This window comes from Rosa rugosa, chromosome 2, assembly GCF_958449725.1.
Source record: "Rosa rugosa chromosome 2, drRosRugo1.1, whole genome shotgun sequence".
Taxonomy (NCBI): Eukaryota; Viridiplantae; Streptophyta; class Magnoliopsida; order Rosales; family Rosaceae; genus Rosa; species Rosa rugosa.
This window is the reverse complement of record NC_084821.1, coordinates 10444928-10510584: the sequence shown is the minus strand read 5'-3', so window position 1 is coordinate 10510584 and position 65657 is coordinate 10444928. Positions and strand designations below refer to the sequence as shown.

The following is a 65657-nucleotide window of genomic DNA, read 5'->3' as shown; positions in this document are numbered from 1 at the left end:
ATGTCCGCTGGCCTTGATGCTCTTGACCAGCATGTCGTCCACGTAGACCTCTATTATTTGGCCAAGGTGCTCCGCAAACATATCGTTCATCAACCGCTGGTATGTTGCACCAGCGTTCTTCAATCCGAATGGCATGACATTGTAGCAGTATAGGCCCTTGTCGGTTGTGAAGGTAGTGCACTCTTGGTCGCTGGGGTGCATCTTGATTTGATTGTATCCAGAGAAGGCGTCCATCATGCTGAGCAACTCATGTCCCGTTGTAGCGTCAACCAGCTGGTCAATGCGGGGTAGCGGGAAACTATCCTTGGGGCATGCCTTATTGAGACCCTTGAAGTCTACACACATCCGCCACCTTCCGCTAGGTTTCTTGAACATGACCAAGTTGAAAATCCACTGGGGATAATTGACTTGGCGAATGAACCCAATGCCCTGAAGCTTGGCGACTTCTTCCACTATTGCACGATATCTTTCTTCGTCAAAAGCCCTTCGCCTCTGCTTGACCGGATAGAAAGACGGTTTGATAAACTTGTGCGTGATGATTTGAGGGGAGATGCCCGGCATATCAGCGTAGGACCATGCAAAGACGGCGGCGCTGTCTCGTAGAAACTGAGTGAGTTCTGCCGCTATCTCTGGGGCTAGCTGAGCGCCGATGCGGACTGTCCGCTCAGGGTGCTCGTCAGAGATGCTGATAACCTTCAAGGATGTTTCTGGGTCGACATTTTCCTTTTTTACATATTTCTCCTCCTCGTCTCTGGGATATTCAATTGCATCCGTCAACGGCACAAGGTTTCCTACTGTTAGCATTTCATGGTGGCGCGTTGACTATGCCACAGTTGTCGAGTAACATTCTCGTGCCAGCTGTTGACTTCCCTTCACACAGCCTGTCCCGTTGGGTGTAGGGAACTTCATGAGAAGCATATACCCGGCTATGATGCACTTTAGTTTGTTGAGCGCTGGTCGACCAATGATAGCATTATATGAACTGAAGCAGTCGACAACGATGAACTCTGTATGTATCTCCGCTATACATGGACTAGCGCCGATGACTAGGCGCATGTAGTCAGAACTGAGTGGTTGTGTGACGTCACCGGAGAAGCTGAGCAAGGGCTCATGGTCTTGGAGTAATTTTCTATTCCGCTGGAGTTGGTTGTAACAGCCATTGAAGATGACATTGATAGCGGATCCCCTGTTAACAAGGACCCTTCCCACGGACCATTTATCGAGCATGGCGTCGATCAAGAATGGATCGTCGTGGGGTAGATGTACTCCGCGCTCTTCTTCCTCCTAGAAGGTAATGGGTTCCCAACCAGACTTTGGGAGTTTAGCGGATCTCTCATAGCGGATGTTGCAAATTTCTTTGGGGTGGTTGGCGCGTGCATATCGCTTTCTTGCCCTGTGAGACATATTGGTGATCGGAGCACTGTCGTCGATGGTGTTGATGCGGCGCATGGGCTCGATGTTGGCGACCACCGGTGGCGGTTGACGCACCTTGAATTGTTCCAACTTACCGTCACTATACAAAGTCTTAATCGCTGTCTTAAGAGCGTTGCAGTTGTTGGTGTTGTGACTTCTGTCCTCGTGGTATTTGCACCATTTCCCGGTGTTCCTTGGTTTTCCCAACCTTGGGTACTTTCTTGGGGGTGGCGGTGGGATCTGGTCTTTGCACTGGTCGTATATCTCTTCATACGAGGCTATGAGGACAGTAAACACTGCGTACCACTGGGAAGACTCCATCTGTTTGTTACGGTTATCCCCGTGGGATGAGCGGTTGCCCTTGTGGTAATGCTGGTCCTTTTGCAGCTTGTTTTGGTAGTTGCCTTGTTGCCACTCTCTCTTCTTTTCAGTTGGCGGCGTAACAGAGGTTTTGTTAGCAGTCTCCTGATAGCTGGAGGAGGGCTGAGTGGATTTTGCTGGCGTTGGCGGTCATGGTGGGGTCTCTCCATATGTGATGAATTCTGCCTGTGCATGGATGACGGCTTCGCTCATGAAGTGGTCATACACAACATTTGGATGATTGTAATTGAGATGATAGAGAAATGGTCCCTTTAGGAGTCCTTGCTTGAAGGCTGCCAGTGCCATTGTTTTATCCAGATCACGGCACTAGGATGTTGCCACTCGCCACCTGGTGACAAATCCCTTCAATGTTTCCTCTACGCCCTGCTTGACGTTGAACAACTGACTTGTGTTGTGATGTCCGGTGGCCAACAGGATGAATAGTGCTAGGAAAACGTTTGATAGTGCGTGGAATGAGTCGATGGATCCCGGTGGGCACTCAAAGCACCAATTCATTGCCTCACTATCTAACGTTTTGCTGAACAAGTGGCAGAGGGTGGCGTCATCAAATCCCTTGTTGTTAGTGACTTTTTTTAAGGTGTCCATATGGCCGAAGGGGTCAATAATGCCGATGTATTGTGGCATTTTTGGCGTCTTTGCATGTGCTGGTCGGACAGCCTGCAAGATCCTGGTGGTGAATGGCCCTGGCCTGGACGCAAAGAGCGGATTTGGTATTGGCACTGGGGCACCTGCTTCTGCCCGGATTAGCCTTTGTTCTAATTGCAGCATCCTTTCCAGGATTAGGGAGGTTGCGTCGCCAGCGGGACCCGCTTGGGAGTTCCGCTGCGCCAGCTCCCGCATAGGGGCAGGTGGATTACCCTCAGTTCTAGGCCTGTCCGCGGAGCGGTTGGTGTGCGGTTGTGACTCCGCCTCTTGCTCTATCATTAGTCGGGGTGGGGAAGGTGGACCCATTCCTAGTAGCTCTGCTGGGTTCAGCGGTACCTGCATCTGTATGATTAGTGCGGGTACCAATCTGCCGGCTTTGGGTCCACTATGCCTAGTGCTCTGCGATTGCTCGCTCTGCGCTGGGTTGGCGTTTGCCTCCAGCGCCTTCTTCAGTTCGTCGAATCTTGACATCAGCGTGGCCACTTGCTTTTGGGCCTCGACCTTCTCCCTGCGCTCCTGCTCGCGCTCCTTGTTTGCCTTGTGGAGGTCCGCTAATGCCAGTTCATACATAGCGGCGAGATCCTGGCCCGGTGGGCGACTACCGCAACGTCGGGCCTCTGCTGCAGTTTGAGTCAGCGGGACTTGGGGAGTACCTTGGGGTTCCACACTAGGGTTGACCGGAGTGTTGAATAATGAGCGGTTAACGTTACCTGCTGGGTTAGCGTTAGTCGCGGGGTTGGTGGGATGGGGGTTGGCGGATTGGTCCGCCTGCTCTTCAGCGTTTCCCCTGCTACAGTTAGTCATGGTGATTGTTGTGGTGGGATAGCCTTTTGTTCAAGGGTTCCCACAGACGGCGCCAATGTTAATGTCTAAGATTCAGTGGTAGCTAAATCTCGGTTAATGCTGGTCCGATGGGCTGACCGCTACTTGTAATTCTTTGTGACTCCCGCTATCTGTCAAATGAAATACAAAGGGCGTCAGAGGGAGACTGCGGTTAGCGGTCTTCTCTTCTCCGATGCCTAAGTTTTTCTTGTTCTATTTCAGGATGAGTAACCTGAACAAATTGGACTTTGCTCCATTGGGAACAACTAGCTCTGGATATCACAAGTGGGTTCGTGATGTCCATCAGCATCTCAAAACCCAAGGAATCCTGGAAATGATTCTTGAGCCTGGTCAGGACGTGCTAACTGTTGAGCAAGTTCAAGCTTTGGAAGCAAATAAAGCAGCCTTGGAGGGAAATAAGGCGAAAGCGGTCATCCTAATGATCCGTCATATGGATGATTCACTCCAGTACTAGTATCTGAATGAAGAAGACCCCAGAAAAGCTATGGGTCTCACTCAAAGAACGCTTTGGCAACGTCTGTGACTCCCTGCTTCCTGACCTAGAAGTGAGATGGCATAATCTCTGCTTCTGTGATTTCAAGAAAGTTCTTGATTACAACTCGGAAGCACTTCACATTAAATCCTTAATAGAATTATGTGGTAAATAGATCACAAATGCGATGTTGATTGAGAGGACTCTCTTTACCTTCCCCGTCTCTGCTTTGATGGTTGCTAAAAACTATCAAATCGATGTTACTGTAGGATGGATCACAAGGTTTCATGAGCTCATTGGAGCTATAAATGTCGCTGAAAAGCATGACAACATCCTTGTGAAGAACTATAATTCAAGGGTTGAAGACTTCAAATCAGGCCAACATCAAGAGACTGGCAATTTTGAATAAAGTCTTTATTTTTCAAGAGATGTAATAGGCAGTTGCCATATATTTTGTACTAAATGCAATTGGTTTAGTTTTTCTTCAACTAGACTCATCCAAAGTGAGTCTGATGTCTAGGAAGGTTTTGAGATAAGTGGTACTTAAGCGAGTTTTTCTCCACTGACATCTCTCTACTCACCTGGTCATATTTATTTTGGAGTTACTGAAAGAAGTTAAATGACTACCTTTGTTTTGCATTAGCCAGTATTCAGATTAGATTTTATTTTGGTCAAAGAAACAATGATGTATACTGTTGGCTTATGAATAAAATTTTGAGTTCTTTTCATTATGAATTCATTTGAAAGTCTGAGCATATTACTTTGTGACTACGATGGCTGGGCCATCAGGATTAGTTTAAGGACATGGAATGACCCAAATTCTTCTTGCCAAATGGCACCTTGATTACTGTCACAAACACTCTCTACACTCTTAGGGAAAATCGAACCCTATTGAGTTATTCGAGCCAACGGATTCCATGCTGAAACACATATAGAGAACCTAAAAGAGTTCCTTTGCAATACCTCTAATGATTGCGAAAACGCGCATCTTAGAGAAACTTATGTGTCTCTTTAGTGGATTTTATGTCACCACTATTTGAGCTATTAAATACAATAGAGTTATGAGAGAAGATCTCTTGGATTTAGACACATATTGGCTTTGTTACGACATGATAGGTCATCCTAGTCTTAATATGATGATCCGTCTACTAAAGACTTCACACGGACATCCATTCTTTCGAGCGAAACGAAGCAAGAATCAAAGATTGATTACTGGACTAAATGTGACCGTCGCCACCGTCCACTACTAGCCTAGGGCTGACGCAGTCCATATCCATGACGCCATGGATGGCGTCCATCATGGTGATGGCGCCCCAAGTGATGCTATAATAACCAACTTTGCTTCCAATAGCGTTTCAGACACTCATGCCTAACCAAAATCCTCATTGGTTGTTTCTAAGGCCTCTCGCTCTTTCTACAAAACCCGTTCTGTAGGAAAATTAGGACTGAGACTGTCCTACATAAAGGATACAAAAATACTCATTATGTTTTTACATCGAATCCGAGGGTATTCTATGGATCGATTCAACCAACTTGCGGATGTTTAAATATTTCATGATGTTGGTTGACACGTAAACACGTTGGTCACGTGTTGTGCCATTGTCCACTTGTAATGCTGCTTATACTACACTCCTAGCACAAATTATAGGGCGACGAGCTCACTCCCTAGATCATCCCATTCAGTCAATTGGACTTGATAATGCTAGAGAGTTTACATCGAAGACTTTCGATGATTATTACATATCACTGAGATTGATGTTGGACATCATAATTCTCAAGCACATACCCAAATGGTCTCTCGGAAACGATTACAATGGTAGCTTGAACATTGATAATGCCCACCAGTCTCCTTATATCCGCTTGGGGTTATGCAATATCGCATGCAGTTAACATGAGTGACTTTGAGTCCACCCACATTCAACGATTAAATTTGTTGAAGAAACAAGACGGTATAGTTGTTAACTTGTTCCAGGCGGGGTATGCATGTACATATACATGGTTTAAATGATTAGAGGACATTATCTTGCCAAAAACAATGATTAAGGAAATTAAACAATTTCGTTGATATACACATGAGCACTGCATTAATCGAGGTCAAATGCAGGAACTTCAGATGTAAAGCCATGTCTGGCCTGGAAGAGTAGCCGAGACACAAGGCTTCTGTAAGGATCACTCTCTCTTTTTTCCTGCAAATAAGCAATGCAGTTCTCAACCTCTGATTTCACTTGTAAATACAACTCTTGAGCTTTCTCCCTGTCTCGTAATTCCTGCTTCCTCCCTGCATGTATTCACATCACAATATTCAATATAGTTAATCACCCGAGAACAATAATACAGTTAATTCGTGTCAAGCAAACAAGTCCTTTCGATCACTAAAGTTAGTTGATTATAGTTGAAATGCTTACCGTCTGTTTCAATTGTTTTCCCAAAATAATAATAAAACCGGCCGGGAGATTTTGGTAGAATTCCTGGGAAGTATACATCTTGGTTTCCTACCTCCCCATCAACGGTAGTCCTATGGTCACAAGATCACATCAACATTCAAGGAGAAATCATTCTAGGAAAATGCGTCCATACCATGATAGAAGGTTTATGGAAATCAACAATAAAACAATATCTTGACAGATCTAGTACCTCAGCTTTCCAACTTCATCCGATAATGCATCTATATATTTCTTGAGGAAAGGAATTTTCATCTGGTCTTCATAATCGAGTAATATCTGACGAGAAGCAAACACGACGCAAGTGTGATATATTCTGACAATAATGAGTGACAAGCACTAGAGATCAGATATAAGTACTTTAAACATAAGCAGGGCAAGCAGAGTGTGCCGTCACTACCGTGTATTTAAGATTGCTATAGATTTGGACCACTCCAGTAAGAGTAGTTTGATAAAACAGTAACACCCCTTTCTAGTTCATTAAATTTTTATATTATACTAAATTGATGGAAAAGGCGTTACTACAAGGTTTCTGAACTTACGTCAAAAAAATCATCTTCTCCAACTGTACCAAAAGGTACGATTTTCGCTCCAAATCTAGCTGCCATCCTCACAAACTCTGACCGTTCTGGCCAGAATAACTTGTATGCTTCCCCCTGGAAAGTGAAAGTCGACTTTTGCAAAACTGTTACAATATATAGTGACTAGTGACTCAAATTCTTAAATAATTTCCATGCAATCCAGTTATGTCCTGGCATCGATCGTGTAAAAAAAAAAAAAAGCGAGTGAATTCAGTACCTTTCTGTGAAGAGCCTCACGAATTCCACCAGGATACAGTAGGATATGAGACTTTGTAGAGAGTAGCCTGAAAAAGTTTTTTCCCGAGACAGGAACAGCACCCATCAGTCTGAAATAGTCGGAAAAGGGTAACTCAACTAAATTTCCTTGTTTCGATTTCATAAACATCATTGGATGTGCAATCCCTCGCAGATGGATGCCTTTTTGTTCCCACAACTGTGCTACCAATGGAGCGATATCAGATCCCAGTAACATGTGATAACCGACATACAATACAGGACCCTCTGATGGAATCCCAGCAAAGCCCCTCACTATCGTCTCATCTGCTAAAGTTGAAAGCATCACTGGGCTCATGATGTTAATCCATCTACACATACATTAATAATAATCATAAAGTATCAATATTAATTAGAAAAGAAGAACAAAATGATGCATAAATTAATCTACCATCTAGGCTGGGAAAGTATGACCCACCTGTTATTGTCCCGTAAAGTTCTTAATTCGGAAGGGGATGGTGGTATGTAATCTAAAACAAAATCTCGTTCTTTTGAACGACGATAGACACCAACCTGCTTGATGACAGTTACCAAATCAAAAGCATCTTCCTGCCAAAAATTCAAATATAAGCACATGTACATTTAATTTAAGCTCAGAAACATCTGGTTGTATAAAACGTCCCAACTTAACAGTAGAGGAAAAACTAATGCAAATTTGAGAACAGGATTGGATTTCTACTAGCACATAAGATTATCCTACCAAGAAGAGGAAATGGCCGCAGTCTTCAAACCTACAGATCTCACAATTTGCAAGCAGCTGTTGGAGTCTTAGTAGACCTTCCTCTTGACTAGGTAGCAATGGATCCCTTCCACTATTAAACAGATAACAGTGAAATCAGCACTATCATTCTAAAAAGATGATAGGGTAATGCAGCAAAGTTGCCTTGTCAGTTGTCACATGTAATAAATTTGGAATGATGCATGATTATAGTAACTCACATGAAAATATTGCTAGAAGTGGGGGATTGTCTATGGTGTCGGGATGTTTATTATACACTCATTTTAATCTAATTTAATTAAAATTACAATTTAATTGAACCAAACTTACGACATTGACAACAAAGTTACCACATCGACAACAATTTGGTCATAAATTTGTAAAAATATTGTATGTGAAGTAATTACCTCTAATAGAATTAAAATACACAAATAACGACTCTAATGGTAATTAATGACAACAAATTTGTTCTCATATTAGTAAATATGTGTATGACATACATGTAGGTACCGTAAAATTTCCCCTAAAAGTGGTTATGGAAGTTTAAAGGAAACCTGGAAAGTATCAAGGTTTGAGCTTTTACAGCATGGAGGCGTGAATTGGCAAACGATGAAGCTGAATTAATCATTTGAAGCTTCCACACAAGCGTTTCTATGGGTAAGATGTCAGCAATAACCTGGAACTTCAACGGTTCAACCATTAATGTTGTTTCAAAATATGTCAACAATAACCTGGAACCAAGGATTCAATTGTAATAGATGCTGAGAAGAGTTAGGTACTTAGCAGACTGATGCAGATATGTAACTCCTTGGTGAGAGTAGTGTTCCAGAGTTGTAACTTACAGATAGGTAAGCTATTGATGGTGCAACAAGATCTGGCGATAGCCTTTCAACTTCTTTCTCCAAATTAGCCATCATTGCACCTACGCAAGCAGAACAGCTGCAGATTAAAAAACAATATAAATAGGAATTATAAGGCATTAGGTCATTTGAAACAAAAAAAAAAGTAGATTAAATCACAAATCAGTTCGTAATAAAAAGACTTATAATTAAAAAAGATGGCATCCTATATCAGGAGAAATTAAGCAAGATATCTACAGTCTCAATACAGGAAGCAATTAAAAAGTATAAATGGAACAAGAATAGCACACCAGTCATTGAACTGAGTATATGAAGAAAGCTAAGATTGGGTGAGTGAGGCATGAACTGCAGTAAATGTAATATGGGTTGAAGTTGTGACCTGCTGAAGAATGTTGCTGCACATGAACATCAGATAGGTGTTAAATTGAGTGAGAAATTGCATCAACTTAATATCTTCTTTTGAAAAGTTATAGATTACTTGGGTACTAGATCAAAAATTAGCATTTAATTTGGACTTATCTAGCTAAGATCGTACATAGCAGTATAAGAACACAACACTTTTCAGTTCTACAGAAGTTCGTCGTTGATTCTCATTTAGCTAGTACTCACTAATTAATTGATAATATAACTAATAAAATTCCACTTCCATTACAAATCCATGTAAAATAAATTAGTTATCCTTACAAATTGTTAAGAATTAAGACATGTGTGTGTGTGTGTGTGTGTGTGTGTGTGTGTGTTACGTACGTACCTGGATTTGCTAAAATTAAAACAAGGTCGATGTCAGGGTTAAAGGCTGCCACAGATAGTGCAAGGCATGCTCCAAGCGATTCTCCAACAAGATATATTGGTCTATTAGGTGAGCGATGATGCTCTGACCGAATTGTGCTCTCAATTAGCTTCACCAAGTCTGACACATTAGAAAATTAGTAAGAATACCAAATCACGTAAAAATTGGATTGTCTCCTAGTGTGATTTTCGTAGCACCCAGCACACTCATATCGTGCAATGAACAAGTGAATCAAACAATGTGTGCAACAAACCACATAGATTGCGAATGCTACATATATCACAGAAAAAGGAAGAACCTGTAAATGGTGTTCGATCTTTAGGAGGGATATGCAAGCACCAGAACTCGAAAATCCTTCGAACAGAAAGTAGAAAAGGGTTACACACGTACACACACACACACACACTATATATATATATATATATATATATATATATATATATATATATATATATATATATATATATATATATATTCAAATAGATAAGAATGTAGACCAGCGCTTCGTAATAGCTAGAAAGAGGACATAAACTATTTGCTTCTGAAGTTAGCTGAAAAAAAAAACAGAATTATAGACATTCTTTGAAGACGCAGTCAACTTTAAGCTGAAACATACTTTCCAAGTTTCTTGTGATGCATTATAAGCCCAAGTCCAGTGCCATCAATTCCTGCAGAACTCAAGAGTTTAAAAGATAAGTTGGGTCTCTCTAGTTTTCGTTTTAGATGATTTCTTTTGTTTTGGAAGGCAGGATGTTGTCTGTCATTCCTCATCCGTAGTACTTGATATCTGGGAGATGTAAGATATGTCCTCTCCTCTTACTTGTATTTCCCTTTATTTTTAATAAATCTTTTTCCTCGCATTTGCAAGGTTTGATTCAAAAAAAAAAAGAGTAGAATAAAGAATTAAAAATAAAATTAAAAAACAAGTACACAAGCTGAGAAAGAAAAACACTCAAATTATATTTATGGTTATGCTGATGATTTTAACAAAGGAAAAAACTGAAAAGTTGCACTTCAAGAGAGAAGAAGCAGAGTTGAGCTTGAGTTAACTATAATTACCGGGCAAAAAGAGAAGCAGGGGGGAATCGTCCAATGGGGGGCCGCAGTCTAAAGGGGAGAACCAGTGAGGTGACGGTGCAGTTGTACTGCTGTCCGATCTGACAAGATCCTTAGTTTGCTCAATAAAATGTTTTAAGCTCACCCGCTCGTCCTCTACATGTTGATGACGATGATCATGATCCTCCATAGCTCCCGTTATCCAAGACGTCGTCAAGGTTGGAGTGTGGTGTGTGCAGAGGGCTAACCTCTTAGTCCTAGTCCTAGATGGATTAATAGAAAACAATGCAGTTAACTTAGACCTTCCGGATGGTGAAGACGTCAATTCATGTCGGAAAATGGACGGAGGAAAGCGGCAGGGAAAGAGACAGAGTGCGTTGCAGGACATTGATGAGTTATTGAAGTAGTGTACGTTCTCCTTGTTTACTGAAGTACCTAGTCTTCTGCTTTTTTCTGTTATTGCCTGGCCTTGCTTTGGTGTGATATGCAAGTATGTGTAATTCGTGAGAGGCAAATTAAGCAGCTTCATTTTAAATATCTGAGTAGTTTGAACAAGTTGACAGTTGGGGAAATCATTCGGACACTTTGATAACATATATGATTAATTACGTACGTACCGGCCGGAGTGAAAAGAGGAGAGGCGGACTAGGCCGGTGGTTCGTTTGTCCAAAATTCCGGACATGCGGAGCGGGAAGATAAAGTGTGTTGCCGCTTTTTGTGCGCCCCAATAATAAATTATCCAACGGACTTTTAACATAAGCATGACTTTTAACATATGCATCTATGCATACACGTATCTGTGTTACCAAAAAAAAAAAAAGTTGTACAATAAAGGGAGTATATATGTTGTGATGCAAAATATCGTCATCTACTAGTCAATGAGAAATCATTGAAGTCGAAGTATAAACTTTGTGGGGTTGTGTTCTTGAGGCGAGAAACGTTTGATTTTAGATGTCCATTTTATCTAATCCGAGAAGCTTCATGACAAGGACTTGCAAAAGTGAAAGAATTGGGGGTCATTGGAGAAATCAGCGAAAGACCAACCAAAACACATTTGGACACATTCACCAAAAAAAAAAAAAACAAACACATTTGGACACCCAAAAACAACATCTAATGAATGCGAAAATAAGAAATACTCAAGTAATCTTTATTATAATAATCAGAAATAAAATTTTGTGATAGATGCTACGGTCAATGTATAGAGATTTCTGTGTTGGGCAACTCCTTGCAACTATCACCAAGGACTTAAAAATCAAGATTTTTGCCGAAATATCGACGAAATTTTCGTTTTCTCGGGTTGGCGATATTTTCGCAATATACCATGATAATTTCGTGCGATATTTTCGGAAATTTCGGAAATTTTGACGAAATTCACGAAATTTTGCTCTTTGTCTCGTGGCCCAGCAGCCTAAATTGGGCCCAATTTGCCAATTTGGAATCAAAATTCCGAAAAAAAGGGCGAACTCTCTCGAGGAGGTTCAAACCTCGGTTGCTCCTTGTACATTCTAACAAGGCAACCATTGCTGCTGGGAAAGGATCTTGTTATTTCGTTATATCTTTTTATATATATTATTTCTTCATAAATCTCTTCTTTTTTTGTATTCTCTTTTTCAATAGTTTATTGGGTAGTTTATTTTATTGAAATTAATCAGATTTATTATTTTAAATACTTTGTATATGAATAAACTACTAATTTTATGTATGAGAATTAATAAAGTATCAAGATTATAAATATTCACTAAATTAAATTTCAATAAATGTCTGCTCAATATATAGTTATATACAAATGCACTTTAAATTATACTAATTTATTATGTAATAATGTTTAATATATAGTTTTTTTAAAATAGAGTAGATAATTGATCAAATAGACATATTCTAAAGTTTAATTTAAATTTTTTATAGTTTTTATCGATATCGATACTTTCTCGATATTTCCTCGATCTTCGATATTTTGGTCATTGGCTATCACAGTGTTGCTTCAGCTTTAATCTTGATCAATTAAGTTTTGATTCTATTAGAGGTTTTTTTCTTTATTTGATACATTAGAGGAGAATCAAACTTTTAATCTAGCCTAATTTTAACTGAATTTCTAACCCCTTTTAACCTTACCTCAAGAATTTTATTAGAGGTGTTTGGCTGTAATTTTAGTAAATAACTCGATCAGAATGAAAAAAAAAAAAATGGGGCCTTGACCCAAAGCACTAAAATAGGTTAAAATTAACTCACTTGCCCCAACAACAGATTTTTATTCCCACTTACCCAGTTTAAAGTAAAATGACAATTTTGCCCTCATTCTAATTAATGAATTACATCATGCCACACTGTCTCTCATCCCTCCTATCCGGCTTCTCTCTCTCTCTCTCTCTCTCTCTCTCTCTCTCTCTCTCTGATCTTTTCCTCTTCACTCTGAGTACCCGCAGTAGCATTTAGTCCTTGCTCCAATGGCGTCGCGGGTCATTGACATTGTACCGAAAATGCGGTAACTGCCCGAACGACACCAAAAAAAACGGTGCGGTAACCGCATGCACCAAAATGAAACAGTCTTCTTTTTTTTCCCACACCGCACCTAACAGCATAAAAGCAATTTGGTTGAGGTTCCGGGTTGTAAACCTCCCGATTTTAATTGAACCGCACCGAATTTATTTTAATTATATTTTTGTTTTATTTTTTTTTATTTCTTGACTAACCCTAATCTCTTACTCTCTTGCTGATATGTTTAGGCAAATTTTGTAACATTTATAATATATAAGTTGCTATGATTGAGACTTTCTTAAGGTTTGTAGTGTAGTTGCTGGTATGTTTATGCAGATTTGTGTAACATTTGCAATATATGAGTTGCTATGTTTGAGACTTTGTTTAAGTTTGAGACATTGTTCAGGTTTGTGTAACATTTGCAATGGCAGCAGTATATAAGTTGCTATATATGTATGTTTATGCATATTTGTGTAACATTTGTCTTTCTACTAGTCGAAATAAATAAATCGGTCTACACCAAAACCGCACTGAAAAATGGGTTAACCAAAATAAGCGATCCAGCCTTTTGAAAATGCGGTTGTGGTTTGGAATATAGAAAACTGAAGGAAGCGGTTTGGTTGCTGAATCGCACCGTGCCCACCCCTAGTTGACAAATAGTACCTCAAAGAAATCGATAAGGCACGTCGTGATCTCCGTGCTCTCATTTCTAGTAGAAACTGCCTCTTATCACACTCCTTACATCAACAACAGTAGAGGTAAGGATTGGGCTCGTTTCTGATCAGGTTTTCTTCAAAGAAACTCTTTTGTATGATTCTCATCAGCCTCGCCTTCATCGCTCTTATCCCTCCCGTTTTGTTCTTTATCTTCAAGCTCAAGACCTTTCGTCTCGTAATCTCTCTCTTCTCCTCCTCCTCCTCCTCCAAGAAATCAGACTCCTCCAACAGTCCTGATGGCTCCACCAACAGCCCCCAATCGCTCAGCTCCAACAGCCCCCGATCGCTCGGCTCCAACTCCTTAAGCAGATCCGATAAGAAGAAATCCAAATCCGTCGTCAAAGATGACTCGGAACCCCTGACTACAAGCTCCGGCAGCGGTGGCTTAAGAGCGGTGGAGCCGGCATCGGTGTCTCCCATTTTGGCATCGTCTCTTGAGTGATGAGACGGGGAGAGCTTTTTCGGGTTTAGGGGAGACAAAGGCTCAGCTGCCAACACTGTGGCAAATCCTCGGCTGAAGCTGGTAATCTGGTATTGGTTATGAGCAATGCACAATGTTTTTTAAATTTATGCCAATTTCAATGTATGGTATAGTAATGTGGTTACTAAATGGTAGTGTTTCGAATTCGGGCGTCGTCTCCTCTCTCTCTGTTTTTTTTTTTTTGGTAAAATAAGGGCAGAAGGTCCATAAGGAAATTAAAAAAAAAAAAAAAATTATTGTCTCCTAATAAAACATTTATTGAAGGGCATGCAATAAACGGTTTATTGGGGGAGGGGGGGGGGGAATAAAATATTTCCCAACATTATTGGCCCCCAATAAAAGTTTTGAATTGATGTAATCTCCTCATATTTTCCTTAATCAAAATTTTATTTGTCTAATTTTGGGGAGATTGGTTCTAGTTCCTCCCAATAAACTTTTATTACCCCCCAAGAGAATATTTTCAATTTTTGTAATCTTCTCATCTTCTTCCTCGATCAAAGTTTTATTTGTCAAAATTTAGGGAGATTAGTCATTATTCTCCGTTATAAACTTTTATTGCCCCCCTGTAAACATTTATTGCCCCCCCCCAATCAAAGTCTCCGGTGACCTTTTTAGAAACCTCCAGCGAGGTTTTTAGAGAAGTCCAGAGGCCAGTCACCGGATTCCGGCGATCGGTGACTGAAGTCCCGCGACCGGATTCCAGCCGTCGGTTACAGGATGTTGAGTAAAAATTGCACACAGTGAGTGTAAATGTCACCCAACATAATTTCACTCTTATTAATTAGAATAATAGAGTTTTAATTATTTTGTATTCGACACATTCAGGACAGAATATGTCTCTTAATTACAATCCCTTGTTACAGGGAAACACCATTTGATTCCATTTATGAAGAAACCATTAATTGTAGGGATGTGTTTGTTTGTTTGTGTTTGCGACTGCACCAACATATATTTGAATGGGTTGCCTACGTACCCTTGGTGAGGGACCAAGCCACTCGTAGTTCAAGAATTTCAATGGGTGAATGACTAATTCGGGGGTATTGCTTTTTGGAGTAGGAATAGTGTTTGGAAGAATTTGGTGTGGGTGAACCAGGGATTCGATTTAGTGTTTGGGTTTGTGTTTGAAGTCATTTTGGGAATGATTTGACTTTTCTGGTGTTTGGACGAATTTGACTGGCGAGGTCAGAGATTAGGATTGGATGAATTTGACTAGTGGAGTCAGAAATTCTGTTTGGACTTGTGGTTGCATCTAGTGGGTGATCACTAGATTACCTACATACTCTTAAGGAGGGATCAAACCTTAATTTGTAGTTCACAGGAATATGCATTTCTGGTATGGGGAGAATTTGACTAAAGTCAGTGATTAAATTTAGGACTGGCTGAATTTGACTGGTGGAGTGAGAGATTCTGTTTAGATTTCTTGTTGCATCTAGTGGGTCGCTAAATTGCATACGTACCCATTATAGGATCAAACCGACCGTAGTTCATAAGGAATTGAATTTTTAGTTTTGTACCGACTTTTGTGTTCGACAGATGTATATATAATTCTTGAACCCGTCAAATGTATTTCTTTTGGACATCCAATTTGGTAGAGTGTCCGCTGATTTGATTTGGGCACCCACCGTGCCGAGCTTTTCAATTGGGCACTGAAGCTTGAAATGGGCCACACACTGCTTGATTAAGTCTGTAACTACGAAGAGTGTAAAGTTGGTTCGAACACCCATCGCGAAGAGCCGAGCTTTTTTATTTTTATCGAGCCAGACTTTTTATTTCGGGCTCGAGATTTGAAGTAGACCTTTGCAAATGGGCTTGCTTCCATTTTCTTGTAGGAGGCCCAATAATGACTCGGAATTTTGAGAATTTCGGAAACTCTTATCTTTCTTTTGAAATTAATTTTAATTTCTATTGTATCCCCTGCTCCATGAAACTTTGTCGTTGGACTTGAAAATTGATGGACACATATTTTGTAAATCCATTAATTGTTCTGTCCCATATCAACTTTTGAGAAGTCTTGAATCTTTGTCCCAGAAGCCTTCAAAATGCTGCCACTTTCACTTGAGATTTTATCAAAGAATGCACCACGTTCGTGTGGTGCATATGAATAACTAGCAATAATATTATTAATGCTTGTATGATTATTTTTTGGCTTAGGAATTATGTTTTCCTTTTGTGAAGGCTGTGAGTGCGTGAGAGAACTTGAAACGGTGGCTTCTCAAGAATAATCATGGCTCAAGCTTTGTTAGAACAAAATTTGTCGTTTCAAACTCATCATCTTGCACGTGCTTGACTTGTTGGTTTAATTGAAACTCCACAACTTTGCAAAACTTTATTTGCTCCTAATTCCCAACAGCTTATATTAGGAAATGTTTAAAGCCCGTAATATTAGTACAACTTGACCGCTCCGTTATGGCCTTCAATTTCCTTGTTGTGACTTGAATATTCAGCTTCATTTTTTTTGTCCATTCTTTGTGAGGACAGAGAGCAACTAATAGACTTTTTGAGGTCATTCGTGAACGGCCTTATTAGAGTATCTGGGTCATCAAATAGCAGTAGCAATGACCCTATGTCATGGGACTCTTTAGCATTAAATGCGGCTGTTCATGAACAACCATTGCTCAATGCAATGAGCAACACCATTTTATAAAACGAGGCCATTCATGAACAATCGTTTTGTTTCAATGTGTTAAGCATTAGAGCATTTGAGAGCAGCAACGTCATTTTGACGGGCTTTGGAAGACTCTAATATAGGGGTCATCATGGGTCCTACGTACCCTAAATTTTAGGGCTTAGGGTCAGGTCGGGCTAGGCCTAGTCAAAGTCAAAAAAATTTAGGGCCGGGTAGGGTCAGGCCGGGGCTTAAATATGCTAACCCTTACCAGCCCGAAAATCCCGAGCCACTAGGGCCGGCCTTCCGAATAGGACCAAATAGGGCCGAAATGGGCCTAAAAGGGCCTTAATTTGTTTAACAAAAAGAAATATTTTATTTTTATTTTTTATCTCAAAATGTGGCTCAATGGTTATATAGGTAATACAAGACTCATTCTTTTTTGTTGATCATATTTAATATAAATATATATATTGGAATTAACTTATAAGTTATAACATTTATAAATATTAGTTAAGATGGTTATATTCAATTAACTATCTCTCTAAATCTCCCAAAATGTTAAAGGAAAAGCACATTATGTGCCTTCGTCAAAGCGACTGACGGAGAGGGAATCAATGAATTAGTGATTACCATCAATAAGCACAATTACGGATCAATTAGCGTTTAATGTCATCATTGTAATTGTTCTTTCCATTGTAATTCTCTCCCTATATTAAGGGGCTATGAAATGAAATGAGTAAACCAATTCCAATTGTCATTTTACTTTAACACGTTATCAGCACGCTCAGAGCAAATAAGCCAAAAGAAAAAAAAAACCCCAAAACCCTAGAGAAATTTTTTTTTTTCTCTTTTTCTGCCGCCACCAAGAAAAAAATTTCCCTAGACCGGCCTCATCTCTGTCTCTCCGGCCAAGCACCACAGTGCCTAGCCCAGTACACGGGCCTCCAGCGCCGCCCCGATCTGCAACCCGACCTCACAACCCGCCTACGTAGCCCAAGCCACCTGCAACAACGGGCCCGTGTGTGAGATCCCAGCAGCGGCGCGGCCAGCCTCTCATCCCCGCCGACCTGCGCAGCCCTCCCCATCAGCGTCTGCTCAACCGCCTTCAGCAGCAACCCAGCACCCTTGCAGCAGCAGCCTAATCCACCTGCACCGACGTTGCAACCCAGCCCCCGCGCCCTGCGCCCTTGCAACAGACCGGGCTCGAGCCCCGCCGCCAGCCTTCACCAGCCTCTTGCCCAGCGCATCGCTGCCTCCACACCAGAAAACCAGAAGAAAGAAGAGGAGGCGGAGGAGGAAGAGAGAAAAATAGAGGAAGAAGAAAAAATAAGAAAGAGAAGGGCCAAAGTATACACCCAGCTCAAATAAAAAATAAATAAAAAAAAGCAGGCCCTGCAGGCCTAGAAACGAAAAAAAAATAAATAAATAAAAGAAAAGAAAAAAGAGAAGGCCCAAAGAAAAGACCAGGTCCCGGAAAAAAAAAAAAAGATCAAAGCCCACTGCTGAAAAGGGAGAGGAAGCGGCATAGTTTCATAAGCCCAAAAACATCGCTACGCACGCCTGCATCAACACGCGCGTGCGCTAGGATTGTTTTATTTTTTTCGAAACCAAGTATGTTCTCTTTAATTTATTTAATTTCATACTATGGTAGATTCTCATTATTTATTTTCTTGAGCATGCTTTGTCATTTATGTTTTATATGATTATCTTTAAGCCTGATTTATATATTTTTAGTATTTAGTAAAATTTCAAGCATATTCTGTGAATTTCATTTACGCTTTATAATTATGCGTACACATGCATTTTCATTATGTTATTGCTTATATTTTTTTTTTAGCATGCCATATATATTTTGTGATTTATGCAATTTTTAGCATGTTTTATTTTATTTACGCTTATATAATTTTCCTATGCATGCCTTTATTTGCTATGATTTATTATTAAATATGCTAATATGCTATGGCTATTTTTAGAATGCAATATACAAAAATTGCGTTTTGACATGATAATGAAAATTCATGCGCATTATACACACACACTTACTGTGATAAAGTAATTTCACATAGCATCGAAAAAATATGTGACCATTACGAATCTTGGTCTTGAAATCTAATTCATATGTTTGGAAAATAATCCACGTGAATGTCTTTATGACTGCGTAATTTATTTCTTCTCTCTTGTTTATGTAGATGGCTGATCCAACTCGACCTGAATTTGACATTTTGGACTCAGACGGACTTGAGTACCACCGTTGGGTTTCCGATGTAGAAACTGCCTTTATGGCAAGAGACTACACTGCCACCATTACCGATCCCAAAGACAATGGACCGTTTGACAAGGTGAAAGCAAATGCCTTAATGTTTATGAGGCGACATATTGATCCTAGCCTCCGCTGGGAATACCTTCAGTTGAAGACACCCAAAGATCTGTGGGATGCCCTTAAGGGACATTTTGGGAACATTCATGACACATTGCTCCCAGAACTGACCGTTCAGTGGAATGAAATCCGCTTGCTTGACTATAAAAGGGTAAATGACTTCAACAAGGATATGTTGCGCCTAAAAGCACGTCTAAATTTCTGTGGAAAGGAACTCACAGAAGATGATATGATCCAGAAGACTCTTTCCACTTTTCCTACTTCAGCAATTATACTAGCGAACCAGTATAGGCTGGAGTATGATAACAAAAGAATCACAACCTTCAACAAGCTGATCAACCTATTGCAAGTGGCTGAGAGGCATAATGAGGTTCTTTTGAACAACAATGTCAGGCCTGTTGGGACAAAGAAAATACATGAGGCTAATTATGGCAAAGTGAAAGGTGGAAAGAACCCCAATGCAAAGGGGGTTGGACGTGCTGATCCCTACCCACGTGGCAACAATGCACCACGTGGCAAGGGACATGGGGGTCGTGATATGGGCCGTGGAGGCCCTCCCAATGTATGGCGCAGAGATGGTGGTGCTGGCCCTAGTGGTCATGGAAACAAGGTGCAAAGTGCACCGATGAACCCTTCAGTCAAACAGAATAGAGTTGGCAATGAACCATGCTATAGGTGTGGAGTCATTGGGCATTGGTACAAGAACTGTCAAGCAAGCAACAGAGTAGCAACCAATTACAAGAGGTATAGGGAGTCTAAAGAACAAGAGACTCACTATATGGAAGAAGGAGGCCATGACCCAGACGTCAACCTCACAATTGCAGACTTTAATGGCAACAAGGAACTTGCTCAGTCAACCGATGCCCCAAATTTTGACTGATCTGCATTATTTATTTTATTTTCCAAAGATAGATGTGAAAGCATAATGCCTCATTTTTAATTAGACTATTACTTGGTCTTAAAGTTTATTTTCAATAATGGTTTGATGAATTAGATTTCTGAACATGACCTTGATTTGATTATCGTTGGCTTATAAATAAATTTGGAATTTTATTCTCAAGCACTGAATTTATTCAAATTTATTTACTACACATACTTACATGGTTCAAAATTGCAATATAAAGATGTAAAGCAATACATCTAAAGAAAAAATTATTATTAGAATGAAAAGATTATCATTCTACTAAAATAGAAATACTCTAAAGAATCTGAGATATATTTAAAGTCAAAGACGCTCTGTATGCACCAAGAGCTAATCGAACCTTGTTAAAGCTTCAAAGATATTCGTGCCAACGGTTATCATGTAAAAACATACTGTGAGAATGGAACTGAATACATTCATATTACCTCTAATAAATGTGGAAGGAAACGCATTTTAGAGAAACTTATGAGTCAATCTAGTGGACTGTACCTCACTACGATTCGGATCATTGAATCCTATGCTGTCACCAACAATGAAATGTGGGACACTAACTCATATAGGCTTTGGCATGACCGCCTAGGGCACCCTGGTCATGACATGATGATCCGTATTTTAAAGAACTCATAAGGACATCCCTTCTTTCGAGTGAAAAATAAAATGGGACAAAAATCTGTCACACTGCAAGGTGTCGGTTCTAGTATTGCTCAAATGCAGTCATTGCCTTCTGAAGTACCAGAAGCAATACCTCCCTCCCATTATGCCTCATTGACTATCTCAAAGGCACATCACTCGTTTTGCAAAGCCTGCTCTTTAGCAAAAACAGGATCGAGACCTCCCTATGCTAAAGATATAACATAAAACATTCCATTCTTACAAAGGATACAAGGACATATCTGTGGACCTATCCATCCAGAATGCGGACCATTCAAGTACTTTATGGTTCTGGTGGATGCTTCGACACACTGGTCACATGTCGCTTTATTGTCCACAAGAAATTCTGCAAAACTCCTAGCACAGATTATACGTTTAAGGGCTCACCACCCTGATCACCCTATCAAGTCTATATGGCTTGATAACGCTGGAGAGTTTACATCAAAAGCATTTGATGAATATTGCATGCCTATTGGGATCGATGTAGAGCATCCTGTACCCCATGTGCATACACAAAACGGTCTCGCAGAAGCCACCATCAAAAGGCTACAGATGGTGGCTAGGGCATTGGTTATGCGCACCAACCTGCCTATATCTGCCTGGGGTTATGCAATATTGCACGCAGCTTTACTTACTCATTTCAAACTCATTGCTAGCCAACCATTTTCTGCGTACCAGTTGGTAACTGGATATGAGCCTGACATTTCATACTTACGCATATTTGGTTACGCAGTATATGTGCCTATTGCGCCTCCACAGCGCACCAAAATGGGTCCTTAGAGACGATTAAGTATTTATGTTGGATACGAATCCCCAACAATTATCCGCTATTTGGAAACCCTTGACAGGCGATCTCTTTACCGCTAGATTTGCGGATTGTCACTTTGATGAGACAGTCTTCCCGTCGTTAGGGGGAGATACGAAAAAGGATTTTCCAAGGGAACGACAGGAATTGTCGTGATTTGTCCCCACTCTGTCTCATTTTGATCCCCGCACTTCACAAAGTGAAAGTGAAGTGAAAAGAATAATCAATCTTCAGAACGTAGCAGATTCGATGCCTGATGCGTTTACTGATATCACAAAAATGACGAGATCACATATACCAGCTGCAAATGTGCCTGCAAGGTTAGAAGTCCCCAACAAGGGGCACGGTGCCACAGATAGAGGCTCTGCAACCGCACTTAGTGGAGGTATGGTTGAGGCCGTGGCTCCCCAAGGAAGAGGGGGAGGCCACTTGGTTCGATTGACACTCACCCAAGGAAGAAGAGGGTGAGTAAGGCACAAACCAATCATCAATGTATAGAATCCTTCTCATGAGATTGTCTCTGATTATAGTTATGTCCATGAATCAATACTAGAGGACGCTCCGATGTTAAAAATGATTCCAGAGAACAAAGAAATCTCAGAGGATTATGAGAGTGTGTATGAGTTGATAGAAAGATCTTCCATACACATTGATGATATATACTGTTGCTCAAGGAATCATAGAGCACGATGATATCGAATCACGCTCTGTTGCAAAATGTCAACAAAGAGCCGATTGGTCTAAATGGAAAGAAGCAATCCAGACAGAATTAGATTCTCTGACAAAGAGACAGGTATTTGGTCCGGTAGTCTAACCCCACCAAGTGTAAAGCCTGTAGGACATAAATGGACCTTTGTCAGAAAGCGTAATGAGAAGAATGAAGTCCTAAGGTACAAGGCTGGCCTTGTGGCGCAAGGTTTCTCACAACGCCCTGGAATTGACTACGAGGAGACATTCTCTCCCAAAATGGACGTTATAACGTTCCGCTACTTAGTTAGGTTAGTAGTTTCCAAAAGACTGGAAATGCAGCTCATAGATCTGGTTACTGCATATCTCTATGGGGATCTAGATTCAAAGATATATATATATATATATATATATATGAAAGTGCCTGATGGCTTTACATTACCCAAGTTAAGTGATTCTAAACCACGGAGTGCGTTTGCAATTAGGTTGAAACGCTCACTTTACGGATTAAAACAATCCGGGCGGATGTGGTATACCCGTCTAAGTGACTACTTGATTGGGAAGGGATATAAGAACGATGAATTATGCCCCTGCGTATTCATAAAGAAAACAAGTTCCGGATTTGCAATTGTAGCAGCATATGTCGATGATATGAACATAATAGGTACTCTTGATGAAATAAGAGAAACCGCGGGCTACTTGAAATCCGAATTTGAGATGAAGGATCTTGAGATGAAATAAGAGAAAACTTGATTCTGTCTAGGCCTTGAACTAGAACACCGAGTTTGTGGAATACTAATCCACCAGTCTGCATATGTCCAAAAGTCAGGCAATTTAACATGGACAAAGCGCATCCTGCTAGCACTCCCATGATCGGTCGAAGTTTGGATGCAAGGAAAGATCCATTTCGTCCAAAGGAAGATGAAGAAGAGGTGTTGGGAGCTGAAATTCCCTATCTAAGTGCAATAGGCGCATTATTGTACTTAGCCCAATATACTCGACTAGACATTACATTCTCAGTGAACTTGTTAGCTAGATTTAGCTCAGCGCCAACGCAGCGTCACTGGAATGGTATCAAGAACATTTTCCGATACCTAAAAGAAACCATTGACTTGAGACTGTTCTTTCCCTACAGAGAGACAAGAGGGACCGCAGATGGAACTGCAATCCCTAAAGGAAATGTTGATGGTGAAAGCGCCACTCACTACACTGAAACGCCAAATAACGTTTTGGTTGGTTTTGCTGATGCTGGGTACCTCTCTGACCCACATAAAGATCGTTCCCAAACTGGTTATGTATCTACCATTGGGAACACGGCGATATCTTGGAGATCAACCAAGCAAACTCTTGTGGCTACCTCCTCGAACCACTTAGAGATCATTGCTCTACATGAGGCAGTTCGTGAGTGTGTATGGTTAAGAGCTATCATCACACATATTCGAGGGACTAGTGGTTTGAGTTCTACCACTGAAGAGCCTACTTGCATTTATGAAGATAATGCAGTTTGCATCGAACAGATGAAGCTAGGATATATCAAGGGTGATAATACAAGACACATGCATATCGCCAAAGTTTTTCTACAATCAGCAACAATAGGCCCTCCTCAAGGTTCAAAAGAATCAAATAAGGTCTGAGGAGAATGTGGCAGGTTTGTTCACCAAATCATTGCCCAAGGCCATATTTGAGAAACATGTGAAAAGCATAGGAATGCGAAAACTTTCTAAGCTCCCCTGATTAATGTAAGTATCAGGGAGAGGTGTAGACATCAGGGGGAGTCTAACACACACATGTCATACTCAAATGTAGAAGGTGCGTTGTGCTCTTTTCCTTCGACCAAGGTGTATTTTTTGTCCCACAAGGTTTTTATTGTTACTTGGCAAGGTTTTTAGTGAGGCAACAACTCATGCACCATTTAGTCTTTGACTTGGCACAAGGGGGAGTGTTAAAGGAAAAGCACATTATGTGCCTTCGTCAAAGCGACTGACGGAGAGGAAATCAAGGAATCAGTGATTACCATCAATAAGCACAATTACGGATCAATTAGCGTTTAATGTCATCATTGTAATTGTTCTTTCCATTGTAATTCTCTCCCTATATAAAGGGGCTATGAAATGAAATGAGTAGACCAATTCCAATTGTCATTTTACTTTAACACAAAATTAATTGTTGTTTAACAAAGGAAACAAAAATTAAAGAAAATAAAGCTTAGGAAATCAATTACAAAAATGAGATAAGTTGTATGTTATAGACTAAAGAGAAACATATTTTAAAAATAGAAAAAATAGAAAATTATTAGGGTTTAATTGGGCGGGCTTAAAGGGCCGGGCCGGGCCGTAGGGTAGGGCCAGGCTTCATTTGCATGACCCTTACCCTACCCTATTTGAGAAAGGGTAGGGCCGGCCCGCCCTAATGCAAGGGCCGGGTAGCGGGCTTAGGGCCGAAGGGCTAAATGATGAGGCCTACTCTAATAATTGTGGTCGTTCATGAATGGCCTATTAAAGTCTTTGGAGAGCCGGTACAAGACATATAAGGAATAATTGGAGAGGCTTATATCACAGGGAGGCAGATGTATACTTGCAACTTTTCTCTACTACTACCAAAGCTTGGTCCTTCCTTCTCTGTTTCTTCTCTCTCTCTCTCTCTCTCTCTCTCTCTCTCTGTTGCGTATGCTCTCTGTATTTCTTTTTTGTTCTTCTGCTTTGTAGTTCTTTTTTTTGGAAAAAATTCAGTTTACTCCCCTGAATTTTAGGGCTAAAATTAGTTTGGTCTATCTTTCTGAGAATTAATCATGATGGTCCTTATACTCTCAAATGATATCACCCGAGTCTAAAATTTGAATTTGGCTCGAGACATGACGTCATGTGCTGAGTTGGAGCCAACATAGGGGCCCATTTTTCATACTTCAAACTCCCTAAGAAGGGCAAAATGGACATTTCTAATTTAGTCTAATTTCTCCCTCTCTCTCTTTCTCCACTCTTCGTCTCCTTCCTTAAATCCCCAACCCAACCCCTCCTCTTCATCTCCAGCCCTCATTCTGGGACCCGCCGCTCCAAGACCTCCTCCGACGCGCCTCAAAGGCCTCATCAAGACCTCAGATCTGGTACCTCATTCTTTTTCTTCCTCGAGCTTCTCCTTAGCTCCATCTGAATCAACACTCTCACATTCAATCTCATAACAAGTTCCAAACTCATACTTAGTCTCATCCACCTCCAATTTCAACCATTTCCAGGGCCGGCCCTAAGGGCTGCCGCCTGAGGCAGCCGTCTCAAGCCACCGGTCTCTGGGGGCCTCCGAGATTTTAATCCTATATATATGTTATCAAGGGAATATATATTGTTTTTGCGCTGATGAATGCTAAGTATCATCTTGTCCCAGCGGAAACCTATTATTTTGACCAGCTCACAACAGAGGTTCGAGCTTTGGCTCTGACTTTTTGCCCTCTTCTTCTTTTCAATGAATTAAGTCAATATTTTCTCCTTTTCCTTTACCTTTGAGTTCTGACACCTCGCAGCCCGGCCAGTTTTCCATTCCTTCTCCATATAAATTATTTTTGTTTTTCAAAACTTTATGTATGAATAAAAATTTAATACTTTTGTTGTATTTATTTTAATCAAAACAAATTTTTTTTTTCAATTGAGTTCAAAACACATGATCATTTGACGAAAAATATATTTGTATTTATCTATCTATTTGAGGGGCCACATTTTAATTATTCGCCTCAGGTCGTTAGAATCTCAGGACGGCTATCCCTCAGATTCCCAGACCCTCCCATCCCAACAAACCCCAAATTCCTCTCTCACCTTCCTCAAAACCCTCGACTCCACCGACATCAACTTCTTCGGCTCGACGACGCATTCCTACCCAATCGTCGGGTCCACCTCCTTTTCGTCCTCCTCCACTCGACAGATGCCATCGGCCCTCACCAACTTCGCCTTCAGCGTCACCGCGCACGGAGGGTTTTTCCGGTCGGAGAATCGGAGCTGGGACTGTTCGGTGCGACGAGAGCTCGGCTTTGGAGCCATCGAATAAGAGATTCTCCTGACAGTGGATTTCGAGGTGGAACGACGCCAGCAAGGTGGTGACTTGGCCGTAGGAGGAGTTAAAGGATAATTAAGGTGACCAGTTTTCTGATCGGAGATCGCCGGAGGAGAGGATGAAATGGTCAAGGAGTAGGGGTTTCTATATGAAAGAGAGAGTTCAAATTTTTTTTTTTATGAATTTAGCTTTAAAAGTTATTTTGGGAATTTACTCTTCTTAAGGGGGTCAATGGCTGAAAAGTGGGCCCCCATGTCAGCTCCAACTCAGCACATGACTTCATGTTTCAAGTCAAATTCAAATTTTGGACTCAGGTGATGTCATTTGAGAGTATAGGGACCATCGTGATTAATTCTCAGAAAGAGAGACCAAACTGATTTTAGCCCTAAAGTTCAAGAGACTAAACTGAATTTAATCCTTTTTTTTTTTTCCTCATCCCCTGCCTTTTCGTTGTAAGCCTTCTTTTATAAGCTTAATGATTAACTAGCTTGTTATGAGGATTGGTATAATTCAAATTTGAATCAATCCTTATCACTATGCGGATGATTCTCTCATTTAAAAATAAGATGACCAACGACCATCCTATTGCTTTATGTGAAGCTTGGGGTGACTTCTTTGTTTCAACAAACAACGTCAAATCTGACAACTTTGACCCATTTTTGAATGTGCAAGAGGTGGATATTATCCAAAACATACAACCTCAATAGAGTCCAGAATGATCATTTTTTTTTTTTGTATCTTGAGCTGACAGCAATTTGAATTTTTGAATGGCCTAAGCCACCGAATTGGTTGAGAGTGTCCCAAAGGCTATATGCCTCTATAGATTTCGTTCCATTTGACCTCTTCTCGCTAAAAGTGTTGTGCTTTAATCTATCAAAGCACTCAACAAAATTATAAGAATAAGGACCCCATTTGAAAATGAGACCTGTAAATTTTCGGTCTTAACGACGGAGTTCGATGAAATCTCTTATAGCTTATCTGTCTATGTGACAAAGGGGTGAGGTCAAAATAGTCTAAAAAATAAATAGAAATTTAAAAAAAATTAATTGGGTATTTGGGAACAACTTATAAGAGGTATTAGGGGTAAGTGGGAAAAAAAATAAGTGAGTGATGTAAGTGAGAAAAAAATCTCTAAAATTAGTGAAAAGGGACAAAACCCAAAACAAATAAAACAAAAAACAAATGAGAGTGAAATTCACACTCCCAATTTTACAATCCACACCCTTTTTTTTTTTTTTTTTTTTTTTTGAGAGGGAAACGATAATCAATATATTAAATGCAAACTAAGGAGGAGTACAATGCGACGATGTAAAACATCGAATTGAAAGAAAAAACTAAACAAGATGCATAGACGCATCAATAATGAAATGTAACAAGAACCAGACCAAATGCCGAGAGGCATATTGCACTGCGAGGTCATTTGAGCAGTGTAGATTGTAACCGTAACCAGAACCGACAACCAAATCGCGGGAGATCCGTCAACCGGAAAAAGAAGGGCGGAACCTACATGCCAGAATCGTCGACCCAAGTCGGCCGCCTCTCCCATAAGAATGCTCGAATAGTTTTGCGATTAGGGCAAAACTCTAGCAAAGCAAAACTATTCGCTTCACCCAAAATTTGTGCTGATAACTTGTTTATCGAACTTTCACTAAAGAAAAAACTTACAATGCTAAAAAACGAAAGATGGAATGTGAATCGTAAAATAGAGAAGGTGAATTCACAAGAGAATCTCTTCGCGAGCAAACAGAAATGAGAATCAATATTAATCTAGACTCTAGAGTGGACTTCTCATATACACACGTGGTAGTTCGGCGCCACTTTCCTCCAAAAGTCTTGCTTACGACACGTCACCAAACGCAACGGTGAAAATCAAACTCTACGGTTTTGGGCGTCAGTGTCACACCAGTGGTGGCAGAGCTCGGCCATTACAGCAGCACCTCACAATTCCAAAACCCCCTCCCAAATAACAACACAACACTTTGGATTATCCAAACCCCCCAAATTAGGGCTTCCACCTCCAATCCCTAACTTCCTGGGTCCAGAATTCAGATTTGGGAATGAGAGAAACAAAAAGGCAACAACTTTGAATCCCTGCTCTTCCTTCAATTCGAGACAAAGGGTATGCTTTACTTGACGTGAATTTTACTTTACAGCAATGGAAGCCTACCTAATTTTGTAGGGTGTTAGTTTGGTTTTCTCTGGATTGAGTTGTATTGGGGATTTTGGTGAAGAAGATGGCCTCTGCTCAGGGCCTTGCTTCTTTGACCCAGACGTGTTTTGCAGTTAAACGGTACCGTTTTAGCGGTTCAAAGGGGTTTTCAGCAAATTCTTGTGCTAGGGTTTGTTCTGTAATCTGCAAACAGCAGAATACCAACTTTGTGGTTGCGAAATCGAGTAAAGTTCGTGACTTTAGGATTTTTAAATCGGTTCAGTTGGACCAGTTTGTGACTAGTGACGATGAGGATGAGATGGGTGAGAGTTTCTTTGAGGCAATTGAGGAGTTAGAGAGGATGAGAAGGGAGCCGTCTGATGTTCTTGAGGAAATGAATGACCGGTTATCGGCGAGAGAGCTACAGCTTGTGTTGGTGTATTTTTCGCAGGAGGGTAGGGACTCGTGGTGTGCACTTGAGGTGTTTGAGTGGCTCCGGAAGGAGAACCGGGTCGATAAGGAGACCATGGAGCTTATGGTTTCGATAATGTGTGGTTGGTTGAAGAGGTTGATTGAGGAGGGGAATGATGTCGCTGATGTGATTGACCTTCTGGTGGATGTGGATTGTGTTGGTTTGAAGCCGAGTTTTAGCATGATGGAGAAGGTGATTTCGTTGTATTGGGAGATGGGGGAGAAGGAGAATGCGGTTTTGTTTGTGAAAGAAGTGTTGAAACGCGGGATTGTGTATTCTGAGGAGGATGATCGAGATGGACATAAAGGAGGACCAACTGGGTATCTTGCTTGGAAGATGATGGTGAGTGTTTTGTTTACTGTTTCTCATATAATGCTGTTCCGTTGTTAGTAGTATTGTTCTTCACTTGTGAATTTAGATGCTGCTGAGTTTACCTTGTGCACGTCTTTTATTATGTTAAGTTTAGGTTGAGCTTGTTTCGGATGTGATGCTGAATTATTAGGATAAATCTGAGTGCTTGTCTTGTTCCTGGATTATACAGATCAAAGGTTTGATACTTATGTCCAGTAGACTGTCAAGTGTTATACAGTTCAAAACATAAATAATTAGTAGAAAGGAAGTCGTTGGCATTAGTGTGGTTTGCAAAGTTTGTCAATTGCTTCACAATTCCTTAGCACATTTACAATTTTCTCTTGTAGTGCCAATTTGTTATTAACTTATACAGTTCAAATGGTTAATGTTTAGACTGTCCATTTGCTATACGCCGCTGGTTGATTTCAACGGCCCGTAATTATTATATGAATTGATAATGAATGCTGTTAGTTGGTATACTACTAAAACACATATCAGTAGAGAGAAAGTTGTTCGCTTTAGTTTACTTTATGATGTTTATCGAGTCTTTTAACATTACTTAGCACAGTTAGCATTGAGTTTCGTATTCTGTTTTTCATGTTAATCTATTTAACACATGTGGTACAGTCTATATAGTTGTCAAAGGTATGTCAATGAACCAATTAAATATGCTTCTGCAGGTTGACGGTAACTATAGGGATTCAGTGAAGTTTGTAATTCAACTAAGAGAATCTGGGTTGAAGCCAGAGGTTTACAGCTACCTCATTGCAATGACAGCTGTGGTTAAAGAACTAAATGAGCTTGGGAAAGCTTTACGCAAGTTGAAAGCTCTTACAAGGGCTGGGCTAGTGGCTGAGTTTGATTCAGAAGATGTTGGGCTAATTGAGAAGTATCAGTCGGATCTTCTAGCTGATGGATTACAATTGTCTAATTGGGTGATTCAAGAGGGAAGTTCTTCACTCTGTGGGGTGGTTCATGAGAGGCTTCTGGCTATGTATATCTGTTCTGGACGTGGACTTGAGGCCGAAAGACAGTTGTGGGAAATGAAGCTTGTGGGTAAAGAGCCTGATGGGGACCTTTATGACATTGTTTTAGCCATCTGTGCTTCCCGCAAGGAAACCAGTGCCATTGCAAGGTTGCTTACTAGGACAGAGGTTAGCAGCTCTTTATGTAAGAAGAAAAGCCTCTCATGGCTGTTAAGAGGTTACATTAAAGGAGGACATTTTGATGATGCTGCAGAAACAGTAATTAAAATGCTTGATTTGGGTTTGTTCCCGGAGTATTTGGATAGAGCAGCTGTGTTGCATGGACTACGGAAAAGGATTCAACAGTCTGGTACTGTAGATACTTACCTCAAACTTTGCAAGCGCCTTTCAGATGCCAATTTGATTGAATCCTGTCTCGTATATCTGTATATAAAGAAACATAAGCTTTGGATCATAAAGACGGTCTAGAGAATTGGCAAGAAGTTAACAGATTTGGTGAATATTGAAGTATAGTCTTGTGGGTCAATATTTATAGCACAAGCACCTATAGTCGTGGTGCTTTTTACATGTTGATTTTGTATAGTTATGGGAGGCTTCAAGCTTTGACCTGGTCAAAACCTAGAGGCTGATAAACTGCGATGTCTAAAAGTCGTTCTTGAGTATATATTGTTCTTGGGGATCTTTCACTTGTGTATATGGTGGCTGCTGTAAACGTAATAATGAAGCTTCAACACTGTGTAATTAAGTAGACTTCGTATATATGCTACAGGTATGTTTGCAGCGGGCACTTCGACTTATTTTGCTTTTACATTTTCATCTTTCTCATGAATCTGTGTCCCTGACTTACAGTTTTATCATGAAATTGCATTGTCAATAATGTGCATTGTCAGATTTTCATCTTAGGATTGATGATTCCCTGTAAGAAGGAAGAAAAACTCTGTGGTATTAATGTTCCTTTTATTGCACACATCGTCGGTATGTCTATAATAGCATAAAATCTGTGTCAGTGTGTTTGTATGTGCTTCTATGCATGACTGAACAGATCATTGCTATCCTGGAGCCAGAGTTATGACTAAGACCATTTAACCTCCACTAACAACAACTAGTATTATTTTAGTTCGTCTGATTTCAACAATTCAAGTCGTGTTTTATTTTAATGAAAGATTCCAACTTTATTATGTTTTTCTGTATTCAATCAAATGTTGGACTCGGAGAGGATATTTCTTTTAGAAAAATAGAATGGTTGGTTTGCTTCCTTATTGGGCTGGCCTCTTTATCTTATTTAGATTAGAAAATGCACGACTTTTTCAATAGCAATACATCTCCTGGATTGAGTTATTGGTGCTGGTACTGCTTTATTTCCTATTCTTTCTCTAATCGTTGTCTTTACAGTCACCCACTTTAATCGTTTCTTATTTAAAAAAAAGAATTATCAGGAATCTCATTGGGTGGGTGCCATCTAATCCATCTTCACGTGTAAATTATGTGATTGTCTTATGACTTAATAATTTTAAGGACTCTGTAATGCAGCTGATAGGGGAGCAGTGTAGCTGGATAGCTTATGTATGTGTGGTGTGTAATCTAAAGATGTCTAATGCTATCTCTATCTTCTTTGAACCACATATGTTTTCACGTTAATCTGAAATCATTTAGTTCTATAGCCATCATGTTTGACCTTATTGCATTGATTCTGAGACAGCATGACCCAGTATATTGTGGAGCATGGACCAGTAACAAGTCTGAGAACCAAAATGGACTCGGGAAGGTTTTGTTTCTGGGACATGCCGTCATCTCACAAAGAGGTTCTGTGGATGAAAAGAAGAGTAGGAATGAGTGTTGCTTTTGAGTTAGAAGTTAGAACTTTGCTTCTCACTGTTGTCCAAGCCATGGCAACCGTTGGTGTGCATAAAATATGTTGGTAAATATTAAGGACGGTCCTCGATTCAAGAAAAGCGGTTCATCAATTCGAGAGTCGAGGACTGTTCTTAATATTTGCCTCAGAAATTTATGTATAGCTGTTTCACAACAGAACTACCTATGATATGGGCAAGAGTCCTTGCTTCCATAGATACACAGATTTGTATTGCCAAAGCAAGTTGTTTTGGTTGGTTTAGCAGACAATATATAGCAGCAGTCTGGTGATTTACACGTTGGTGCAAATTTGCTTGCTGTCAAGAACCGATGAGAAACAAAGCTGCTTCAGAATCCTCACATGGATTGTGTTGTAGGCACGTGGTCATAATTTCTTGGCTCTTTGCTATGATACATTTTTGTGACCTGATTGAGATAAATTATTCCCACCATTGCTGTTTCTGTTCTGCTGCTTTGTTATATATTCTATGCAAAGCTTCCAAGTTGCAGTGATGTCACAGACATTACATTATAGAGATGCTCACCAAACTTCTCAATAGTTTATGTCAGACAATATTTTAGGTTTGCAGAAGAAAGACCACCATAGAGGCATAAGCTTGGTATAAATTAAGATAGGCAGAGAAGGTATACTCAAATCTATTGTCTTCCTAACCCATTTGGTAATTTGGGTCTCCGAGTCCCTTGCTAAATATAGTTCATTACCGAACTCCTTATTTGATTCGTTCTTACATATTTTGATTCTTAAGAACTAATTTATAGGACTATCTTTGATTTAAACATTTAACCGCAATATCTAATTCATAATCTAATTCGCTTAATTTATAATCTAATTCGATATACATAGTAACATAGACATATTTTAGTGAGGAGTAGCCGGATTTTTATCATAAAATTAGAACTTTCTTAAATGTAAGTAGGTACCCAATTACTCTCAACTGGTCGGAAAAAGAAAGTTGCCTAAGAATCCTTTTTGGTGTAAGATGGGACACATTAACGTTTGAAGTTACTTTTGTTTACAAGCGCACTCTATGATGCTATATACCTTTGCTTAACTAGCAATTTCTCCTGAATCCACATCTTGTAGTCGCATAATTAATTAATTAATTAGCAGTTAAGCTGAAGATAAGCTAAATTGAAATTAACCAGTTGACCAACTCTCTTGGATTGCCCCATTTTTCATTTTGAAAACCACGTGGCAGAGTTGGAGTGGGTGATAATGGTCCGGGCACTGAACTAACTCCAAGAAAAACTTGTCTGAGCTAGCCACCTAAACGACTAAACCTTTCAGAGTTTCCGGTTCACCAAAACCCCTTTTGACATCCAACACAGAGTGACAAAGCTTAGCAATTTTCTTATGTTCTATATCCCATGAAAGAAAAGAGCAAACCCAAAACCAGTGACCATTTTCTTTCAGCTTTCTTCTTGACAGACAAAGACCACCTTGGTATGTGAAACTTTCAAGCTGTACCACCTCTCTTTCAAAACCCAACATTTTAAGTGTTCTGGGTTTGTGAGAGTTTCGAGCTTTACCACCTCCTCACTTTCAAAACCCAACATTTTTAGTGTTCTGGGCTTGTGAAAGTTTCAAGCTTTAGAGTCGTATTATCTGTTAGTGTATATATGCAGAAGATATATTGTCATTTAGATATGCGTGCTCTTAAGTTTCTAGAACGATTCACAAGCACCCAAGTCCATGCTTTGAATCCAGTAGAAACCTCAACTGGTAAAACCCATGGTGGTGTTTCAAGAGCTAAGCTCAACAGTCAACTACTCAAGCCTTTTGGGTCAAACTCAAAGCTCAAATCTTTCAACTCTTCAGTGTCAGTCACTGAAGCTCTTCTTCTTCCTCATGGACTCCCTAATACAGACCTCATTGAACCCTCCATAGAGCCCCACCTCAAACCCATTGACTTTGTTGAGATCTTAGCTGACCTCTATCGGCGGTTAGAGAGTTGTGAATCTCAGTCTGATAGATCATTGTTGTTTGTGGAACAGTACTCTCTCTTGCGCAGCCTTGGCGACCCCAAATTGCTTCGGAGGTGCTTACGAGCTGCTAGACAGAATGCTGTTGATGTCAACACCAAGGTTGTGCTTTCAGCTTGGTTGAGGTTTGAGAGGAGAGAAGATGAGCTTTCAGGTATGTCAGCTATGGATTGTGGAGGACAAGTTCTTGAGTGTCCTAAGATTGCTTTGGAATATGGGTTTGATCCAAATTTAATTTCTACCCATTGCCATTGTGATCAAGATCAAACTAAAGCAATTGATGTGCCTAGTTTCAATGAGAATGAGTGTGTGGGTTTAGAGCAGGAGGAAAGTAATGTTACATTTTGTATTGACAATGAAGAAATCAATTGTCTTAGGGGTAAGATTGCGATGCTATCTAGTCCACTTAAGGCTATGTTGTATGGCAGTTTTAAAGAGTCGAGAAAGGGTAGAATAGATTTTTCAGAAAATGGGATATCTGTTAAGGGAATGAGAGCTGTGGAAGTGTATAGTAGGACTAGGAGGTTGGCTTTGTTTGGTCCTGATGTTGTTGCGGAGCTACTTTGTTTTGCAAATAGGTTCTGTTGTGAGGAGATGATGTCTGCCTGTGACGCTTATCTAGCTTCGATGGTTGATAACATTGATGATGCGCTGGTTCTTATTGAATATGGTTTGGAGGAGATGGCATATCTTCTTGTTGCTGCTTGCTTGCAGGTATTGTTAAGAGAGTTCCCGAATTCCTTGTACAATCCGAAGGTGATGAAGTTTCTTTGTAGCTCCAAGACTAGGGAGAGATTGGCTATGGCCGGGCATGGTTCTTTCTTATTGTATTACTTTCTAAGCCATGTGGCTATGGAGGAAAGTATGGTATCAACTACCACTGTGATGTTGTTGGAGAGGTTGGAAGAATGTGCAACCCAGAAGTGGCAGAAAACACTAGCATTGCATCAACTGGGTTGTGTTTTGCTTGAAAGAAGAGAGTTTAAGGATGCACAATATCGTTTCCTGGCTGCAGTTGAGGCGGGTCATGTCTATTCAGTGGCCGGTGTTGCAAGGACCAAGTACAAGCAGGGGCAACAGTATTCAGCCTATACACTGATGAGCTCTATTATCTCTGAGTATAAGCCAGCAGGGTGGATGTACCAGGAACGCTCCCTCTACAATATTGGGAAGGAAAAGATTTCAGATTTGAGCACTGCAACTGAACTAGATCCCGTTCTTTCATTTCCATATAAATATAGAGCTATTGCAAAGATGGAGGAGAAGCAAATTAGTGGAGCCATTATTGAGATTGACAAAACTATTAGGTTTAAGCTCTCACCTGACTGCCTTGAATTACGGGCTTGGTTCTTCCTCACTCTTGCAGATTATGAAAGTGCTCTGAGAGATATTCGTGTTTTATTAACTTTAGAACCGAATTATATGATGTTTCATGGGAAGACTAGGGGGGATTACTTGGTTGAGGTTCTTAGCCATCGGGTTAAGCAAATGACCGAGGCTGATTGCTGGATGCATCTATATGATCAATGGTCTTCTGTTGATGACATTGGTTCTTTGGCTATCATACATCAGATGCTAAGGAACGACCCTGGAAAGAGCCTCCTACTGTTTCGGCAATCTTTACTTCTTTTACGGTATGTTTTTCCCATCATAGCTACAGATATCTGTGCTATCCAACTGCAATGTTTGTGATGTGTATTTTCCGACATCTTGCTTCTGTAATATTACATCACATAATCATGATATCTGGATTCTTTGGGAACCTAATTTGACTGAAATATGCTTTATTGGTGGAATTTACAATTGTTCTTAGTTCTTACCATATCATATCAAATCAAATCAGCCCCACTTTTTTGTCACTTCTACCAAACTGCATGTCGGTATAATGAATTGTTACATACTGTGCCATTAATCAGGTGAAATGTGCTGCTGGTATTTTGAATTAAACCTTTTCAATAATATGTGTATTTCAGGTTGAACTGTCAGAAGGCTGCAATGCGCAGTTTGCGGTTGGCTAGAAATAATTCTAGCTCTGACCATGAGAGGCTAGTCTATGAAGGATGGATTTTATATGACACAGGAAATCGTGAACAAGCTCTCTCAAAAGCTGAAAAGTCCATTCACACTCGGAGGTCATTTGAAGCTTTTTTCCTCAAAGCATATGTATTGGCAGATACTAGCCTGGACCCTGAATCTTCATCTCATGTTATTCAACTGCTAGAGGAAGCTCTTAAATGCCCATCAGATGGTCTTCGAAAAGGACAGGTGAGAATCATCCATGCTTTTGTCCTTCATCATTGTACCTTGATATACTTGTTTGAAATGTTATTCTGATATTTTTGCAGGCATTAAATAACTTAGGGAGTATATATGTTGATTGTGGTAAGCTTGAGGAGGCAGCAAACAGCTACTTGAGTGCTCTTGACATCAAGCATACAAGAGCTCACCAAGGATTGGCACGCGTTTATCATCTTAAAAATCAACGAAAAGCCGCATATGAGGAGATGACCAAGCTAATAGAAAAGGCACAAAATAATGCATCAGCGTACGAGAAGCGATCAGAGTACTGTGATCCTGAGATGGCTAAGAAAGATCTCGATATGGCAACAAATTTGGATCCATTGAGAACGTATCCATACAGATACAGGGCAGCAGGTAATCTTTCTGACCCTGGACATTATATTTGCCTTGTTGCTGCATCTATTCTCTAGTAAGTAGTTGCAGAACTAAAAACTTGTATCAGAAAACACCCATCTAGCAATCTTGGTGCCAAGAACAAGAAGCATATTTCAATTTGTTTTAGATTAGAGTGCAAATGCACTCCGGTTGACCTGACATAGAATCTAGTAGAGTAATAAAGAAACAAGGAAGGGTTTTATAAAAACCAAGTAGGAGATAAAATACAGAACAAGAGCATGGAATTGGGCCTTAGGTAAAGTTAGTAAGAAAAGGTCTTGTACTAATTTATGCAATACCATGACACCAGTGCTGATGGATGAACAAAAAGAATCGGAAGCTGTAGAAGAGCTTACAAAGGCCATAGCCTTCAAGCCTGACTTGCAAATGCTTCATCTTCGAGCTGCGTTTCATGAGTCAAGTGGAGACCTCAGCTCTGCCCTACAAGATTGTCAAGCAGCTCTCTGCATGGACCCCAACCACACAGATACCCTTGATCTCTATAATAGAGCACGGGACTGAACTAATTTAATTGGTATAAATTGCTTCTCACGAGTTCGGTGTGCGGGAGACTTCATCTTCAGTGATACCACGACTCAATTGTTTGAAAAAAACTTTCCTTGGAATCATGATAGTCCCATCTGCAAACTCACCTGGCAAAAGAGGAAAAGTCGACCAAGGGACTTCTATGTATATAAGGCATTGTGGATAGATCATTGTTGGTTGAACAGCAAGCATTGAGCAGCCTTTTTTTTCTCAAGCAATCTAGCAAAGATGGCTGCGGAAGAAAAAAAATTAAAGCAATTGCTAGGAGCATATATTACAGATTAGAATTCCCTGCTGTAAATTTCTCTTTTTGTTAAATCCTTATACCTTGAGAATTGTTTGATGCGTCTCTTGGTGAGAAAAAGGATCTCTTCCGTTGTACATAGACAAGTTGTGAGGACATCCAAATATCTCAATTATTGCAATATAATTCAGATTTTGTTCAACACATGGAGAAAGCAGTTCTGATACCAAAAGAAAGGAGGGATTTTGTTTCTTTCAGGCAATTTATTTTTGGAGATTTTTTCTTCTTCTTTCTAATCTGTTTTTCTGTTTACCAAAGGCAGCAGACCCAAGACCATATTTGCCAACAGAAATGAAAGTCATGAAACTATAGAAAACTTGTTTAAGTAAAATAGATTCGAGAGAAAATTGTGGAGAGAGATGTGTATTATTATTGAGAATAGGAGCCCTATATATAGGGATTACAAAGTGCTAGTTCTAATGTTACAAGGAATACCAATCCGTGTAGGATTGGGAAATCTAGAACCTTCTCTCCTATTGCTACTCCTAGTTTGATAAGGCACACTAAATCGATATTCCTTCAACACTCCCCCTTGTGCCGCTTCAAACTTAGTGGTGACGCTTCATCCGTTGCCTCGTTAAAAACCTTGCCAGGTAACAAAAACTCTGTGGGATAAAAATAACCCTGGTCGAAGGACAAAAAGAGCACAACACGTCCTTCACTCTTCGAGATCGAACATGTAGACATCATAACTCCCCCTGATGTCGATATCTCCCTCTGATTGCTACAATCGTGGGAGTTCGGATAACTTTCTCAATCCGATGCTCTTCACATGTTTCTCGAAGGTGGATTTAGGTAACGACTTAGTGAATAAGTCCGCTACATTATCCTCTGATCGGATTTGATTCACTTCAATCTTTAGAAGTGATTGTTGTTGCTGATTATAAAAGAACTTAGGCGATATATGCTTGGTGTTGTCGCCTTTGATGAAACCTAACTTCATTTGTTCAATACAAGCTGCATTATCCTCATAAATGCAAGTAGGTTCATCTGTGGTAGACTTCAAACCACAACTTCCTTGAATATGTCGAATCACAGACCTTAGCCATATACATTCACGAACGGCTTCATGTAGAGCAATAATCTCTGCATGATTCGAAGAAGTAGCAACAAGGGTCTGTTTCGTAGACCTCCAAGATATCGCAGTGCTTCCCATGGTAAAGACATAACCAGTTTGGGAGCAACCTTTGTGAGGGTCAGAGAGGTACCCTGCATCAGCAAATCCCATCAAAACATCATTGTCGTTTTGATGGAGGGGAGTAGGGTGGGGCCGGCCACCATGGGCGGCGGCGGCGCTGGCGGTGACAACATGGCCGACGGTCATGTTATGGACGGCGGCTCCATGCCTAATGGGGTCCGATCTCATTCTTCCGTCATTCCTCTTCTCTCTGTAGGGATAAAATAGGCCCATATCAATCGTACCTCTTAGGTATCGAAAGATTGTCTTTACACCAATCCAATGGCGGCGTGTTGGCGCAGAGCTATGTCGAGCTAACAAGTTCACTGCGAATGAGATATCCGGTCTTGTGCATTGAGCTAAGTACAATAATGCGCCTATTGCACTCAAATAGGGCACTTCGGCCTCTAATCGGTCTTTGTCCTCATCCCTTGGACGAAACGGATCTTTTCCGGGCTCAAGACTACGGCCGATCATGGGAGTACTCGCAGGCTTCGCTTTATCTTCATTAAAGCGCCTTAGAATTTTCTGAGTATATGCAGACTGATGGATCAAAATCCCATGACTACAGTGCTCGAGTTCTAAACCGAGACAAAACCGTGTTTTCCCAAGATCTTTCATCTCAAATTCGGATTTCAAATATTTAGCATTTTCCTTCAACTCATCTAGAGTTCCAATTAGGTTCATGTCATCGACATAAACTGCTACGATTGCAAATCCGAAACTTGTTCTCTTAATGAACACGCATGGGCATATTTCATTATTAATATATCCCTTCCCAATCAAGTAGTCACTTAGACGGTTATACCACATCCGTCCGGATTGTTTTAATCCATATAGTGAGCGTTTTAATCTTATTGAAAACGCGCTCCGTGGTTTAGAGCCACTTGATTTGGGTAATTGAAGTCCATCTGGAACCTTCATATATATCTCTGAATCTAGATCCCCATAGAGATATGCCGTAACCACATCCATAAGCTGCATGTCAAGTTTTTCGGAAACTACCAAACTGACAAGGTAGCGGAACGTTATAACGTCCACTATGGGAGAATATGTCTCCTCGTAGTCGATTTCAGGGCGTTGTGAGAAACCTTGTGCCACAAGGCGGGCTTTATATCTAACCACCTCATTTTTCTCATTACGCTTTCTAACAAAGACCCATTTATGGCCAACAGGTTTTACATCTGGGGGTGTCTGCGTTATAGGCCCAAATACCTGTCTCTTTGTTAGTGAATCCAATTCAACCTGGATCGCATTTTTCCATTTAGGCCAATCTGCTCTTCGTTGACATTCTTCAACAGAGCGAGGTTCGATATCATCATATTCTATAATTCCTTTTGCAATATGATATGCAAATGCATCATCAATCGCCATAGAATTTCTATCCATCATCTCATGTACACTAGTGTAATTTATGGAGATCTCTCTATTCTCTGGAGTTGGTTCTGACATTGGAGCGTCCCCCAATGATGTCTCTTGGACATAACCATAATCCGGAATATTCTCATGAGATGGATTATTCACATTGATGATTAATGGATTATTTTGTGCCAAACTCGCTTTCTTTCTTGGGCGAGAATCCATCGAACCTATGGGCCTCCCGCGCTTCCTGGCAGGAGCTGTAGGCCTAGCCACAACGTCACCAAGGGTGGGGACGTTGGCGCCATACTCATGTATTCTTGAGTTGGCGTCATGTCCTCTACTTTTAGGGACATCAATCCTTGCAGGCACGTTTGCAGCAGGTATGTGTGATCTCGTCACTTTAGCGATATCAGAAAACGCATCAGGCATCGATTCTGCTACGTTCTGAAGATCGAGAATTCTCCGCACTTCAATTTCGGACTGTGCGGTTCGGGGATCAAGATGAGACAGAGTGGGGACAGACCACGACAATTCCTGTCGTTCCTGTTGAACATTGATGTTCTTATCTCCCCCTAACGACGGGAAGACTATCTCATCGAAGTGACAATCCGCAAATCTAGCGGTAAAGAGATCGCCTGTCAAGAGTTCTATGTAGCGGATAATCGTTGGAGAATCATATCCAACATAAATGCCTAACCGTCTTTGAGGACCCATTTTGGTGCGCTGTGGCGGCGCAATAGGCACATAGACTGCACACCCAAATATGCTTAAGTATGAGACATTAGGCTCATATCCAGTTACCATCTGGGACGCAGAAAATGGTTGAGTGGCAGTGGGCCTCAGACGGATAAGCACAGTTGCATGCAATATTGCATAGCCCCAAGCAGAAATAGGGAGATTGGTGCGCATTACCAATGCCCGAGCGACCATTTGTAGTCGTTTAATGGCGGCTTCTGCGAGACCATTTTGGGTGTGAACATGATGAACAGGATGTTCAACATCAATCCCAATGGACATGCAATAATCATCAAAAGTCTTTGATGTAAACTCTCCAGCATTGTCTAACCTTATAGACTTAATAGGATGATCAGGGTGGTGAGCCCTTAACTTAATGATTTGTGCTAGGAGTTTAGCGAATGCAGCGTTCCTTGTGGATAATAGCATGACATGTGACCAGCGTGTCGATGCATCAACCAATACCATAAAATATCGAAATGGTCCGCATGATGGTTGAATAGGTCCACAAATATCACCTTGGATTCTTTGCAAGAATGGTATATTGTCTTTGGTGTCCTTTGCATAGGATGGTCTCGATCCTAACTTTGCTAAAGAGCAGGCTTTGCAGAACGAATGATGGGCTTTAGAAACAACCAATGAGAATTTTGGTTGAGCCACGAAGTCACAAAAGACTTGAGAAGTAAAATTTTGGATGGGAAAGAGCATAGGTGGCGTCAATGCCACACTGAGGCCGCAGGGGGACGGCGGCGCCGGCCAAGGATGACCGGTATTGGGGGTGAACGGCGCCGTGAGGCGCAGGTGCTCTTTCGGTGTCCAAAATCCTATTTTTACTTCTTTTCGTTCTGAAAAATGGATGTCCGTGTGAAGTCTTTAATATATGGATCATCATATCACGACCTGGGTGTCCCAAACGGTCATGCCAAAGCCTATATGTGTCAGAATCCCATAAATCATCTCTCATGACATGGTTGGATTCAATTATTCGAATAGTGGTTGCATACAACTCACTAGATCGACACATAAGTTTCTCTAATACGCGGTTATTTCCGTAGTCATTAGAGGTGATGCAAAGGAACTCTTGTCCATTCTCACAATGTGTTTCCACATGAAAACCATTGGCTCTTATATCTTTTAAGTAATAAAGTTCGAAAAAATATGTCCATGACATGAAAAATAAATCGATACTTTATTAATAATAGCCAATGATTACATCAAAGTTTCTTGACCAAAATCTAATCCAGCATAAAAATCAAACCGTAGACAAATCGTAGTCACTCAATCCGTTCGATAATTTCAATTTGGTTGTGACCAGGGAAGGTAAGGCGAGATTTTGGTGGAGCGTTGCTCACTTTTAAAACCGTTCTCTCAGATCAAACCTTGCCTAGACATCACAATTACTCTTGAGTACGCCTAGAGGGAAAGAGTTAATACAATAAGTCATTTTATTGATTTAAGGCATAATTACCATTACATGATTCTTGGAAATAATAAAGACTATAAAAATCTGCGGCATTTTGTCTTCATCGCCAGATTTAAAGTCTTTGTGAACTCGATGTCTTGATCACCCTGATGCGACTACCTTCGTAGGTACATTGCAAATTCAGGTCCATTGATCAGACGTTCCATATCAGAAATATACACCATAAAGAGGATTCTCCCTTGATTGAGGCGCATTGGCGCAATATGCATAGTCCCTAGGACTGGTGGCGTTGGAAAGTGGTGCCCATGGCCAACGTTGGCTCCATGGTTTCCAACCCTATTTCCCTCAAAATCACGCCTCCTACGGTCGTGTGATTGTCGCCTTGAGCGATTACCTTCTTGAGCATTTCGATCGTATGGATCATGACGTCGATGGCGACTTTCTCTAGCCATAGGACGATGCTCTTGATGGCTCTCTTGAAGCCTATCAAATTCTCTTTTCACAAGTTCATTGCCATGTCTTTCAGCAGTGGCCATAGCTTCAATAAGCTGTTGGAAACTTGTGATCCGTCTTGCATTTACATGAGTCCGGAATAAGTCAGAGGACCTCATAGCACAGGCGGGGAAGGTATTGAGGGTTTTCTCAATCAACTGGTCTTCTATGATCATCTTTCCACAGAGACGCATCATTACTCTGATGCGGAGGGCTTCCGAATAAAATAGCATGACCGTGTCAAATTCAGAGAAGCGAAGATCTTTCCATTCTGCTTCTGTATTCGGAAGTATGGAGTCACGAACATTGCCATATCGTTCGCGAAGCGCATGCCAAAGCTTTATGGCGCTATCCTCATTTATGAACTCAAATTGTAGGTCACTATCCATGTGACGTTTCATGAAGGCAAGTGCCTTGGAATTATCTTTCTCAGTTTGAGGGTCTGGAGCTGTTTCTATAGGACAAAGCTCTTGGATTGTATGCAATAAATCACGGGCAATAAGGTGGACCTCGACATCAGTGACCCAAATTAAGTACCTTTTGCCTGCATAATCCAATGGAACAAAATCGAGTTTGTTCATGTTTGACATCCTAAAAGATGAAACAAGAACAAGTTAGTTTCGGAGTCAATGCTTCCACGAAAACTAATATAAATAAGATTTCCGAGCTATGCTACCAAGAAATCGATTTCCAAGAATAATTGGATTAGACCGAAACAATAATGTTTGAATGGTCAAAATAGATGCTCACGAACGCTCTTAGTCCGTAGCATACGAACGCTCTTAGTTCGTTAAATCGATGCTTACGGACGCTCTTAGTCCGAAGTCTTATGAACGCTCTTAGTTCGTTAATTGCGTGAATCCCCACGATTCCGCTTTTCAAGAATCGAACCCACGTTATAAGAAAGGTGGGATGTAGAAGAAGGGAGGTTTTCAAGTCCCCGAGAAAAAGAATGAGGAAATATAAATTTCGGGAAACAGGAACTTCAAAACTTACTCTTTTGAATACTTACTTGTATTTGGATCACGCGCGTGTCGATGCAGGCGTGATGGAGCGAAGCAATCCAAGTAGATGCGTGCAACGAATGCGAGGCAGCAGGGGCTGCGGTGGTAGTAGTGGTGCAGGAGCAGCGAAGGCAAACTGCAGGGGAAGCAGATGTGTGGCAGGGCTGCAGTGGCAGCAGTAGAGCTGGTCGCAGGGGCGCGCTAGCAGGTATGCGCGCGGGCTGGCAAGTATGCTGGCCAAAAGGGCTGCAGGAGCAGGCGGGCTAGCAAGCAGCGATGCAGGGGCGTGTGGCTGCGGGAGCAGCTCGCAGGGCAGCATGGGCTGCTGTGCAAGGTTGCAGGCGGGGCAACAGTAGGCGCAAGGGCGCACGCGGGGCAGGCTGCAGCGATGCTAGCACGGGCTAGGGGCTGCGGCAGTTTTGGCGATATGAAATTCTTTTCGGGTTTTGGCTTTTTGGCTTTTGTGGTTTAGGGCTTGTGCTGATAACGTGTTTAAGTAAAATAGATTCGAGAGAGAATTGTGGAGAGAGATGTGTATTATTATTGAGAATAGGAGCCCTATATATAGGGATTACAAAGTGTTAGTTCTAATGTTACAAGGAATACCAATCCGTGTAGGATTGGAAAATCTAGAACCTTCTCTCCTATTGCTACTCCTAGTTTGATAAGGCACACTAAATCGATATTCCTTCAACAAAACTCTATAAATCAGGAATTCATACAGAAGCCTCTAGAAGCTATTTATTTATCTGAGAAGTTATAATTTCGTGTAAAGCAGAAAAAGCTCACTTTCTCAATACAATCGTTATTTACAATTCATCTCTTCTAACTTACATTAGATGATTAGAACACCACACAATCAGATCTATCCTACATGCACCCCACTGCTATAATGAATAACAGAACCAGGTAAGAGAATAACGTGCACACAATTAATAAAGAAATGGACAATAAAAATAAATAGATTTTTATGATCAGTTTCCTTCTGAAAGAATTTCAAGTTCTGCCCACCAAAGAGGTGATAACTTTGGTGTGGCTCGATCTGGCTCCATGGCTGTGATTTCTTTTAACCTAGCTGTGATCTCTGTCATCTTTGGTCTTTGTTTCGGGTCAGGATGGACACAATCTGTTATCACTTGAAACAGTTTTTCCAGCTCTTCTTCTTGGTAAGATTCTAAGATAGGATCCACCATTTCTCCCAATGGTTTCTCCCCTCTTAGATAGTGTGATGCCCAGTCCACAAGAGAACCCTCGTCCACAGAGTATGGAATTCTACCGGTGAACATTTCAAACAATATTACACCAAAGCTGTACACATTGCTTTCTGGACTTGCACATGGGACTTCCATAAGCTCTTTGTCAGCTGACCTTGTCTTTGCTGCAGTTCCTTCATTCCAGAAGCTGAAATCTGATATTTTGGCTGCATAGTCTTCGGTCAGGTATATAGAAGCTGATTGCAAGTTCTTCTGGAGTATTGGTGGAGTCATTTGGTGCATATACTCGAGACAGTATGCCATACCCATGGCTACTCGTACTCTCATTCCCCAGTCCAAGTGTTCTGCTTCTTTTACTGCAAGACATGTTCAAAATTAATATACTGTAAGAACAAAAACTACTGTGAAAGATACTACAAATTTCATTGTATACTCACTATGTAGATGCTCAAAAAGTGTTCCATTTGGAGCATATTCAAAGACCATCATTCTTGTGAATGGTTTCTCTTCTTCACAATACCCAATTAGGTTTACAAAGTTCTTGTGGTTCACCTTGGATAATGTTTCTATCTGCAAAAGAAAAGTATATTAATGGGAGTGAGCAATTAGGAACTGTTAGGGTACTCTTGTAGTAAAGGACGCATCAAAACTCGTGTCAATCTTTACACTATACCTTCTTTCTGAACTGAGCCTCCAGATGTTTAGACCAGTCTCCAGCAGATGTTGATGTTATACATGTTACAGCGATTTCAACCCCACTTGAAAGAGTTCCCTTATAAATGTTACCATCCGAAAAGCATCCAATTATATTACTGAAATCTTCACAAGCAGCCACAAGTTCTGATCGGTTGAGTTTTGGTACACCTGAAACATATTTCATCAAGTTGAGTACAGAAACATGTAAGAAATTGAAGTGGAAATTAGAAACTTTTCCCATGTCTTCATCAAGAAAACCAAACTAGATTTAGAGGACAAAAAAAAATAATTTTTGAGCCAATACTAAGATCAATAGAGTAAAATGTTTCCCTAAAACACAAACTGTCCCAAGGCTACATCAACATGAAGGTCAATCTCTGGCCTTGGAATGCTGCAAGTACTGAATGGTGAACAAGTTGACAACAGGTCTAGCCTTTGATCAATGTTCACTACATATTCAGCTCTGCTGGTGTCTTCTTCTTTTTTATATTAAAAGGTGCCTCAGAATTTCTCAGGAGATTAATAAATAATATTCATGCATAAGGGATTGTGTTTATGTGTGCAGAGGGCTGTGCATTGTCACAATTACTGACCTGTTACAAATGCTTTCTGCAACTGCCCACTTAACCCTGTTGTCCAGGGTCTTACTGTAACCACTTTACTGCTTCGGACAAGCATAATGCCAATGACTGAAAGTAAAATCAATAAAGAACCTCCAACAACGGCTGCACAAATCAGAACTATGCGCCTCTTTGACTTGGAACTATGTTTAAGCCCTTGCCCCGGAATTGAAGCAGGGGATGGAGTTTGTGATGGACTAGACTCTGGTGGTGTCGAAATAATAGTTGGTGGATTTACTGGGACCGGAGAGGCTGGAGTTGGTGCTATCAAAGGCGAGGGTGAAGGGGTCAGAAAGCTGCTTGAGGGAGATGGTGAAGGAGAATCTGATGATGGTGACGGTGACGGTGACGGTGACGGTGAAGGGGAATTTGAAGATGGTGATGATGAAAATGGTGAAGCAGATGGTGGCATTGAAGCTGAAAATGGTGATGGAGATGGTGAAGCCGATATGGATGATGAAACCCTGTCAATTGCTTTAGCTTTTCCAATTCTGGATGCCTCCGGCTCATCTACCACCTGCTGCAACCTGCGGTGAGCTGTATCTCCAGGTTGGGCAGTGTTCCTAGAAAATAAGAAAAAGGTCATCCTGGAATATATGTAGGAATTAAGTGGCTACAAAGTACAAGATGCTTTGTTTCCAGTGTTGCTTCCAATAGAAAATATGTGCAAGGCCAAAAGATTAAGAACTTGTGGAAACTTATTGGACATTACCATGTCATTAATGGAAACAAAGTGAAAACAGAACTAGTTATTAGTAAATTAGGCCTGAGCTTTCCGGCCCTTGTAAATCTAAGCCAAGACATAAATATAAGATTACTTTCACTTGCTTACCAGCTGATAGATCTGCTCATGCATGATGTCCCGAAAGCAGGATATGTTAGTTGGCTCTCATCTGTTTGGCATTCGGAAACCATCTTAAGCTCATGGACTTCAGGGGATAAACAACCAAGAAATTGGTTATTGTCAAGTAAACTGCAATAAGAATCAGGATATGAGTTTAGTAAAAGTCATTTAAAATAAAACTCAGAAGGGCAAAGAGTTCCAAAAGAAGAACATACAGGGTAGTGAGGGACAGATTGTTGCTGAAGTCAGATGGAAATGATCCACTAAAGTTATTATATCCCAAGTCCAAAACCTCCAGCTCCATTAAGTCTCCAATCTCTCTAGGAATTTTCCCAGTAAAAGAATTATTCCGCAAAATTCTGTAGTAAAGAAGCACCAGTTCAGATCAAGAGTATTACATTAAAGCAAAAGTTCTGAAAAACACATTAAAAGGAAACATTGGAATGCATTTGTAGGACTTAGAACCAATTATAGTCTTACATGGATTTTATGTAAACCAGCTTCCCTAGTTCAGGAGCCAATGTTCCTCCAAGACAAAGATCTTTCAAATTCCTGCAAGTTGATCACATCCAACTTCAGGCTCATGAAATTAAGAACACCGAAACTCTTTGAGAGCCTCTAAATCGATACAATTAAAAATCCTAGCACAAAGCAACTCTAAGGACAACACCAATGAAAAGTTGCCGTGTTCTTAAATCATTACAAGTTCATGAATTCCAAATCACTTTTAAGCTTCAAGCTCAAAAAGGTGAGTGGTTAATTTTATTACATGATATTCCTATGAAACCCCCACCACAAATCAATTTAGAAGTGCTTAATATACAAACCCAACATATCTACAAAACCCATTTTCTTTATTGCCATAGAAAACTCAAAACTGATTCTTCAAGAGCTATTTGCTTCAACCTCAGAAAACAAGAAGCACACAAAAGGAAACAAACAAAGACTCACAAGCTGATGACTTTCCCATCTGATGAGCACTCAACTCCAAACCAAGAACAAGGATCATCGTCTTCTTCACCACCACCACCACCACCACCATTCCAATTCCCTAAAACCCCATAAGGGTCTCTAATAACTCTCTCCCTAAACCTCAACAAAGCCAAACCTGCACCAAAAAACCAAAACCCATTTCAGCATAACCCCCCATATTAATCAGCTAATCCAAAAAACTGCACAGACAATGCAACAGTCTGTTACAAACCTTCACTGTTGAGACACCAACAGAAGCTCAGATTATGATGAAACAGTAGCACAAACACCACGGCTGCCACAAACCGATCAAATCTCCACCGTCGATTCATGCCTGAAACCTCAAAACGAAATCAAAAAGTTCCAAACTTGAACGTGTTTATATGTACAGATATATAAATATGCAACAGAGAGAAAAGGAGAGTTGTGGGAGTCTCTTTCTGTCTCGCACATCGTACATTGTACAAATGTAGAGGAAAGCGCGTGACTTTTGCGTTTCAAATAAAAAAATGAAACTACACTAAAAAAAAAAACAAAGAAAGTTTCATAATTCAAATGTAAGACCGACATGTCGCCGGAACGAGTTACCGGAACAAATGGGGCGAGTGCAACTGGGTCAACTTGGAGCGGCGTCGTTTCAGTTTCGCGGCAATTCCCGCAACGTTGGATTTGTTTCTCTTTGTCTTGTAGCAAAGCAGCCCAGCGACTCGGTTTCATGAATATTTATAGCGCCGTCCTATTGGCCCCCACGTGCCGCTCACGTGCCGTTTTCGGTGACTTTTCGTTTTCCGATCCATTTCCTATTTCTCGGGTATTTTTTTTTTTTTTTTTTTTGGTCTGTCTCTGTGGGGGTATTTTAGAAGACTCAATCTGGAATAATACAGGACTGGCTTTTGATCTGATCAAAGAGAGAGTTCTTCTCTTTGGTGCAGAGTCTCGAAGAGGGGATTATTATTTATTTTGGGGTCAATCAAAGAGGATGTTTTTCATGTCTGAAATACTTAATAGGAGGTTGAGAATACTGACTTTAATTTGTTTGACAATTTTCAGAATAACAAAAAAAAAAAAAAAGTCAGTTTGATAATCAAAACCAGTATGTAAGAAACATGTGTCTAATTGTATGTGTTTGACTTGCTTGAGCAACAAGAATGTAATGGGTACCAGAAGTACATGGATATATATGATCAAGTACAACATGATTTTTCCATTGTAGTTAGTATATATCTTGTTTCAGTTTGAGAAATGTTAATTTTTTTTCTTTTCTTTTTTTGGATGTTATACTAATTCTTTTCTCTCTTTCCAATTCTCAATTCGGAAGCTTGTTATAGAAAAATGAGAAAAAACATTACAGTGATTGATTGGTTGAGTGAAAACTCTACTCATAAATTGGGTGAATATGTTTTAGTTCACGGTAAGTTCTCGCTTGATAAATCTCTAAACCAACTTTATAGTAAATCACAAAGAATTAAGAATTAGCTAGGAGAACATCAAGGGAGGAATGGGAGCTCCAGCCACCTTTTTACAGTGCAAGAGCACTGAGCCACTTTCATTGACTGTTCACAAAACTCATACTTACGTACATGGGATCTCAGTGAAATAAAATATGAATGGATCATGGCATCATGCCATTGGTCATGGGAAGGTGATGACCGGTGCTTCTCTTACTTCTTCTTCTTCTTCGGGTTTGCATGTACGTGGAGGTGAATATGGAAATAAGGAACTGGTCCACAATCCAACACAGACACCTAGCTTGAACCAGTACTCTAGGTTCCGGCCTGCACAAGGCAACAAAAGTTTCATATAATAATGTTAGCATCAATTAACAATTAGTAGATCATAATGGCTCTATTATTTTTGTCTGCACAGCACAATGATTAAGACCAGTTTGTCAAGTTTTGAGAATGTGGGCTCTCAATGATCATCATCATCATAACAAACAATATCTTCCATCCACTTGGATTATGCTTCATGTGGACTAAAATTAAATTACTTAAGATTATGGATTTTTAGGGTTTAAGAAACAGTGCTAGTGTTAAGAAATGCCCTTATGAATATATAATGGGGTTTTTAATCAGTTTCAGGTTTAGTGCTCTTGTAGTGGTTTTCAAGTCTCTGTATATTCAGGTAAAGGGGATTAGAGTCTTCCTTATCCAGCAACATCATCTGCAAGTTACAGTGACCTTACTGGGCTCCTCCATTAGGGTTTCTCTATGTGAGAATGAAGTTTCTGGTCTGAGGTCTGCAGGCTATAGTATATGGAACACAGCTAGCATTACATTCAAAATGTGCAATTTAATAAAGTTTTCTTTAGCATTTAAGGGGCAATTTACATAAGAAAATGGCAAATTTAACTTATTATTGAGTCTGTAGTGCAAGTTATTTGGAGTGTGTTGACTGTCCAGTGTCCACAGTGCAAACTGCAAAATGAAAAAGTGGGAATTTTTTGTTTATGTGTGTTTGGAATCTTGGATAGTATACTCTGATTTTTGGGAGCTAATATGTTGTAAGGAAGAATGTCACCTTCAATCAATTTTTCATGCGTAGTTCAATATCTTAGTTCAACATATTAGCGTGGTAGACATTATTGATTTGGTCTAGTATTGGTAATGATAACTAGTATGATATTAAATTTTGGAGAGTGAAATTCACACTTTCCATTTTGCAATCTAAATTTCTTCTATCTTTTTTATTGAAATTCTTATAAAAAGACAAAACTAAATTACTAAAGACAAATATTTAAGTTAGTAAAAAATGAAACATGGAGTGTGGATTGTAAAATGAAGAGTGTGAATTTCATCCCCCTTAAATTTTTGTTCGTAAGAGGTCTTTCGCACTAAATTACAAATGATCGAGTACTTCTATTCATACCTCCAAAATCAGTACTTAGACCTCCCTAGATATGAGACCTCCTGTTTACTTTTTGAATATTCATTTTGCTAACTATACCTCCCTATTTTTTCTAAAATGCCCTTACCTATGGAGTTCAGCTGAACTTGTCGATGTCATTGGGAGAATAATCAACCAGTAAAACGACCAAATAGAACTCAAAACATAATCCATTTCAAAGGAAATAGATCTCGCATTCCACACCTTAGTATGATAACATGTTGGAGATAACAATTATGTATCCTATTGCATTGATTTGGTACCCATGATATTGCCAAGACATCGATCCAGAGGTGTATTGTGAAGAAGCCAAAACCCAAAAGTATGCATAATGCCTTGCAATAATCATAAATATAACCATGTTCATCCGCTCCCCTTTATGTCAGAAGATTGAACTAAAGCCTAGAGAGCAACACACCCCGGTAATCATCAACTAATCTTAATGCAAGAATGTCGAGTTTGCTTATTGATACCATTAGATTTGAGGCATAGACTAGGGTTTTATATTGTAGGAGATAAAGAAACTATGAAAGTGGCTAAAAGTACTCAAGGGAGTATCATAAAAGTGACTTCAATTCAACCCAATAAACGAGGAATGCAGTTTGAACAAGAAAACAATATGATGTATTGGTCAAATTGCTATATATTTTTTTTCTTCTTATATGCATATGTCTTCTAAATTTTTGGAACAAAAATGATATGACAAAACCAACTTAAGCTGAAAGTGATCATAATTAGCATATACCGCTAATGTTATTATATACTGACACTTGAAGCTTAGGATTGGACCACTGATTGGACACAAGAATGGGTCATAATAACTTGCTGCTGAATTTTTCCTGGAGTTGAGTTTGAGTGGAGTTAGACCTAGTACCTGAATTGGGGCTCTTTTGGTTTCCTTGCTTCACAAATAGACAATGAAACGTCCTGGTCTTAATAGAAAATGTTGTAAGACCTTATTTCCCAATGACATTAGATCGGTAATGTATTGACTTTTTGGGTCTCCAAGTACTGGAAGTGCTTTTCAGAAGCTACAATAATTGGTTTGTTAAGTAGAATCACTTAAATATTTGTTTTAGATGATGAGAAGACAAGTTAACTGAGATACAGAGAACCATTAGGTACTAAGAAACAGGTCTTAACTTTCGTAAGAACTTGATTAGGTAATAATTATGTTCAAATCGGTGTTAGAATTATTGAGAAATGGCGACCCATCCTTGTCAAAAATAAGCCCCATGGCCATGATTGAAGTCTTGTAGTGAAGGTACTCCATCATATATATTCACACGCATGTGAGGTGGACCTAAATTCATGCCAGTTTCACAATGCTTACCTTTTGTTGTGTAAAATGGCAACCATATCACATGCTACCTTTTGCTCATTCCAAGCAAATGCCATGTATAATTAAACCAACATTGGCTCGACCAAGTTCGAATTATTTTCGAGCTAGGTATGCTTGATGTTACTTTTGCCACCTGTAAGAATGTGCATTACATCACCTTTGATGTATAAGTTTTTAGAAAACCAACAGTTTACAATATGAAATGGAGCGAGCAACCTAGCCCATCATACTTTGGGCCCTTGAATCCATAGAGAATATAGGCAATAATTGAGATGAGCAACAGTGCAAGAGTAAACAAAGTGAAGGAACACAAACACTGGAAACTGTAGATGAAATTCAGTGAACTTTACAATGCAAAGTTTCAAACTGCATCTAGAATTCTAGATAGTTTCATACAAATTTTAAATAAATTGAAGTTCACAATAATCTACTCATAGAAATACATCAGTACATCAGATGAGAGATGTCCCGCACCGTTTGAAATACACTTTAACACTTTATGCAAAGGATATTACTGCACTGCAAATCTGCAAAGTCAACAAAAAGAACAGTCACAAACAGTCAACACATTAGGCAATGAAGATGTCAGTGAAGATGCAACAAAAACAAAACAAATTACTTCCTACTGTAATGCAAATGTAACTTCCTATTAGTGCTTTGCATAAAGCTGGCTAGATTTGGAAATGTACTACTGCCCGAACTAAAGCTAAAATGAAGGAAAAGAAAAGAAAAAAAAAATAGAAACATACATTGCACAAACTATTGCACAATTCTAGAATAAATCATGCTACAATAGTTCAATGCACTAGAGAACCAACATATCCATTACAGTATTGAAGGTTACCAAGTTGATAGTGCAGCAAGAACTTTCTATTCAGGGAAAGACTAGAACTATTAAAAGGACCAGTCCAGCAATGTTCCCCTGTTTATAACTTTTAATTTTCCAAACATCTATTATTCATGAATAATATTGTTTGTATTCTCTTTATTTTTTAACAATTAGTTTCCCAAATATATTTTTCACCAAAGCAGAGTTAAGTTTAGTGAAAAAGATGTGTGTTGAGGCAACACAAGCAGCAGTTCAAAAGAAGAACACCCAAAAAGATAGGCGCAGATGCCTAGATCAAAACCAATGCAACAGCAAAGACAAAATATATAGACCAAACTTTGTTAAGCTCATATCCTGAATACACATTAGTAAATCATCATGCAGATAAATTATTGTTAAGTGCTTAAATTTGATGGTCACATGTCATGCAGGAATAGCCGAATACGCATTTGAAGAAATAAAAAAACCACAGTAGATTCAGCACTACTAATAACCTTACCTTTTCTTTCCCTCAGTAAGAAACTGCATTCTCCTTGTCAAGTAAGACAATGCTCTCTTTATAAGAATTGACAGTGTAATACCTGTATCCAGATCAAGACTTTTAAACTGTTGGCTCACAAATTCTAAGAAAAATAGTTCATACCCACAACGAGAACAAGAATAATGCCTGGGACAGGAGGCTTCATCAGCTCGTTCGGCCATTACTACTTCACCGCTTTTCCTAAGATACAATGCTTTGGGGAGGAAATTTCTATGTGGCGCAAGTGGACAAAGTCTTATCATTTTGGTCCAGGACTCATGGATATCATATTCTTTCACTTCCAAGATATCAAGAGAACAATCAGCACCAATTGGATACAGGGAAATTATTAGGTGGTCCCGAACCATGGTGCACGTGGTGATACGGCCCTTGGATACAGAATAGAACCGGCATGCGTCTCAAATAAAGCAAGTGATTTCCCATCTGCTGAAACAGACAATTGCAATGTCAATGACACTTCCAATTTGAAACTCTTTGGCATCATTATCTCAGAAAATGACTCGCTGCCCGCATCAAATGCCAAAATGAGATATGTACTTCCTTTCAAACATTGTGCTTGCCAATGAAAAGACCCATTAACAAAAGCCTGGGGTGTGCCTCCATCCATATGACATGGACTCACAATAGAACCAAGATAGCTCCAACAGCCTGTGGTTAGTGAATAAACCTCAACTACAAGAAACTGACGGGCCTCACAACCTTGTAATCATTGGTCTTAGCATCAAAACCAAACGCAAAAGAAGCCTCATCAGCATCACTTATCACTTCCTGTAGAGATTTGGGAGCTCTGATGAATCCCATGACTGATATTTAATTACCTTCCCTGTCAAAACAAAAGGAGAACAATCAGATCTTTCCAGTACGAGTGCCACTACTTTTAGATTCAGTGTGCTTAGATAAAGAACTAGATGGCAGTAACGAGAGACAAGAAGAAAGCAGTACAGTGATACCACACCAGCCACAGATTAAAATCTGAAACTTTCCTTATTCTCCCATTTTCAGCAAATACATCCATGCAACTAAGACCATCCAAAACAAGAAATTAACGAATAGGGTCAGGGTGAACAAAAAATTCTGTAAGAAGTCATTAAAGCTACACTTGAAATACCAAAGCAAAGAATCATACAGGTTTAGATGTGCCCTTGTGGGTTAGCTTTCGGAAACATCTACAACCAGCTCCATAGTCCCTACTCCCTAGAGAGTAAATATGTTTTCCAATGATTAATAGGGAGCCATGACAACTTTCAGTGACTAAAATAACTAACAAAGAACGTTTTATGCCATAAACACTAAAATTCCAAACTCAAACCCAACATAAGATTTCCATCTAGAGGAAAATTCACCTTTTTACATAAATGAGCAAAAACATGGTGAACTGCTGAAATGAAATTCAACAGGTCAAAGAATTAGAAAAGAGGAGGCGGTCAAGAGCTACACTATAACCAAACAAAATCACTACACAGCTCTCCACAGCTTCATACAACAAAAACAGAAAAAGCACGTGTTTGCTATCTTAAAACATAGAAACTTGAATGTAATTGTCCTAATCATAAACAACTGACCTCAGAACAAAGCCAATTATCTTTTAGAAAAAAAAAAAAAAAGGCGCAAAAACGGTGAGACAATGCGCGTTGGTCATTGCTCAACAAGCTCTCTTAGAGCCACCCACCTGCCTCATGACCTGATGTCACATTAACATCCATGATCAGCCCCACGTGCCCTTAAAACCTGGCTGTGCAAATTTAGTAAATGTATCTGTGCTATGAAAGCTCGCAATGGAGCTCTCAGTAGTTTTTGTCCCCTGTTACCAAAAAACAAGAATATAGCTTAGTGACTGTATATAATCATACTGAGGAATCTCCATAAATAAGGACTCAACAGGACACCTGGTCTATGTAACAGGTAAGGGTTGCACACTTAGACATACCTTTCCGGACAAAGATTAGTGATACAACTGGGTTGGCCGAAAATGTTCAAGTTAGAACATATATTATCATTGAAGCATTACAAATGTTCTAACATAGAGTAGAATCGAACAATGAAGAGATTAGGTGACAACTGTTAAAAGATGGGAGCCTAATTCAATATTAAAAAGATTTTTGGAAATTCAATTTACAAACTAAAATCTAAACTCATAGGGATGCCACCTACTTTCAGAGAAGAATTACACCAGTTCATAACAATCAGAGAAAGAAAGGAAAAAAAAAAAAAAAACTGTTACCTTCAGCATGTAACTATCAACCACTACTGAACTAGAAAGGAAGAATAATCATCATAGGTAAAGAAACTTGGGATATCCCAAAATGCTTGAGTTAGAATCTAGGGCATAATTGAAAAATAGAGTTTTACCATATTCGTTTTACAAACTGATGTAAAAGTCATAGGCACTGAAACATACTCGACAATCAAACAAGAATGGAAAAACACAATTGCCTTTAGGACATAAATATTAAACACAAATGAACTAGGAAAGACGGATACTTGCACTGTCAGTATTTGTTTGTCTACCAGTTGAATGAGAAATAGTTCTTCAGATATACTTGTAGCCAACAACTAAATATTCAGTTTATTATATATATATATATATATAGTATTATAGAAAAAATAAGCGCTAAAAGTGGAGTGCAACAAGGAAATGACATTGTGTTTGGATGATGGATTTATGAATCGGATTGACAGAGCATCCAAGGTCGCTAAAGGGGCAGCAGTTTTGAATTTTGTTAATTTCCTAGTGATATTGAAAAGATTAATTTCAAATATTCAAATAACTTCAGAGTGAATCTTTAAGCAATGCTAATAAACCAGGATCTACTTTATCCTTTGACAGTAAATCAACAATCAATTCCATAGTTGACGCATCTGCAGAGAAACCCCTCTCAAGCATTTCTTGAATAAGTCTCGTAGCCCTTGATGTCTCATTGTTATTGATAAAACCTCGGATAATTGTGTTATAGGTACAATCATTTGGAGAAGAGCCTTTTTGTTCCATTCCTCTAATCAAATTTTCTGCTTCACTTAATAGGCCTCCTTTGCAAAGTCCACTAATCATTATTGTATATGTCCTTACATCTGGCGGAACTCCTTTTGATGATAAACCACAGAAGAGATCTTTTGCAGACTGAACTTCTCCAGCTTTGCACAAACCTTCAATAATAATATTGTAGATTACAATATCTAGTTCCAACTTCTTGTCCTTCATCTCTGTAAGCAATTCTATTGCCTTAGGAAGTTGCTGGTTGCTACATAAGGCATCAAGTAAAACAGCATAAGTTTGAACATTTGGATGTTGGCCACAGCCTTGCATCTGAGAGAAGAGCTTTTCTGCTTCTTGTATCCTCCCCACTTTGCAAACACCATCAATAAGAGTTGTATAAGTAACGGTATTAGGAACAAGTTCCATACGACGCATTTCCTTGAAAATCTTGTTAGCCTGATCGATCTTTTTACCCTTGCAATATCCGTTAATCAATATGCTACAACTCTGAACATCAACCATGGAGCCCTTGCTAACCATTAGATCAAAAATTTGTTTTGCCTCGTCCATTTCTCCCTGCAAACAGTAACCATCCATAAGGGAACTGTATGTGAAGAGGTTCGATGCTTGATCAACTAGTGTATCCTTACAGAGACTGTCGATAATGGTGTTAAAGGTATTTATATGTCAGGCTGGAATCCTCTTTCTTCCATATTCTTAAGTAATTGAATGGCTGCCCTGTTGTTTCCAATCATGCAAAAGCCTTTTATTAATGTGCTGAAAGTAACCACATCCGGCTGACAATGACGTCCCTCCACCATTATGCTGAAAAGTCGTGCTCGATTTCGGAGAACAAAGCCGTGGATAAGAGTGTTGAAGGTTGCAACATTTGGCTGAAGACCCAATTTGAAGAATTGGCCAGAGACAGACAAACTAAACCTAAACCCCATTTGGTTCAAATGACAGTAGCAATTGATGATAATGGTTAGAAGCGACTCCGATCAGGCCCATCTTTCTATTCAAAGAGATGACTGCTGAATAGTGTTTCAATCTGACAAGTTGAGTCAAGATTTGATTGAAAGGGATAACAGAAGAAGGGCAGAGGACGCCTTTGAAGCATTTCATCGAACACCTTCAAGGCACACTCAACATTACTCACTCTGGGCTGGGTGTCTCTAGATGAGTAGAATGAAACAGAGCAACAAGAGGAGTAGAGTACTGAAGAAATGGCATACCTCTTGTGATGCTGCTGAAATAAGAATTAGAACAAGAACAAGAAGACGTTTTGCCCATTATTTTCATCATCTCTGCGTCTGTTTGCTTGCTTTGGTAGTTGCTACTCGATTCTTTCGTGCTTCTCTACCTATTCTTTAGTTTTTACTTTACCCCCACTCAGTTATACACTCCCTAATGTTTTTTTTTTTTTTTTTTTTATTTTTCACATGAATAAAATTACCAATTCTTCTACTACAACATGAGAATTTAAATTTGGCAAGCTCAATTTTAATGGAGTAGTCATCCCTAATGTTGAGGTTGTTATTGGTTACATTATTCGAAATCACCATGATTATGTTGTTGCTGATTTGTTGGAGCAAAAAGTTGTTTGTCATTAATGTTAAACAGCGACAAACGTGGCCCGTGGCCCACCATTGTACCGATACTGTCTCAACTTAACAATCTGATATTTTATTTGTCATTTTTCTAATGTGGGATCTTTCCTCTCCAACACTTAATGTTCAGATCAGACCATCACTGAGACTTTGGCTTTCGAAGAAGAGGCATCAAATTTGCAATCCAGAAAAATATCAAGAAGGTGACTCAAATGCTTGTCATTATAGAACTTAATGCAAAAAGTAAGACTCTTCTATGTTCTCACTACTGAATTCAAATGCTTATCATTCATGGCAACCATAGTTCTTCGACAAATAATGCCTGGTTCAACACCGAACGCACCAAATCTACCAAGTGTGGTTTTGGGTTGTGATGAATTCATTACACAGGAAGATAATAGATAATGCGAGGTGTTTCTTAAGAATGATAGTTGCATAATTGAAGTCGAAATCACTATCCGAGGAATTGTTATGCCAGGAATTTCTAAGCCCCATTGGCCATGGAATTTCAAGCTATGTAGTTAGTTTGTGGTACATTTGATCAGCGAAACATGAGATCGTTGATGTTGTTAGCTTTTCAGCACTTACAGATGGTTACCATTACCTTAATTATATTATTGCGGATGTTAGAGACTATATATGAATGAAAAGTTTCTTGCATTTTATAGTCTTTTATTCTAGCACTCTTTCCCTCATCTGTTCTTTCCTATATACCAACTGCCTATCAGAAGCTGGAATCAAATCTAAACTTGCTAGCTTGGGATCTATAGGGCTGCAATTCTAAATCAATATTGACTCAATCTAGTTCGCCTTTTTTTTTTTTTTTTGTCAGAGAAAATTTACATGTATATGTCAGGAAATTGGTTCCTTGAATCAGCTAGAGAACCGAGTTCATAACAATATAGATGGCATTTGAGAAAAGCAAAGCATACACGTGAACACCAGAAGTTCAGGAAAATTGGTGAAATGATCAGGAAATTCAGTGAATTATTATACAATACGAAGTCTCAAACTACAAGACCAAATGAAAATTTTAACTGATAGTCTGATTCGAAATTAACAATAAACTTCAAACTACAAGACCAATTAAAGTTATAACTGATACTACCAAAGTTCCATGAAATTTGAAGTTCACAATACTTGCAAACGAGAAGTCCCACAGCACATCGGATTAGTAGTCCCATGTCATAGAACACCAGCAAATTAGAGGATGTTACTACTCTACAAATCTGCAACCAAATACAACTATTTTACTCAATGCAGAGCAGTTTGAGCCGGTATGTTACTATTGTACAATTCACTAGCCAGATGAAAACAAAACAAATGTAACTTTGGGAAAAAACAATGTAGATTGCATGAAAATAAACTATGCTAACAGTAGTTCAATATACAATTCACTACAGTTCCACAGTCCACTGTTCAATTCTGCACCTGAAAATAAACTATGCTAACAGTAGTTCAATATACAACATTCACTACAGTTCCACAGTCCACTGTTCAAGGTCATACCAAGTAAATATGACAAGCACTTGTAAAAGCACCAGTAAAACAATGTTTATTACTACTCTGTTTTTAACTTCTTGTTTTCCAAACATCTACTTATCCATGACGACCATTGTTTTGTTTTAAGTTTTAACTATAAGTATTCAAAATTAAGCTTTCACCGTGCTGAGTTGGATTTAGTAACAAAATTGTGTTTTGAGGCAACACAAGCAAGAAAGACAATCAGCAAAAACAAGAAACCAAAAATAAAAGCAGCAGTTGGAAAGAACACCCAAAAGGCTAGACACAGAAGCCTAAAAGTACTAACAGAACCAACACAACAACAAAGGCAAAAATTATAGATCAAACTTTGTAAAGCACACATCCTGAATAAATATCCCTTGGCTTAAAGGTAGTAAATCATCACACCAAACAAAGTTTGCTGAAGTTGCTAAAATATGATGGTGTCATGTAGGATTAGCAATGTACGCATAAAAAAAATGAAAGAAAAATGAATAAACCCACAGAAATCAGCATTTAAATCACCTTACCAGCTTACCTGTTCTTTGCCTCAATAGCAAACTGCATTGTCCATGTCCAGTAAGACGAGGCTCTCTTGATAAGAATGGGCAGTGTAATAACTATATCCACAAATCCCAAGACTTTTAAATTGTTGGCTCCCAAGGTCTACCGAAAATAGTTCACGCCCAAGACAAGAAGTATGCCTGGAACAGGAGTATATATCACTTCGTTTGGACACTACTACTTCACTGCTTTTCCTGAAACATAATGCTTTGGGGAGCAAACTACTTAAGGAGAGAAATTCATGTCGTACCCCGTGTGGATGGAGTCGAATCAATTTGGTCCAGGACTCATGGATGCAATATTCATTCATTACCCAGATATCAACAAAAGGATCGGCACAAAAATAACCAGAATACATGCTGAACAGAGCAATGGACTCCCCATCTCCAGAAACAGACAATTGCAATGTTAATCGAGTATCGCATTTCAAACTCTCTGGCACCATGGTCTCGCGAAATAATCCCCTTCCCACATCAAATATCAAAATGAAATAGTAAAAATCATCTTCTTTCTGCCGCTTTGCGTGCCAATGAAGAGCCCCATTAACAAAAGCCTGGGGAGTGCGTGCATCCATTTGAAATTGAGGTGCAACATCAGGTAGAATGCTCCAAGAGCCCGTGGCTAGTGAAAAAACCTCAACTACAGTTTGACAAGGGGCATGTCGGGGATGTTCATCCAAAAGAGTGACAAGCCTCACAACCTTATAGTCGTTGGTCATAGCATCAAAACCGAACCCAACAGAAGCTTCATACCCACCATGAGTGCAATATGTAACATTAGGCCCGGGAAGGGCCACAGACTTTCTTATAGATGGATTTGATAATATGTAGGTGTTCGTATATGACCCTAAATCATCTACAAGGCAAACCAGTCCATTACAAGTGCCAACAACACGGAAACATGGATTCGCCAACCCACCAGTTGGAACTCCAACCTTGCGGTGCTCATCAAACGCGGGGTTATCATAATGCAAAGAGTAGAGCTCCTGTATTTCATCCTCACTATAGATGTCATCAAAGCTAAAAGCTTTTTTAGCCAAACCGTGGATCAATAAGGGTTGAGTATCATTTTGTTCATTAGAATTGCGTGTCCCGCGGAGGTGGGTGCGAATAAAGCTTGGGTTTTTTATGACTGATCTCCATGACTTGCGCACAGCTGTGCATCTGATCAAAGACTTAATGGGTAGTCTAAGAAAGATATCTTGACGGATTTCCAGAGGAAAAGTGTCAAACTTTGCTTCAGATTCAAATTTCTTGCTGCAATTTTCACACATACAGAGTGAGACAGATAATCTTTGTGCTCTTGTTCTAATTTCACTGCATTCAAAATCAAATCAATTAGAAATTAACATCATCTTTGGTCCATGCAATTAATCCCAAACCAGTAAAACCCTAAAAACTTCAAACACTTCTAAATATGCAACATTTCTAAAAACTCATATGTGATTCTCTATCCTACGAGACTAATGATACAGCAATACAAAGATTTCAATTCAGTGACGGCGAAATAGACTTTGGGAGCGAGGGAGGGAGAGAGAGAGAGAGAGAGACTGACCTCGACATTCCGGCGTGACCCAGTCGTAGTCTTCTTCTTCAGTGATGGTCAAGGTGGCGCAAACCTGACGGAGCTGAGGACTCGATTTATATGATGAACAAAGATATGGGTAAAGTGTAAAGCTTTAGGGTTTAGGTTTAGGATTTGAACATTGTTCAAATTTTGATCAACTCAGAAGAAATTACTGCAATTCTTCCAACGGAAACGTAACAGATAAAGAGAACTAGTGGGTTGAATGGGATCACAGCCCAGCGACAACACCAAACAAACGAAACTAACCCATTGGGCTTTAAACATACAAACGGGTTGCAAATTATTAGAATACAAACAAATTTTGCAATAGTGTTTTCTTTTAATAGCAAATTATCATTACCTACACTTTTTGTCCAAAATTTATCATTAGCAGGACTGTTTTTCATATTTCCCTTGCGATAGTGTGCAAGGTCCATGCGCAAAGCCCAATTCCTTAAGGCCAGATAACCCAGATTTCTTACATAACTTCTGTTAACAAGTAAATTACGAAACTGCCATTTTTAGAGTTCTGAAAGAACTTGAAGAGCAATTCGTTGGAAGCATATTGGAGCTTTGATTTCAGTCGTGAATTTGAGCTTCGAAGAACTTGAGCTTCATCTTGAATTTGCGGAAAGCATAATATTGGAGCTTTGATTTGAATGGAGATCTGATTGTGTGAATGCAACTTTAATGAAATTCTAAAGCTATTGAAACACATTCAAAGAATTGATAAGATGACTATATCAGGCTGAGCTAGCTAAATTCATAAACAGAGGGCATGCCTTTGCATCAATGCAAATCTCAAATAGGAAATCCAACTTGCCTTACACAAAATTACTACTAAGATTGCATAAAACACAGCGAATGCAGCATGCACTCAGTTACATTACATCATTCCACTTAAGCGTATACCACTCACTATTTCAAACTAATCCTATAGAGAATCGGGCTTTGTGATTGGTGCTACTAATCCTCAATAGGCTATTGTTCCTTAGTAGACTACTAACCCTCAATAGGTTACAGACCCTCAATAGGATTAGTAAGCTGGCTTTTTCCAGAATTAGATGTACTAAAGTTTATAAATTCTTCCACAACTCAACATACATATATAGCATATAAGAATGCAAACGACCTAATCACAAACAAAAGAGCAAAACAAAATATTATCTAAAACCAGAAGTTGTTCTATGCATCATAATGAAAATCAGTAACAACAAGAATGAAATAGAAAAGTAGAATAAAGCTTGATAATTCACCAAGAAAGATGATATGCTTGTCAAAATATCATTGTTACAGAGCATTGTCAAAATAAATAAATAAATAAAAAATAAAAAAATTACTCTCAATAGGATACTGACCCTCAATATGATTAGTTCCATATATGCATCTCTAAAGCAAAAAAACACTCAGTGCTTCAATTTTCACCAGATAAATAGATGATAAACACAATCCAAGACTATAATATGATAACAAATCACAAGGATTAGTATACGAGCTAAAATAATCAACCGAGATTTGAAACCCTAACTTTCGACAGATCGCATGAGCAAAAGAGATAAAGAGATCTACAAAATTCAACAAAAAGAGCACAAAAATCAGAGATTGTAGCTACTTACCCTCAGTAACTAGAAATTTATCAGGCTACTGACCTTTAAGGTATCAATCTAAGCTACTTACCCTTAATAGGCAATTGACCTTCAAGCCCTAGCCTCTCCGCGCCTAGCATCGCAGCCCAGCCTCGTCGCGCCTAACTTCCCTGCTTTAAGCTTCACCGCCTCGCCTCGCTGTGCCTAGCTTTGTTGCCCAGCCTCCCCGCACCTAGCTTCGTTGCCTAGCTTCATCGTTGATCCTCACCGCCGAGCTTCGAGAGGCCTAATTTCGCTGTCGTTCTTCACCGGAATGGAAGAGAGGTTTTGATTTTGGGAGAAATGGATTTGAGTCATTTGACGGGGTTCGTTTTGGGAGAAAATAGAAATGAAGGCGGTGGCAATTCTCATAATTAATTAGAAGTTACTGTGCCCTTATATTTTTGTGTAGATGGACTGTTACTGTTTATCACCGCATGGGTTACAAATTTTGAATCTTGCTTGTGGGAATAAACTATAGCCCATTGTAGTTATTGGTAAAAAGCTCTAAAATTTTTAATAAAATAAAAATTTTAAGATGCTAGTAAAATTTTTAAGAAAACAAAATTACATCAATTCAAACTTTTTATTGGGGGCAATATATAAAAGTTTATTGAGAGGAAGGAGGACTAGCGTTTTCAAAGTTTATTTAAAACCTTTTATTGGGGGGTAATAAAAGTTTATTGAGTTTTATTGGGAGGCTATTAATTTACACTATTGGGTAGGTTCTTTTAGATTCTATTTCAAACCAGTTGGCAATGTTAGACCATAATTTACTTATTTACATATATATGCATTCCCCTAAATATTGAATTTAACTTGTTTTTAAGTCTATTTTAGCTTTCACTAAATTATTTTCTTATTTATCTAGAAATATTTCAAGGGTAAAGGAAACATATATTTTGGGTTTCAAAGTGGAGAATTGGAGCAAGGAAGAATGAAGGTCAAATGTGGAGCAAAAAGTAAATTTTGAATTCCAGCAAACCACCACTCATGGTGGTGCCATGTATTTTCCTGTCATATTCATGGAGGAGTAACATTACACTCATTTCATTACATCCATTCACCATCATCTCCCATAACCAAATCCCAACTTTTTGGTTACAAATCAACCACTACATTTCTCCTTTTTCCCACACCATCTCTACTCGCTATGTTACACCAAAAGTCCACTCTATCACACACAAAAATCTTCCATGTTTTTGTAGGGGTTGATCAATCACCATGTTTCTTCATCATTTCCCTACTCCAATCACACACCTCTCTCATGTTTTTCCCCTTGACTTTAGTGACCTAAACCCACTCTAACACTCCATCTCCTTGTCTTTTTCATTTCCTCCAAGAGACATAGCCCATTTGCCTTTCTTCATCATTTTACCCCTCTCTTCCTTATGTAAGAATCCCTTCATTACACTCTTGAACAATCACCCATGCCACTCCATTACATCTCTTTTCACTCTCCATCTTCACCACAAAATCTCCATCTCCACCTCTCAAAATCCAAATCCATAATACCCATACTCCCTTTACTACTCCATCTCCTCCATCACCACCACTACAACTACCATCTTCCACCATCACAAACTCCATCACTACCACCACAACTCCATCACTACCACTTAAAGTTAAACAAATAAGCATTATATCTTCATCACCATTTCATTCATCATCAACAAGAAGTTCATTATCCATCCATTCCACTATCAAGGAGGATTCAATGATCATTGAAGGAGGAAAACAAAGGAGGAGCTAGCCATTAATTTGTCAAGCTTCAACTAGTTCATTCTCTCCTTAACTCTTTAATTTACCTTGATATATTTTATAGATTTGATCCTCACTTGTATGATTATGAGTGAGTAGTTACTTTGTTGGGGCTAGGGTTGAAAGCCCTAGCCAATCTTGTATGAGTTGGTGCTATAATATGATGTGATGCAATTTTCTTTAACATGCCTACATGGTTAAACTATACCACTTTGATAGTTGAATGCATATGCTTAAACTATACCACTTTGATTATGTGTATTTGTTATGTCATGGTATAATGTTTAGAGCTTGGTAACCTTTGAATGTTAAAGCATGAAAGCACATTAGTTGTGCATGGCACTT

The 65657-nt window shown here is 39.6% G+C and overlaps 6 protein-coding genes and 1 pseudogene across 9 annotated transcripts; 2 read left to right on the top strand and 5 right to left on the bottom strand.

Moving 5' to 3' along the window:
* Positions 1-5777: 5777 nt before the first annotated feature.
* On the bottom strand, positions 5778-10945 carry LOC133734169 (phytyl ester synthase 2, chloroplastic-like). The gene is made up of 14 exons (XM_062161806.1): positions 10477-10945; positions 10034-10085; positions 9716-9771; positions 9379-9537; positions 8918-9022; positions 8610-8689; positions 8322-8443; positions 7750-7861; positions 7468-7598; positions 6994-7360; positions 6738-6851; positions 6389-6474; positions 6160-6269; positions 5778-6032 (listed from the first exon to the last, which is right to left on the bottom strand). The coding sequence occupies exons 1-14, from the start codon at positions 10859-10861 to the stop codon at positions 5839-5841; spliced, it is 2073 nt and encodes a 690-aa protein (XP_062017790.1). The 5' UTR covers positions 10862-10945; the 3' UTR covers positions 5778-5838.
* Positions 10946-25303: 14358 nt separating this feature from the next.
* LOC133730323 (triphosphate tunnel metalloenzyme 3-like) lies at positions 25304-26487 on the bottom strand (annotated as a pseudogene).
* A 1622-nt stretch (positions 26488-28109) lies between these two features.
* Positions 28110-30978, top strand: LOC133733064 (pentatricopeptide repeat-containing protein At2g30100, chloroplastic). The gene is made up of 2 exons (XM_062160674.1): positions 28110-29196; positions 29886-30978. Exons 1-2 carry the CDS (start codon positions 28468-28470, stop codon positions 30657-30659), a joined length of 1503 nt encoding a protein of 500 aa, XP_062016658.1. The 5' UTR covers positions 28110-28467; the 3' UTR covers positions 30660-30978.
* A 2345-nt stretch (positions 30979-33323) lies between these two features.
* LOC133733063 (ethylene-overproduction protein 1-like) lies at positions 33324-37714 on the top strand. Its single transcript, XM_062160673.1, has 4 exons — positions 33324-35680; positions 36020-36311; positions 36392-36701; positions 37033-37714. Exons 1-4 carry the CDS (start codon positions 33684-33686, stop codon positions 37242-37244), a joined length of 2811 nt encoding a protein of 936 aa, XP_062016657.1. The 5' UTR covers positions 33324-33683; the 3' UTR covers positions 37245-37714.
* Positions 37715-44469: 6755 nt separating this feature from the next.
* On the bottom strand, positions 44470-48840 carry LOC133732505 (inactive receptor-like serine/threonine-protein kinase At2g40270). Of its 2 annotated transcripts, XM_062160066.1 has the most exons (10): positions 48700-48840; positions 48344-48445; positions 48091-48247; positions 47620-47691; positions 47355-47498; positions 47128-47268; positions 46269-46858; positions 45653-45843; positions 45417-45549; positions 44470-45335 (listed from the first exon to the last, which is right to left on the bottom strand). In XM_062160066.1, the coding sequence occupies exons 2-10, from the start codon at positions 48441-48443 to the stop codon at positions 44740-44742; spliced, it is 2124 nt and encodes a 707-aa protein (XP_062016050.1). In that variant the 5' UTR covers positions 48444-48445; positions 48700-48840; the 3' UTR covers positions 44470-44739. The 2 variants fall into 2 exon arrangements, with proteins under 2 accessions (XP_062016050.1, XP_062016049.1); XM_062160065.1 differs by lacking the exon at positions 48700-48840 and having other exon boundaries at positions 48344-48689.
* Positions 48841-52633: 3793 nt separating this feature from the next.
* Positions 52634-57976, bottom strand: LOC133730322 (putative pentatricopeptide repeat-containing protein At1g12700, mitochondrial). The gene is made up of 4 exons (XM_062157939.1): positions 57843-57976; positions 55379-57338; positions 53668-54903; positions 52634-52866 (listed from the first exon to the last, which is right to left on the bottom strand). Exons 1-2 carry the CDS (start codon positions 57974-57976, stop codon positions 56480-56482), a joined length of 993 nt encoding a protein of 330 aa, XP_062013923.1. The 3' UTR covers positions 52634-52866; positions 53668-54903; positions 55379-56479.
* Positions 57977-59251: 1275 nt separating this feature from the next.
* On the bottom strand, positions 59252-62153 carry LOC133731665 (F-box protein CPR1-like). 3 transcript variants are annotated; one of them, XM_062159057.1, is made up of 3 exons: positions 61915-62153; positions 60327-61676; positions 59252-59522 (listed from the first exon to the last, which is right to left on the bottom strand). In XM_062159057.1, exons 1-2 carry the CDS (start codon positions 61920-61922, stop codon positions 60347-60349), a joined length of 1338 nt encoding a protein of 445 aa, XP_062015041.1. In that variant the 5' UTR covers positions 61923-62153; the 3' UTR covers positions 59252-59522; positions 60327-60346. The 3 variants fall into 3 exon arrangements, with proteins under 3 accessions (XP_062015041.1, XP_062015040.1, XP_062015042.1); XM_062159056.1 differs by having other exon boundaries at positions 60335-61676; XM_062159058.1 differs by having other exon boundaries at positions 60335-61616; positions 61915-62152.
* Positions 62154-65657: the final 3504 nt, after the last annotated feature.

What these genes read in the sequence shown, in the direction of transcription:
- LOC133734169 (XM_062161806.1), bottom strand. Translation starts at nt 10,861, where the DNA reads ATGTCCTGCAACGCACTCTGTCTCTTTCCCTGCCGCTTTCCTCCGTCC. An exon ending in AGATCGAACACCATTTACAG is followed by an intron (nt 9,538 to 9,715) that starts GTTCTTCCTTTT and finishes CTAATGTGTCAG; the next exon opens with ACTTGGTGAAGCTAATTGAG. An exon ending in GAGAAGATGATTTTTTTGAC is followed by an intron (nt 6,475 to 6,737) that starts GTAAGTTCAGAA and finishes GCTTCTCGTCAG; the next exon opens with ATATTACTCGATTATGAAGA.
- LOC133733064 (XM_062160674.1), top strand. Translation starts at nt 28,468, where the DNA reads ATGGCCTCTGCTCAGGGCCTTGCTTCTTTGACCCAGACGTGTTTTGCA. An exon ending in ATCTTGCTTGGAAGATGATG is followed by an intron (nt 29,197 to 29,885) that starts GTGAGTGTTTTG and finishes ATGCTTCTGCAG; the next exon opens with GTTGACGGTAACTATAGGGA.
- LOC133733063 (XM_062160673.1), top strand. Translation starts at nt 33,684, where the DNA reads ATGCAGAAGATATATTGTCATTTAGATATGCGTGCTCTTAAGTTTCTA. An exon ending in CAATCTTTACTTCTTTTACG is followed by an intron (nt 35,681 to 36,019) that starts GTATGTTTTTCC and finishes TGTGTATTTCAG; the next exon opens with GTTGAACTGTCAGAAGGCTG. An exon ending in ATGGTCTTCGAAAAGGACAG is followed by an intron (nt 36,312 to 36,391) that starts GTGAGAATCATC and finishes ATATTTTTGCAG; the next exon opens with GCATTAAATAACTTAGGGAG.
- LOC133732505 (XM_062160066.1), bottom strand. Translation starts at nt 48,443, where the DNA reads ATGAATCGACGGTGGAGATTTGATCGGTTTGTGGCAGCCGTGGTGTTT. An exon ending in AATCTGTCCCTCACTACCCT is followed by an intron (nt 47,269 to 47,354) that starts GTATGTTCTTCT and finishes TTCTTATTGCAG; the next exon opens with TTTACTTGACAATAACCAAT. An exon ending in GCAGAAAGCATTTGTAACAG is followed by an intron (nt 45,844 to 46,268) that starts GTCAGTAATTGT and finishes AATATGTTTCAG; the next exon opens with GTGTACCAAAACTCAACCGA.
- LOC133730322 (XM_062157939.1), bottom strand. Translation starts at nt 57,976, where the DNA reads ATGGGCAAAACGTCTTCTTGTTCTTGTTCTAATTCTTATTTCAGCAGC. An exon ending in CTAGAGACACCCAGCCCAGA is followed by an intron (nt 57,339 to 57,842) that starts GTGAGTAATGTT and finishes CATTATCGACAG; the next exon opens with TCTCTGTAAGGATACACTAG.